Raw genomic sequence first — 72089 nt, 5'->3', positions numbered from 1 at the left:
GCATAAGATTGAAGAGTAATGCACTTAGTTATCTCAGATAATCAATTTGCTTTTGTCTCTGGTATGCAAATTCTTGATACATCTTTGTTGGCTAATGAATGTATTGATCATTAGAAGAAGAAGAAGAAGAAGAAGAAGACGGAAAAGACGCTTCTCTTCAAGTTAGATTTAGAAAAGGCATTTGATTAGGTAAGTTGGGAGCGTCTAATGAACACAAACAAATATGGGATTTGGAGCAAAATTGAAGAAGTGGATTTATCATTGCATATCAATAGCTTCTTTCACTGTCATAATAAATGGGGAATCATTGGGCTTTTAGGCAGTTGTAGAGGGCTCAAGGAGGAAGATCCCCTTTCACCCCTCCTCTTTGTAAGTGTCATGGAATCTCTCACACAGATGATTATAAAGGCACATGATTTTAAGAGGCTGAAGGGAGTGGTCTTGTCAAATCAATCAGGTTCAGTGGAGGTTTTCCATATTCTGTTAGTTGATGATATGATGATCTTCTGCAAGAACTCAACTAAAGAGAAAAAGATGCTTAAGAGCTTTGCTATTATGCTTTGAAGCTGTCACAGGCCTTAAAGTGAACATAGCAAAAACTCGCACAACGTTCTAATTCATTTATATAGCATAGTTGGTCTTATAGTTGTCCTATAATACTTTTCTTTTAATTTTAAGCGTGTTTTATGATCACAACGTATACTTGAAGCATTTCTCCATTTTATCCAACTTGTTTTAACTCTATGCATTACATTATCTTCAATTTCTCTTTCAACTTGTATCGAAATCTACAAGTGATATTTATTTTTTCATCATGAAGTTTAACTTCATCTCCAATATTCCTCCTACCATTACTAAAATTAAGTTTCATATATTCTATCTCATTTCTACTTATCATAAACTCTCTAGATTCCAAAACTTTTCTCCATAATTTACTACAAAAAAATTGTCCGTCACTAACAATATTCTTTTAGTGACAAAATTGAAGGCATCAAAAATACTTTCGTCACTAAAAACCACTCTTTCCGCACAAAATATCACGAGAAACTGATAGCGGTGTTTTCTATTTTTTTTTTTTTATTAGTGATGAATCCAAAGCGTTGCTAATAGTCTTTTATTAATGATAATTTAGAATTGTCACTAATAATGCATAGTTGATAAGGAAAAAGGTCAACAATATTAGTGACGATTCCCATAAACCGTCACAAATAATGCATTTGTTGACGGGAAAAAAGGTTAAAACTATTAGTGACAGTTTTTCTAATTACTTGGTCAGTGTGCTTCAAGTGCAGTGGCCAAAAACCATTTGCAAATACTGATTCATAAAGACTTCTAATGGAGCAACGAAAAGGGCCATCAACTGTAATGAGGGAACGCAAACATAAAAATGACCTTACCTTGGCAAAATACCTAGAAACTGACCTAGCTAATGAGTCAGACCAGACACCTCGCTCTGTTGAAGTAGCACCCATCTCTCAAACTCCAAAGTAGAATGATCTATATGTCTGGCCATGGATTGGGATTGTTCTTAACATACATAGTGGACGAAAAAGATGGAAGAGATGTCATTGATAGTGAATATTGGTTGAAAAGATTCTCTTAATTTAAACCTATTGAAGTTCATACCTTTTGGAATGACCGTGTACGGACCAATGAAGCTGTGGTGAAGTTTTGAAATGATTGGAATGGTTTTTTAAATGCAATAGAGTTTGAGAGATCTATTCGAGTTGATCATCACAGTAAAAAGGAATGGGATGCTTGAAAGAAACAACTTGGTTTAAATATTTATAGGTGGGTTGCTTGTGAAGATGATTACAATTAAGAAGGGTCGGCTAGTCAAAGACTATCTTCGTAATAGTAGACAAATAAAGGCAGTTGTTGATATTATCCAGGAAGAAAAATAGGATAGAAATAATGTTGTGGCTAACATAGTCAGCGTGCTTGACACCAAAAATGAGAATCTGGATGAGTTGAAGATAAAATACAATGAGAAGAGCATGTCCTTAATTAGAATGCTTGAACAGAAAGGTTGTCACTAATAGTCTTATATTAGTGATGATTTTTAGAACCGTCACTAATAATGCATTTGTTCACGGAAAAGAGGTCAAGACTATCAATGGTGGTTTTTCTAATTACTTGTGCAGTGTGCTTCTAATGCAGTGGTCAAAAACCATTTGCAAAGACTGATTCACAAAGACTTCTAATGAACCAATGAAAATGGTCATCAAATGCAATGAGTGAACGCAAACATAAAAATGACCTTGCCTTGGAAAAATAGCTGAAAAAATGACCCAACTAATAAGCAGACCAAACACCTCGCCTATTAAAGTAGCACCCATCTCTCAAACTCTAGAGCAGAATGATCTATATTATTGGCCATGGACTGGGATTGTTCTTAACATAGTGGACAAAAAACATGTAAGAGCTGTCATTGATAGTGAATATTGGTTGAAAAGATTCTCTAAATTTAAACCTATTGAAGTTCATACCTTTTGGAATGACCATGTATAGACCAAGAAAGCTTTAGTATAGTTCTGCAATGATTGGACTGGTTTTTTAAATGCAATAGAGTTTGAGAGATCTTTTGAAACTGTTCATCACAGTAAAAAGGAATGGGATGCACGAAAGAAATGGCTTGGTTCAGATATCTATGGGTGGGTTGCTCATGAAGATTATTACAATTTAGAAGGGTCAGCCAGTCGGAGACTATCTGCATAGCAGTGGAAAGATAAAAGTAGTTGCTAATATTGTGCAGGAAGCAAAATAAGATAGAAATAATATTGTGACTAACCTAGCCAGTGACGGTTCTGAACTGTGACTAAGAGTCTTAACATTTATTTCCCAAAAGTTTTTTTAACTATTAGTGACGGTTTATGAGAATCTTCACTAATAGTGGACTATTAGTGATAGTTTATCTAAATTGTCACTAATATTCTTGACCTTTATTTCATTAATTTATTTAACTATTAGTGATGGTTCTAAGAACCGTCACTAATACGAGAATATTAGTAATGGTTTATGAGAATCGTCACTAATAGTCTTAACCTTTATTTCCTAAAAGTTTATTTAACTATTAGTGACAATTCTGAACCATGACTAATAGTCTTAACATTTAATTCCCAAAAATTTTATTTAACTATTAGTGACGAGTACGTTTATGAGAACCGTCACTAATAGTGGCCTATTAGTGACGTTTAATTAAAACCGTCGCTAATATTCTTAACCTTTATTTCTCATTAATTTATTTAACTATTAGTGGTGATTTTAAGAGTCAATAATAGGAGAATATTAGTGGCGATTAATAATAAAATGTTACTAATAGTGTTAACCTTTTTTTCCCATTATTTTATTTAACTATTAGTGACTGTTTTTTTAGAGTATTAGTGACGATTTTAAAACCGTCACTAATACTCTAAGACCTAAAACCCTAATCCCCAAGTATTTTCCCCACTCTTTCCCCAAATTCCCTCCTCCTCTCCCCGTTCCTACCCCCTCCTCCCTGTGTGCAGCACAGTCTTCCCACCGCGTTGCAGCCACTGTTCCTTCCTCCCACTGCGCCATCGCTCATTCCCTCCTTCTATCACGCCCCTTTAATCCATTCCAAATTGAGAATGGCGATAACCCTGCTGTTGCTTTTCTTAGATTTTGAAAATATGAAGTGTTGATTAAAGCATTTATTATCCTAACCACTGTGAATTGATTGCCTTTGCTTCTAACATTTCAAAATGTAGCTTGGTTGTATATGGAATGTGATTACACGCCTAAATTGCATAATTAGGCGTTTAAATTCATGCATTAAGGATTATAATTTTAATTAAATGCCTAATTATGTTCAATATTTTAACAATGCACTCTATTTATAATATTTGGGTTTTATTGAATAATTTATGAATTTTTTTTTTGTATTTTATTATTACAGGGCAACTATTGGACATTAAAGCCGACATTAGTTCGTAATCTAAGTGTAACTCTCTCGTTCGAACTCTGATCAAGATTATTCAACAAGTTGTGGAAAATCGAAAAAATGCTCTACGACTTTCGTGTTTTGAGTTTTGAGAGCTATGAGCTGTAAGAAAGTCAAAATTGGGGTTATGCACTCGGAAACAATATATATGGCCTGATTTGACCCGGTCATGTAGCTGGGTGTGGTTCTCTTTATGCGTTGGGCCGTGTAGGGCTCTTTGTGGCTGGGTTTTATTTTTTTTATTATCTTCTCATGCAATAACCCGAAAAAAAAATTATTAAACATTTTTTTTAATTAAAAAAAATTAAATTAAAAGTAATTATTCATTAGTTCATTAATTGAAAATTATTAAATTAATTAATTAAATAAACAAATAAAAATAAATAGTATGAAAAAATTTTAAATTAATTAAATATTATTAAATTAAATTAATTAAGTTAAGTAAAATGGTGATTATATATAAGTTAAGTTAAGTAAATAAGGTAAAAAAAAAAAAAGGAAGAAGAAGAAGTTGGAAGCTCTGGATAGCGCAGAGAGAGAGACCACCCTGAAAGCTCCGTCGTTTCCGTCTCCGCTTCTCTCTCTCTCCTCAATTTCATTGGCCTAATGAACGCCGATCAAGAAATGGAAGGTGTCGTTGGATTCCTAACTCCGCCACTGACATTTCTACTGAAGCGAACTTGTCGTGGGAGCGGCGTAGGTACCACTCTTGCGAAAAGGTATATTTTCCCTAATTTCTCAATTTCTCGTTAAATCTACTGTTGAATTGACGATCAGGCACCACCATGGGGTCCTAGTCGTGATCATCGTCATTTTAGCATAGGTAATTTTTCAATTGGGATTTTCTAGGCCCTACTCCAAAGCGAGAGTGGGATTTGAAAATTTTGGTAATTTTGCTATATTTAAGGGTATATTTATTTATTTAGAATTTATGACGCTAGGAAATATTAAAATAATAATTTATTTAGGGTTGATTTAATGGAATTAGGATTTTTGATTTAAGATCCGAGTGAACGCTGCAGGCATATTTTCGGGGTCCCTGTTGGCGTAGTTCAAGAAACCAAATAAGGGGAAAAATATATATTAAACCAAAATTTTTATGATTTTAATGGAAAAATAAATTGTGTTATATATACGTGTATATGTTTCGGTATGGGTAAAATGTCAACTGTTTAAATTATATTTTTTTGAGTTTAGGGTTGTTTATTAGATATGTATTTACGAAAATGAACTAATGAAAGTGGAAAAATATTTTCAGGATAATTATGTAAGAAATGAAAGGTATTTTCAGTAAATAAACGTTAAATGTTGGTTGACTTATTTTGCAAGCAATGTATGAATTTTATTACTAAACTGTGTGGCATGAGATTCTGTGCAAATATATGTTAAATGTATGAAATGCAGGTTAAGTAAGTAATGCATTGTGAATAAAACATGATATGGACTATACTACTTGTGTGTGTTAATGTAACCATGTAAACAACTGAAAAATATTGGATAAACAGCTGAAAAATATTGGGTAAAACAGCTAAAAGATGTTGGGTAAAACTGTTGAAAGATGTTGGGTAAATGTGTAACAGCTGAAAAATGTTTGGTAAAATAACTGAAAGATGTTATGTAAATGTATGACAGTTGAAAAATGTTGGGTAAAACAGTTGAAAGATGCTGGGTAAAACAGCTGAAAGATGCTGAGTATGAATTGAAATGAAATGAAAAGGGAAATGAATGGAATGGAAATGAAATGTGAAATTTGAACAATGTAAAATGGGAAAGAATCACTTAAAGTGAAATGAAATGTAATGTCTAAGCTATGAACATGAACAGATGGATATGATTGAATAATGCCAGAAAAGAATAATGTATTATGATATTAGAAGAATTTATGTCTGTAGAACATGTTACGTTTGGGCGGGGCACACTCTTCGCCTGAGGGCTTGCTGAGTAAGGCGAATACACTAGTAGCTTCAAATATGGTAGTAGCTGCATAATGTACTAGGTCAGAGGGAACTTACTTGTATGGGCGGGTAGATTTCCCTATCCTTAGGATCTTTGCCGGTAAACCATTGTTGAATTGTGTGAGTACGAGATCAATTTAATACTTGAGGGTTTACTGAGTAAGGTGAGTGCCCTGATATGCTTCAATGGTGACCTTCGGGTTGCCAAATGTATCGAAGCAGAGGGGTGCTACTTGTATAGGCGAGTAATCACCCCTATCCTTGGGTAATCTCGTGAGTTAAATCTTTTCCATGTATTTGGTTAGGATCAGAGAATGATTTCAATGTTTATGAGAATGCTTTACGAATGTTATTAAAATGATATTTATATACCTCATGTTAGCCACGTGTTGTGTTTAATATATTGTTTCTTCCCTTACTGAGATGTGTCTCACCCAAATATAAATGTATCTTTTTCAAGATTTCCTCGAGATCAAACTTTGAGAGCTCGAGGTTTTTATAGTATTATTGGGAAATAGAAAAAGAAAAGGGTATATTTCTATGATAATTTTGGAGAATGTAATTGTTTATATCTTATGTCTTTATGTTTTAAGTCAGTTATGAAAGGAAAGATTGTGAAAATATTGGAATGTTTGGAGATGTATGTATTTATGATAATGCAAGTGTTGGATGGATAGTATAGATGTTATATAGGGGTAGAAAACTCTAGCATTATATTTTTTGAAAGATTGTACTTTTGTTTTCCGTTACGTGTATTATGAATTATAGATTATCAGGATTTTATGAGGTATAACACGCTGAACTTGGGTTTAAGGGTTGGGGGTGTTACATCTCAAGTCCCCTTTTACTTTTCAGCCCCTCACTCTCCCGCTCTAACTATTTTTTCTTGCCCCCTCTCCTCTTCAATCTCTCCCTCTTCTCTCCTCTTCTCTTCTCTCTCGTCTCTTTTTCTTCTCTCTTCCTCTTCCTCACTCTCTCTCTCTCCCTTACTTCTCTCCCTTTATGCCTTGCTTCCTGCCTCCTACTGCTCTCCCATTACCGCTACTGCTCTGCTGCCATCCACGGGAACCTAAGAAGCCCCTTGCTGTTGCTGGAGATCCCACCAATCCGAAAAGCCTCTTGCTCTTGCTGTTGTGCTAGAGATCCCACCAATCCAAAAAGCGTCTTGCTCCTGTTGCTATGCTGGAGATCAAGTCGTGTTGCTGTGCTTGTGCGTGTTGCTGCTATTGAAGGACCCCAACCTTCTTCCTACTGCTGCTGCAATCTGCAACGGCCAGCAATACTACTGTCTCTCTCTCTCTCTTTTTATCATTCTTTTAAATAGTGATTGAATATTGTTAATTTTCATTAGCATTTCAATTGAAGTTTTGAACTTTTGAATCTTTGCTTGGTTATTATTATTAAAGTTAATTTATTTTCTTTCTCTTCTTAATTAATATCATCATTAGAGTTAATTTTTTCTTGGGTTATTTTTTTTATCATTACAATTCAGTTTGATCTCTTAAAAAAAGAAAAAAATATATCTTCTTTAGTATTTAAATTTGTTGTTTTCTTTAGGATTTAAATTTTATTGGGTTTTATTTAATTTAAGTTTTGTTTAATTATAGTCTGAATTATTATCATGTTTTAATTTATTGTTATAGTTGTTAAAGAGTTAATTTTGGGTTGCGTTCTTAATTGCGTTAAAATTTAGTTTTTGTTTGAGTTTGTGTTTGATTGAGTTTTTCTTAGAGTTGCATGCTTAAACTGCATAGTAAAGTTATCGTCTTTAGTCTTCTTCTTCTTCTTTTTTTCCCGAAGTTCAAATGTGAGATTTAATTCTTGCCTGACTGATTAAACATGGGATCGTTTCTCATTATCAAATTTAGTGTGTGTTAGGATTCATAATTTAAATTTTGTGTTTTTTTTTTAATTCATCAAAAAAGATTTCAAACATCCCAAGACCTGAATTTGAACTCTATTCAATAACCCTTTTTGTTTCTTATTCTCTATTGGATTTACATGAAATTTGGAATTAGACTACATTCCCTAAGGAGACGATCTGGGCTTTAGGTTAAATATTACACGAATGAACTCCTATACTTGGGATAGCTTCTAAGCTACTCATTTTTAGAGTGAGTCGAGTTTTTGGTGCTGTTGCCTAGGAGTGCCAGCTTTAATTTCAAAATTTATGTTTTTCTAATTATTTTGACTTTTAATTTAGAAATAAATAAATAAACTTAAAAATTTGAAAATTTTGATCATGATTATTTGCTGTTGTGTTGGTGAATTTTTGCTATTTGCATTGATGTTTGATGCCTTGGGTCAAAGATCTTTCAAACAGACTATCTAAAATTTCACTTAGCACTAGTAGTGAAACACTGAGCACAGAATCTGATTGTTCTCCTATTACATTTATGAGTGATTCTGAAATTGATTTGAGTAATCTTTTTGAAGAAATTTTTTAGGAAGTTATGGCTACACCACGTACACTTCAAGATTTTCTGTAGCCTACACGCACATCTACACCTTCTTACATTGTTCCACCACAAGATGTACCGAACTTCACAATTAAGCATGGTACGTTATCTCTGATACCCCAGTTTCACGGGATGGATTCTAAGAGTCCATACCAGCATTTGTCATATTTTGAGTTGGTCTGCACCACTTTCATTAATAGGGCTGGAACCGATGAGTATATCAAACTTCGCTTATTTCCTTTTTCTTTGAAAGAAAAGGCAAAATATGGTTTAATTCTCTAAGACCTAACTCTATTACTAGTTAGGCTAAAATGCAGTGTGAGTTCTTACATAAGTTCTTTCCTTTTCAAAGAACCCAGTACCTACAGCAGCAGATCAGTCAGTTCATGCAGAAAGGTGACGAGACCTTCCAAGCTTGTTGGGAAAGATTCAAGGACCTGATGAATATATGTCCACGTCACGAATTCGAATCTTGGAGGTTAGTGAATTATTTTTATACTACTCTTACCCCTGAACGTAAACAGTTTGTCTAGACTATGTGCAAATTAAAGGGACTTCTTCAGGAAGGAACCAAATGAGGTTCTATCATTCTGTGATTACTTAGCTGAAAGTGCCCATTAATGGAACACACGATATAATCGGGCACCAATGACAGCACAACCTCTCAAAGTGATCAATGGTGGAGGTAGATACGAGATCAAAGAGGAAACTAGTCTATAGGCTTTTATCGCTACATTGTCTAAGAAACTAAAGGTTATGGAATCAGAGAAAGTGAAAGCTGCGAAATTAGTGGAGGAATGTTCTATTTGTGAGACCCTAGACCATAAAATTCAGGATTGTCTGTTTCTACTAGTATGGCAGGAGAGTAGATCTGATTGGGTGCAATCAGTAAATTGGGTCAACAAATCTCAAAATCAGCCATTCTCGAACACTTATAACCCATGATGAAGGAATCACCCGAACTTCTCATGGAGGAATGATCGGTCTAGTTCATCTTCCTCACAGTATCAACAACTTCCTCAATCTTATATCAAGTAAAACAGTATGTGGGGAACTTTGATTAGGAAAAAGATTTAAGAGAAAAGTTAGGCTAATCAAAGTTGCTAATCTTGGCTTATGAAGGGGTATATATAAAGTTTCTGAAAATTATGACCATTGGGGACACACTGAGTATTTTCCAAATTGTTTAATTAAAAGTTAATTACATTTAAGCCCTTAAAAAATTTGAAACTCGAGAGGTTCAGTCAACCACTTTTGTGGCTTGGTTGACTGTGGTGCCAAGTTTGGTCAACTAGGATGAATTTGAACTGAGTGTTCGGTCGACCATTCTTAAGGTGATTTTAGAACCTCCACAGTTCAGTTGACCATTTTGGGTTCGGTTGACCGACCCTGGGTGTTCAGTCGACCAGGTCAATTTTCTACTAAAGGTCCAGTCGACCAGGGCATTGGGACCTCCCCACGTGCCAGTTCAGACGAACAGAGCGTTGCAGCTTATTTTAGGTTCGGTCGACCAAAGGGTCAAACTGTTGACCCTAGAGAGGTTTAGTTGACCGAAGGTCTCTGAGTACTAGGGTTCGGCCGACCGAACATACCAACTTTGGGAATTTCGGTCCTTTTCCTCTTATGCAATGTCCCTAATCATATAATAATTAATTTTAAGACAATAGAGCACATTTTTATGCAAAAATGAGGGTCTTAAGGTCATTTTAAGTCCTTTGAGCATATACCCCAAAAATTTGGCATCGGTTAGCCTTCGGTCGACCGAAGGGTGCCCCATGATCATTTGGTTCCCTATGGTCAATCTACGCTCATCTGAGCATACAAGAGATATCATGTAGATTCATGCATTATTACAGACCAAATATAAAAATAAATGCATATACAAGTAAAAAAAAAAATGTCTTCTTTATCTTCTTTGCTCTTTAACTCCATGGAATATGCCAGATTTGTACTTTAAGACCTGTCTTGGCTTCCATGTTCTCTTGATCTTATGTGTGACATGAATAATACCTACTCACACACTAAAACACACACACATAAGAAACCTACGGTGTGTCATTATCAAAATTAGGGATCGAACTCAAAAAGCCAACAGATGTTCAAGCACGTATGGCTGCAATCACTAGAATATTGGACGCTATGGAGATGGAAAAGGAGAATAGTATAGAGCTACCTCAAAATGTAAGTTGGGTGGGTCGACCTCAGGATCCATCAGTCTCGAAAACTTACTCTCCAGTATAGAGGAGTCATCTGAATTTTTCATGGAGGAATGATTAGCTTAGTCAATCCTCTTCGCATTTTCAGCAACCTCCCCTGTCCTATACACCACATTCTCAGATGACATATCATCAAGCTACTCCTCAACATTAGTATCAACCATATCAGATTTCTTAAATCTATTCTTGAGCAGCACTCGCTTCACCGAAGAAGTCTCTTGATGATAGCATGACATAGATGACTAATACACTTCAGCAATTTATGTAGAGTCAAGCCACAATCAATAAGCAAACTTCTCAAGCCATCAACGAGATTAGGAGTAATTTGAGTAGGTTGAACACAACATTGAGTGCATTAAAGAAAGATGAATCCTCATTTCAAGCCCAACTAGATACTCAAATGCAGTTTGCAATCGGGGAACCATCATCCTCTATTGGAGTAAATGTCAAGGATTGCCATGTCGAAGCAAATCTCCATAGTGGTAAAGTGACTAGTACACCAGATAGAGAGGTTGAGCAGAATGATAAGAGTTCAATTTTCAAGAAATTAGGTAAAAATTTTAATGTTGATGTTTCTGAAGAACCAAAGATAACTGTTCTGACACCTTTTTCTCAGAGACTGGTTCTAAAGAAGTGAATTTCCTGGAAAACATACTAAATAAAGATCCTTTCTTATTAAAACAAGTCAATCTACATATGTTTTATCTGATACTTTGGAGAGCATTAATTTATTTGAAGATGACTTCTGTGCACGCAAGTAACAAAGCAGAGTTATTATTGTGACTCATATTTGGAGACCTGCTAGTTCAATTTATAAACCTGCATCCACCAGATGAAATTCCTCCCGAGCCTCCTCCCGACATACTATGATGGTTTTCGTTCCTTTAATTCATTTTATTTTATTTTATTTTATTTTTAGTTTATTTTCAGGTACATTTTCCCTTAGTTTCATATTTTCTCTTCCCTTACTTCTTGACCCAAGTACTCCTTTACTTCCCTCAATATCATTCTTTTTCTTCTCTTTTCAATCATCGAGGACAATGCTACATTTTAGTTAGGGGGAGAGAATTTGTATGTGCAATTGTGTGCTACCATCTGATAAGTTTTAATGTGATATTTGCATATGATGTTTGCATGTCTATCTGGTCCACATGGAACATGTAGGATGTAATGCAAATCAGAGTTTGAATCAAAAGGGAAATTTATTCATTTCACTTAGTTGCAACCAAAGGAAGGATGTTGAAAGTTTTGCTAAACACACACTACACGGGTCATAATACTTAGAAATACTACCTTGGATCATTTTTGGTTGATGTATACTTCAGTTGTTTGGGATTCTAATGAACTATATCCTAATGGCTTAGAAAAGAAAGAAAAATAAAAAGCTTGAAGCATATGAAAATAAGAAACAAGTTAGGGATCAATTGTAAAAAGAAAAGAAGAAAAAGAGAGAAAAGAACAAAAAATAATTAAAGAAAAAGGAAACAATGGTGCATTGGAAAGAGCTACCTATTACCAAGCTCCTAACTAAACAAGAAAGTGGGTGCCTTTTAAAGTGTAGTAGGGTGAAAGCCACAATTGTACATTCATGTGCTGGAAATAGCTATCTACTACCGGGGTCCTAACTAAATAACAAAGTGGGTGCCTTTTAAAGTGTAATAAAGTGAAAACCGCCACTACAATGGTTTTGAATTACAATAAGACCATGCAGTTGTCTCAGATTAATTATTGTGATTGAGACCGTTAATGTCTATTGATAGTCAATCTTGGAATTCTAGTCTTATTCTCATGCATATGAGCTTTGTTACACTCCATTACCTTGGTTGACTTACTAAATGGTGCATAAATCTCTCAGTTAATACTTAACTTAGGTTAATTTGTTTCCTGTGTTCTTAAACTCATTAGACATATTTCATGGCATGTGATTTTCAAAAGTAGTGGAATTATGATTGCTACTCCCTTGGTATAAATGCATTCATGTTATTTGTTAGAGATTAACAAAACGTTAGTTGGGGGTGTGATTATGCGTCAAAGTTGCGTAAGTAGGTATTTAAAATCATGAATTAAGGATTGCAATTTTACTTAAATACCTAATTACGTCTAATATTTCAACATTGAGCTCAATTTACAATATTTGAATTTTTATTCTAATTTTACTCATAAACTGATGAGTATTCGTGTTTAATTATTGTAGGGTAATTTTTGCGGAATTAAAATGAAATTAAAATGCAATTAAGATAAAACATGTTTAGTCGTGGGCATGCATGCAACGAAGATGGGCCATGCAAGGAGGGCTACGTGGGCTGCCAACAAGGAAGCCATGCAATAAAAGGAGAGTCGTGGGTCGTGCGTGAGAGGGCCATGTGCATGGGCCATGCACGTGAAAGAAGAGGGATGCGCCATGCAAAATGAAGGAGGGTCTTGTGAGCTAGCAGCCTGCATGCATTTAATGTGCTAGTAGAACACAAGGAAGTTGGGCCATGCAACATCAAGGGTGTGTGGGCCGTGAGCATTAAATGAAGCCAGCCCATATGGGGTTGAGGACATGCTTGGGCCATGCACGTAAGTCCCATGCACTGGAGACTAAAGTTGGGCATGCGCTGGAATGAAAAAAAAAAAAAAAGGCTAAGGGTAGGGCTTTCATTTAAAGTTATTACTAAAATTAAATGTTTGCTTAAGTGAATTAGTGTATTAAGCATATTTTATTGTTGAAGAATTTTTATTTATACTAATTTTTTTTTTTTAACTCTCTCTCTCTCTCTCGTTTCTTTAATTAATTAGTTTGCTTAAACTTCAGTGTCAGTTTAATATTTAATGGAACTTAATATTGCTGAATTAATTTTCATTTGAGCTCATTTTAATGTGGATTTAATTTGTTTAAGCATTTGGTTGAGTTTAAGACTTTGTTTAAGCTAGTTTATTTTGTTTAAGAATTTATTTTAAGTGTAGTTTATTTTTTTCTAGGCCCTTGTTTAAGTGTAGTTTATTTTTGTTTAGAACTTTATTTAGGTTGAGTTCATTTTCGTTTAAGACTTTGTTTAGGTGTAGTTTATTTTTGTTTAGGCCTTTGTTTAAGTTTAGTTCATTTACTTGTTTTAATTTTGTCACAAATTCTCACAAACCCCAAGAACTTTATTTAGGTTGAAAATTAATCAACATTCTCTGAGGAGACGATATGGCATTTTGGGCCAATTATTACACGACAGAATTTATATACTTGGGATAGCCTTTGTGTTGCTCGTTTCAAAGTGAGTCACCAAGGTCTTCCTTTTATTAGAGAACACATCAAAGGCCATCGGGGGAGTGGTGTCTGGGTGCTCAGAGCAAACATGTAATTCAGTTGTAGTATTTAGTTCATTATTGAATTTAAAACGTCATTAATGCATTGTTATTTATTCATTTTCTACATTTTTATGACTAAAATATGAGAGGATTGCCTAGATCAGGCATGTAGACGTTCTTGAGGGTAGTCAACCATGGTCCAAAAGTTGGGACTTTGACAACTACTAGTATTGCAAACATTTGCAAACTCCAATCTTATGCAAAAACTCATCCAACATTAAACTCTTTCCTAAATATAAAAATGGAGAGGATTAAAACCATCCTACTTACTTCTAGTTCAGATTCAAAACAATGTGGTGGTTTGAATCTGAACTATGAGTAAGCAAGGTGGTTTTAATCTTCTCCATTGTTATTGTTAGGAAAGAGTTTAATGTTGGATGAGTTTTTGCAGAACATGCATTGGAGTGTGCAAATGTTTGCAATACTAGCAGTTGTCAAAGTCTTAACTTTTGGACCATGACCTGGAAACATCCTATTTTTCTAGGACCCTACCGCTGGTTTTAACTGCGTCATTATCATTTACATGCATTCTTATTCTTCTTGATGATCACTAGAGTAGATTAAGTATATGCTCTCTAATTCTAACTTTAATCAAGAGCTAAATGCTATTATTTGGATTTAATTGAGAATTGTATTCTTATGAACAAAACGACATGAATTGGAGCTAATCATTTTGATTTCAATTTCTCAAATTGTCTTTAAATTATCGACACCCATAGTGATTATTCAATAATTTGTTTACTCAAATATTTTACAAACACTACATGAGGTAAGGAATCTAAGTACATATACCCTTTAACTCATTCTATCAAGAGAAGAGATGGAGGATTAAAAAAATAGGAAAAAAAAAAAAAAGGATTGTGCATATATATCTATACTAATTAACCCTTTCTTCTCAAAAGGATGGGAGAAAGAAGAACAAGTTAACCCAAAATTCATAGTCAAATTCTTCTCCTCCTACAATATTTAACATGCCACCAAAACTAGAATTATGGTTCATGACCCCTTACTTCTTTTATAAATATTTAATTTTGAAGAACTAATAGACGGAAGACCACCTATTCATGCCTAAACATATGCCTATGATATGAATAATTCTATATAATAATCCTCGTATTTAACAAATCATAACCAATGAAATCCTCCCGTACAACAGACTTATACCTTCTCTTTTTTCTAACAACAACAGATTGAGAATCTTTTGTTGGTGTGTTTTCAGTAGTATTTTCTCGAAACAAGTCATGATTTCAAATTATTATGTGCAAACCAAGTCGAGTCAATCCCAACATGTCTGTGACATTGATGTGGACGTTTCGAAACTGACAGTGTCAAAAAACTCCTCCCCGAGAGCTTTTTGCCCACTTAAAAGCGAACCAAGAATACAAACAAACTTAGCAAACTTAGTGCATTTTAGAACTCAGGTGTCCAAGTCAAGTATACGAGGTCTAAATCGAGTGGGATCAGTCTCGACATGTCCATGACATTGACTTGGACGTTCCGAAGCTGACGGTGCCCAAAAACTCCTCCTCGTGAGCTTTTTGCGCACTTATAAGCAAAGTAAGAATATAAACAAACTTAGAAAAATTAGTAGATTTTAGCACTCAAGTGTTTAAGTCAAGCATAGGAGGTCTAAACAGAGTGGGGTTAGTCCCAACATGTACGTGATGTTAAGCTTGAGGTGTCGAAGCTAACGATGCCCAAATATTCCTCCCCAATTGAAAATTATGCGCTTAGAGGCGAACTTAGTAAACTTAATTGATTTTAAGCACTCAAGTGTCCAATTTAAGCATACAAGATCCAAATTGAATAGATTTAGTACCAACATGTCTGTAACATTGAGCAGGACATGGCAGAGCTGATAGTGCCAAAAATCTCCTCCCCGTGAGCTTTTTACCCACTTAGAAGCAAAGTAAGAATACAAACAAACTTAACAAACTTTGTGGATTTTTCCACTCAGGTGTTCAAGTCAAGCATACGAGGTCGAAACCAAGTGGGCTCAATCTTGACACATCCATCACATTGAGCTGGACATATCAAAGCTGATGACACCTAAAAACTCCTCCCCATGAGCTTTTTGCGCCCTTAGAAGTAAAGTAAGGATACAAACAAACTTAGCAAACTTAGTGGATTTTAACACTCGAGTGTCCAATTTGGGCATACGAGGTCTAAGAACAGTGGGGTTAGTCCCAACACATCCGTAACATTAATTTTGACGTGTCGAAGCTGGCAGTGCCCAAAAATTCCTCCCCAATTGAAAATTATGTTCTTAGAGACGAACTTAGTAAACTTGCTTGATTTTAAGTACTCAGGTGTCCAATTCAGGCATACAAGGTCCAAATTGAATAGGGTCAATCCCAACATGTTTGTCACATTAAGCTCGACGTGCCGAAGCTGATGGTGCCAAAAATTCTTCCCCTTGAGCTTTTTGCTCACTTAGAAGCAAGGTTAGAATACAAACAAACTTAGAAAACTCAGTGGATTTTAGCACTCATGTGTCCAAGTCGGGCATACGAGGTCCAAACTAAGTGGGGTCAGTTACGACACGTCTGTCACATTGAGCTAGATGTGCTAGAGCTGACGGTGCCCAAAAACTCCTCCCAGGAGCTTTTTTACGCTCTTAGAAGCAAAGTAATAATACAAATAAACTTCACAAACTTAGTGGGTTTTAGCAATCAAGTGTCCCAAGTCAAGCATACGAGGTCCAAACCGAGTGGTGTCAGTCCCGACATGTTTGTGACATTGAGTTTGACGTGCTACAGCTAACGGTGTCCCCAATTAAAATTTATACCCTTAGAGACGAACTTAGTAAACTTAGTTGATTTTAAGCACTCAAGTGTCTAATTAGGGCATACGAGGTCCAAACTGAATGGGGTCAATCCCGACACATCTGTCACATTGAGTTGGACGTGCCGGAGCTGATGGTGACCAAAAACTCCTCGTTGAGAGCTTTTTGCTCACTTAGAAGTAAATTTAGAATACAAATATACTTAGCAAACTTAATGGATTTTTGCACTAAGGTGTCTAAGTCGAGCATACGAGGTCCAAACCGAGTGGGGTCGATTCTCACTAATTAAACTTAGTTATTTAAAATTGTTTCATTTTTTTAAAATTATGTTCGAATGCCCAATCGTTTTGCTATCAAATCATTTTTACTTACAGTACATATACATATATGTTCAAAAATCATATACTAATTTTTTTCCTATAATTATTACTTTGTAGGGTTTGCAGTTGTCTCAACATCAGGACAATGCCAAACGCTACAGTCGGATGCAGCTTTTAACTTTCTCTTTATTTTTTTATATGAATAGAATGAATTTTTGTATTTTTATTTGAATTTTGAACAATTTATATTTTAATTTTGAATAATTTATGAATTTTTTAGTAATTCTGATTTAATATTATGTATGTTAAAATGTAATTATAGGTTTTTACAGGAATTAATGAAGAATTAAAAAAAATATTTATTTTAAAGTATTAGTGACAGTTTGAGAACCGTCACTAATAACCCCAATACAAAGTATTAGTGACAATTTGAAAATTTGTCTCTAATCCTGCCTCCATTATTGACGATTTTCAAACCGTCACTAATAGTTGCACCAGTAAGCATTAGTGACGGTTTTAGAACTATCACTAATACTTGGGCTTTGGTGACGATTTTCAATCAAGAAAATGTAGAATTTATAGTAACGGTCTTAGACTTTTAGTGATGGAATAAAACTGTCACTAATACTACATTTTTAGTGATGGTTTTTAAAGTTTGTCACTAATAAGTATCAATCACATCCGTTTTAGCAACTAATTTGAAACCGTCACTAATAATGACTAAATTTTCACTAATAATTATTAGCGACGGTTTAAAACCGTCACTAATAACCTTATTTTTTATTAGTGTCTTGCATAACTTTTTCACTAGCATGTCCAAGTCGCATGTGCCAAAGCCTTGTAGTATCATAAGTGTCTCCTTCTTATTTTTTCACGGTAATATTGGCTCCACCTACAACTATGTGTCCTTACAAAAAATATAGGTTACTTCTCCTTGTGCCCTTTATAACAAAAAGTGCACCTTTGATCACCTTCATAACTCCATTTTGAATGGTGATTTTTAATACCTATATACAAAAATAAAGAAGATATTCAAAATTGTAATAACTATTGTGGAATTAAACTTATGAGTCATATGATGAAATTATGGGAAAGGTTAGCTGAACAAAGATTAAGGTTAGAAACGAAGAGTTCAGAAAATCAATTTGGTTTTATGCCTGGAAAATCTACCACAGAAGTTATTTATCTTTTAAGAAGATTAATGGTAAAGTTTAGGGAAAAGAATAGGGACTTGCATATGATATTTATTGACCTTGAGAAAGCATATGATAGGATACCTAGCGTAGTTCTATGGTGGGTTTTAGAAAAAAAAAAAAAAAAAAAGGGTGTATGTTGTAGGTATACCAATGTCATTAAGTATATGTACGATGGAGTAATGACTAGTGTAAGGATTATAGATGGAAAAACTAGAGAATTTCCAATTACCATAGATGAACATCAAGGATCTGCTTTAAGTCCTTATCTTTTTGCTTTAGTGATGGACTAATTGACTAAGAGTATTCAAAAAGAGGTTCCATAGTGTATGTTGTTTGCAGATGATATTGTATTAATTGATAAAACTAGGGACGAAGTAGAGGTTGAGTTAGAATTATGGAGAGAAGCTTTGGAATCTAAAGGCTTTAGGATAAGTAGAAATAAAACAGAATACATGAAATGTAATTTTAGTAATAATAGGAGGAATATTGGAGACAAAGTTAAATTTGATGATGAAGAAATAAATAGCACTTGTAGATTTTGATACCTTGGATCTATTATGCAAGCTAAAGAAGAAATTGAAGATGATGTAATGCATAGAGTTAAAACATGTTGGTAAAATGTAGAAGTGCTTCAAGTGTGCTATGAGATCGCAGAATACCTTTAAAATTGAAAGGGAAGTTTTATAGGACAGTTATAAGACCAGTTATGCTATGTGGATCGGAATGTTGGGTGACAAAGAAACATAATATCCAAAAAGTAAAAGTTATCGAGATGAGAATGCTTAGATGGATGAGTGGTATAACATTGAAAGATAAATTAAGGAATGAACATATTCCTGGTAAGTTAGGTGTAGCTCCTATACAAGATAAGATAAGGGAGGGACGACTCAAATGGTATGGACACTTACAACGTAGGCCTTATAGTGTACCTATGAGGAAGAGTGACTTAGTTACTGTGGGAGGCAGTAGAAGGGATAGGGGTAGACCTAAAATAACTTGGAAGGAGATAGTAAGGATTTAATATCCTTGAATATATCAAAAGAAATGGTCCATGATCGCATAAATTGGCAGCAAAGGATTTATATAGCCGACCCCACTTAGTGGGACTAAGGCTTGAATTTGTTGTTGTTGTTGTTGTTGTTGTTGTTGTTGTAATTTAAATAACCTACTGAAATCAAAATCTTTTTCAAATCAAGTACATACCAAACATTTGTAAACTTTAAAGTTGTTCCATTATGTAGCTCTAATCAGACAGTACCAACTCCTTTCTTTTGGCATGGATGGTCATCTCCCATGAGTACTTTTCCTCCATCTACTATTTCAAGACTAGTGAAATAGCTTTTATTGTACATCATATGACGGGTGCATCCCGAATCTAGGATCCATTCATCAGCACTACAAAAAAATTGGTTTTTAGTGACAAAAGTATTAGTGATAGATTCAATTTCGTCACTAATAGTATCGTATTAGTGACGGTTTATAAGAACCATCACTAATAGTCTAAGCATTATTGACGGTTTTAGCAATCGTAGCTAATACAGGACTATTAGTGACAATTTCAAAATCATCACTAATAATTTCGTCACTAAAAACCGGTTTTCCCACTCAATCTATTGCTAGAAACCATTTTTCACGTAGAAATTATCCTGGAAAATATTAACGACGATTCTTGGGATATTAGTGACGGATTATATTATTTACTAAAATTCAATTATTAGTGACGATTAAGTAACCATCACTACTATTATTGTATTAATAAAAATAATAATTTATTTAACACTATTAGTGACAGTTTAGAGTAGTCGTCACTAATAGCCAATTATTAGTGACGGTTTTTTAGGAAGCGTCACTAATAGTTTGTTTATTTAAAAAATTTTAAAAATAATTTATCTAACACTATTAGTGACGATTCAGAGGCTTCGTCACTAATAGAAATTATTAGCGATGGTTTTAAAAATCGTCACTAATAGTTTTTATTTTAAAAATATGAAAATAATTTATTTAAATATATTAGTGATGGTTCCCAAAATTCGTTACTATTAGTCTATTATTAGTAACAGTTTATGAAACTGTCACTAATAGTGTTTTGATTTTAAAAATATAAAAATAATTTAGTTAAGAATATTAGTAATGGTTCAGAGCATTCATCACTAATAATATGGTATTATTGATGGTTTAGAAGATTCTTCACTAATGCCCTAACCTATTAAAATTTACCTTCTTCGCGCGATTTCCCAATCTGCCACCATTTTCCCTCGCATTTCTCCCTCCTTTCCCTCCTCCCTCCTATCCCAATCTCCCTTTTTCCCCAATCTCCCGAGTCGAACCCCCCTGCAACCATTCCCACCGCTCGCCTGAGATCATTCCATCAGCAATTCCTCAAGAGAAGTTTTTCATTCCCTGTTATGGATTCCATTACTTTTTTGGGGTGCTTATGTTTCACAAATTATGATCACTATTTTTTCCTTCACAAAACCAATAAAATACTGAATTAGTGAATTTAATTGAGTGGTCTTGTCTTCCCTTTGCTGTAGGTTTTCGTTGAAGTAGAGAGATGGAAAGGATGGAGATGATGAAGCACTTGAAGTGACCGTTTATGATTATTTTGTTAATTATCGTCACATAGAATTGCGGTATTCAATAGATCTTCCATGTATTAATTTAGGGAAACCAAAGCGACCCAGGTTCATTCCTCTTGAGGTGAATTGTTGCGGTTTTTTATTTATTTTTGTTTGAGAGATTTGCCTAATGATTGTTGTATATATGGTTTAAACATGTGGGCACTTTTCTTTTAATAGCTTTGTTCATTGGTTTCATGGCAATGGTATACAAAGCTCAAAGCACCCTACAAATTGGGCTTCACTAGTTGGAGAAATCAAGACAAAAGCCCCAAGAAAGGATCAAAGTTTTGGGTAAGGTAGGTGTCTCAACTGAAATTGTAACTAATGATGTAATACTCAACATGATTTGCTTAGATCTTTGGTCAGTACTTCATGGGTTTCTTGCAGGCTTTAAAAATCAACAATTATGATGTCGAGCCCATGCTACTTTCTTGTGGGGTCTTAATTAGTTCCCAATTTACTCAAGTAGAAGGTCGGGTTCTGTCGGCACCCAAGGTGCCTATGTGTAATGACCTGCTAATAAAAAAAATTTTAATACTAATAAATACTATGAAATTCCCCTGCTCCATTATTTTCTAAGTAGCGAGAAGCTAAAATCATATAATCACAACTGTATGTGAATATAATACAATAACGTACAATACCAGAGTGCTAACATACTCCACAGTATAAATACACAACTGTATCTCCCAAAATATATCTCATCTGAGACTAGAACTATATAAGGAAAACCTTCCCCAAAATACTCACTCTAACAACAGGCAGCACTAAAACCCCTCTATTTGCGAGTCTGATTTGCTCGCCTTGCTGGATGACTTGAAAAATAAAAGTTTAATGGGATGACGAGGCACCACGTAAGAAGAAACACGCTATTACTAGGGTGTAGCGAGTGAGTCATATACTTGGAAAATCTGATCTAAACAAAATTACCATATATAACAAAACTAAGAAAACTCGTGTACATGTTATCATATAAAACAAGCTTACGTAGCTTAACATAAATTGATTATTCAGAATGTTCTATTCATAATACTGATAATACTTATAAGTATAATTGTCGTCTGTAAATCTAATCATAATATATATATATATATATATATATATAATAACTGTGAAAATTCCCTAGATGGATAACTAAAGTCATGAATTAACCCCTCATAACAGGGTTGTGAGGCCCGAAGGCGGGACCTAACCTGACTGGTCGACTAGGGTAAGTCAACTGAACTCCGACAGTCAGATCGGCCCCCTCAACCCATATCTGATGGGGAGCCTATCCACAATATAGGCACGATCGACTTCTGAATACCACCTATTATCTGAATAGGGATTGCACTCTGAACTGAATATAGCTACAGTATTGTGCTCTGCTGCTGAATATGGTCCATTAGGGTCTGATACTATATACATAACTGATATTTCTAAAATACTATTTTTACCATGATTTTGCAATAGCAGAAATAACCATAACATTGTATATTCTGAGCTGAATAAATTGTAAATACTGGTTATCTGAAATGTCTACATAACTGAATAACTGAATTTCCTGACTAACTGTATAAACTGAACATTATGGTTTTGAAATAGGTACATCTTAATCTTTTGGAAAATACTGTAAATTTCATGTTTCTGTATGTATACTGAAAATCATGGTATTCTGAAAATTATGGAAACCATGTACTGGGCTAATAATAAACTCATGCCACACAATTAAACTTTAATATTATCAGGCTATAAAACTGCATAAATAATATGAATAATAATTTTCTAAAAAACACATAATTTATACTGAATCAAAGTAGGTTTTCCTAGCATAGGATTTTTCCTTTACCTGATTTCTTCTAAAATCCCCTGTTGTATCGGGTCCTACACCCACGGGGCTTCCCACTCAACACCCTAAAAACCATATATTCCAGAACAAAATATCACTATTTATACATCTACTGCATCTCCTACAATTGATGGAGAGCCAAATTTTAACAAAAATGTCTTACCTTGAATCTGGGATGAAATTCAACTTCGTCCCACCAACGATCCGCTCCAGCAGACTTAGGGAGAACTTCCCCAGGAGTGTCATGATGGCTTCAGATTGTCAATCTGGCGAATGACGGTGCCGAAGTCGAAGAGAGAAGGAGGAGGAACCGTAGGGAAGAGAGAGAAAGAGAATTCCACTGAATTTCTGCGTAAAAATCCTTATTTAACACACTTTATACTGTGGCCTTCATCGACGAGCCACGTCATCTCGTCGACGAGGTCACGAAGAAGGTTCGTCGACGAACACCATCTCCTCATCGACGAATTTCAGAATTAAGAAAACAGCCTCTTGGTATCTTCTCATCGACAAAACATACCCTCGTCGACGAGACCCTATGTTATCCTCGTCTACAAATCCTGTATTCGTCGACAAGTCCTTGATTAAATTCCTGGGTTATTACACCCAAAGTGCAACGTCGTTGACAAACACGAAGCGTTCGTCGATGAAGCCTGCTGCCTCCTTCTGTCTCTATTTCCATTTCTGTCCCTCTTTATTATTTAGATACCATTATTCTTCGGGTCACTACAGTGTGTTTTTCATTTAAATGAAATACTAAAATAGGTTGTAAAATTTTTTTAGTTGTACGTACAAATTGAATTTTAACTTGACCTTCCCTTGCATGGAATGTTGAGCTTGGTTTTGTATCTTATTTGATCTTATTTTGTTTTATTGTAGTTGAAAGTAGGAAATGGAGAGGATTTCTTCCCTCAAAATGGGAGATGGAATTTCAACAATAAGGTGCTTTTCCTTATGTTTTTCATATTAGGATCTTAGTTCAAATGATCTCACAATATTCGTTGTGCTTTGTCTTAGAAATTAGTGAAGCAAGTAAAGATTGAACGTTGGGCTATTGTAAATTTCTCAACTCAATGTGATATTCGTGGTCTTGTGAGAGATCTAATCAAATGTGGAGAAATGAATGGAATTTTAAGTTTTATTATTATGTTTTATGTAATATAAGAGTTGATATTAATGGAAGTTGTTTGTCATATGTTCTGTAAGTCATTGAACCTCCAATCGATGTATTTGAAGAAAACCCTCAGTCTAGACAGGCTCCACCTATTGTTAGAGTGGAGAAAATGTTTGAAGATATACAATCGAAACTTCCCGGAGCTCCAAAATTCCTTCTTTCCCTTCTTCTGGAGAGGAAGAACTCCAATCTTTATGGTTGTGGCTAGTTTGTTTTGTATTTATAAAGTTAATTTTTGGTTGGTGCTAATGAATCTATCTTATGTTTAAGGTCCTTGGAAGCGAAAGAATCTTACTGATTTTGGAATTGTCACTGAATGCATTACTCCTACTAGAGTTAACGACTAGTATCTTACAAATGTTCTGCTCAAGATCAATGCCAAGGTGTATACTTCATTAATTTGTGATTTTTAATTATGCAATTAAGCTAGTTTAAGAGATATTTTGAAACTGTTCATGGAATTAAGATGATTACAATTCAGAGCTTGTCCTAGGTTTTATGGGACAAAAGCCCGTACACATCATATTAATTATATAACTTGTCCCCCAATACTTTCACCATCTGAGAAATAATTTTCTAGCTTCTTTGAGACAGACTTTGTAGTATTGTGCAAAGGTTTCACAGAAGCATTACTCATTTTTAGTTTTAGCTTCTTGAATGAATTAGATCGATCATGAAAATCTTTTCTCACTTTTCCTAGCTAATAGAAGTAACCTCTTTCAAATCTGAAGGAAAGATCTGTATGTCCGGCCATGGACTAAGATTATTGTTCTTAACAAAGTAGACGGAAAAATTGTGGGAGAGATGTCATTGATAGTGAACCAAGCATATATACGAATTACCAGGAGCAAGTTGTCTAAGCGGACGAATTCGAGGTCAGTATCAGCTGCAGTTAAGCCGGAATGAGATTCATTCTACAACAGCTATGTCGATGCATGCATAGGTGTGTTTCTCTTGAAAATGATTACAATTTAGATGGTCCAGTATGAGACTATCTTCGTAGCATATAGACAGATACGAACTGTTGCTAATATATATTGTCCAGGAAGAAAGACTGTCAGTAATAGTCGTTATATTTGTGACGGTTTTCATCAACCATCACTAGTCAATCACCTTAGTTAAGCAGCTAATTAATCTATTAATTTTACTATTAATAAAATTAATAAAATATAAATTAGTGACTAAATGGTTATCAAAACACTCTAGAGTAGCTTTAAGCATTAATTTATATTTAAATTTTTAATTAATTACTAAGTTGGTTAACCGAACCAATAATAACCGATGAATCGAACAGACCCTATTTATTGACTTAACCAAATTGACCAAAATTGGTCGCTTAATTTGGTGAATTCGGGTTTCCTGGAATTATACATACTCACCCATAATTGCTACAACATTTTTAATTATAGTTTTAAATGATAGACTATTAGTGGTGGTTTAGGAGAACTGCCACCAATAACAGACTATTAGTAATGGTTTTAAGAGTTTTAGTGACAGATTTAAAACTGTCACTAATAGTCTGGTTAAAATCCCCAAATCCCCGAGCTCTCCCTCCTTTCTTTCCCTTGCCACTTAATTTCTCTCCCTTGGTTGCCCCTTTCTTTCCCTCCCTCGGTTGCTTGTCGTTGCTCGCCAAAGCTCCTCCCGCTGCCGCTACTCACCAAATCTCGCCACCATTACTCACCAAACGTCTAGGTACGTACGGTTCTTCCTTGTCTTCTTCTTCTTCTTCTACGGGTTAACCTTGTTTGCGTGTGTGGTGCATGCGTCTGTCTTTGTGTGTGAGCGTGTCTCTACATGTGCGTGTGTGATCATGTGTGTGTGGGAGTGTCTACATGGGTGTGTGAGTGTGTGGGGGGTCTGATTGTGTGTGCATGTGTCTGTGTGGGTGTGTGAGTGAGTGTGTGTGTGTGTGTGTGTGTGTGTGTGTGTGTGTGTGTGTGTGTGTGGCTTTGAGTGTGTGTGGATGTGTGAGTGTGTGTGTGGGTCTAAGTACTATGGTTGCATACTACAATTTGATTCCTAATCCCCCAAAATTGTTACATATAATTTTTATGTTGTTTGAATGTATTGTATAATTCTGTTAGAAATTCAAGACTGAATGATAGAATTAAATTAATTATTTTATAAGTAGTTTACCTCGGTTGCTTGTCATTGCTCGCCAAAGCTCCTCTCGCCGCCACTACTCGCTGAATCTCACCGTCGTTACTCATCGAACCTTCAGGTACGTACGGCTCTTCCTTGTCTTCTTCTTCTGTGGGTTGACCTTGTGTGCATATGTGGTGCCTACATATGTTTAAGTGTGTGAGTGTGTCTCTGCATGTAGGTGTGTGATCGTATGTGTGTGGGTCTAACTGTGTGTGGGTCTATTTGCATGGGTGTGTGAGTGTGTGTGGGGGTCTGATTGTGTGTGCATGTGTCTGCGTGGTTGTGTGAGTGTGTGTGTGTGTGTGTGTGTGTGTGTGTGTGTGTGTGTGTGTGTGTGTGTGTGGCTGTGAGTGTGTGTGGATGTGTCTACGTGGGTGTGTGAGTGTGTGTGTGGGTCTGTGTACTATGGTTGCCTACTACAATCTGATTCCTAATACCCCTAAATTGTTACATATAATTTTTATGTTGTTTGAATGTGTTGTATAATTCTATTAGAAATTCAAGATTGAATGATAGAATTAAATTAATTATTTTGTAAGTAGTTTAAATTTCAGTTTTATTTGATTCTTATTTATATTGTATTTGTTTATGTAAATTTTTTATTTATTCGATTCTTGTTTTGGGTATTATTATTTGTCATCGTATTTGTATACTTTTATAGTTATTCTATATTCATTATTATTGTATTATTATTGTTATTATTGTTTGTATGTTTCAGATAGATTATCGTTATTGTAAATTTTAGTATTATTTAGTATTCCTTGTGAGTTTTGAAACAATTATAGATGGTGAGAGGCAATTTTTTCTTGTCTTCTTAATACATGCCTTCTTCCATAGGGGGATACAAGAACAAAGAAACCAAAATCCAACTAATTGTGTTGCATGCTAGTTAATTGAATAAATTGAGAACTGTATTTCATGTGTTCATTGAAGCTTAGACCCGCTCAAGAATGGTTACTAAACATTCATGCCTCATCATACATGTGATACAAATCAATTAATGAAGTTCAATTCATTATTAGTCATACTATGTAGACTAATAATCAATTGACCATGTTCATTATTTGTTTCATTTACGATTAGTGATGTTTGTATTTTAACCATTCTTGAATTGTCCAATGTGGATAGTTTAGGAATTTGTATTTACATTGTTGTCATCGTTTAAGCTTTTTTCATTGTCATTATATATTTCGAGCGCATCACTTCTTGTCTTCTCTGGGTGCATAGTAGGGTGTCGTGACAATTCGTTAGTGATGGAACACTTGCAACATGTTCACTTCCCCCATCTCATGTATTTGTGGAGCCATGGGGAGATGCTGCCAAAAATTAGAATGACTATGATGAAGGAATTTGAGCGATTGACTGCAATGCAAATGCAACATTCCTGAATAGGATAGGATACATACCCTTTAGACGAAAGGTGGTTGATTTTAGGATTCACGATGCATGCAGTATAAACATTATTCTGATAACGTGATCAACAACATTTACTTGGACATGTTATAGGGTAGTTAATGAACATGGATAAGAGTTGGACAAACGCTCAAGGTAGGTTTTTGGATGAATACGTGAAAGTGGTAAATGATTTCACAGAGTTCACGCGTCCTCGTGCAGACAAAACCAGTAGAATATGGTGTCCTTGCAAGAAATGCCAAAAACATAACATTCGAACACAGTGATTTGGTTTGTAGACATCCATTATGCTTCGGAATGGAGAAAAGCTACACAACATGGGTCTTCCACAGTGAAGATTACGCAGTTCAAAGCGATGATGAAGAAAATGAAGCTGAGGGGGCAAATATAGTAGGTGGTGATACACGTTCGGAAGGGTTTATCGAAATGTTAGGTGACTTGCAGAGGGGGATTGCAGTGGACACGGACGACGTCAATGTCTCCCATAATGGTGATGAATCTACTTCAATAGGTACTATACCTTACGATCTTAGTATGTTAAGATGACTCGGTTAACCATTTTCTAATCTCGTGAGGAATGCACGGGTGCCCCTATATCCAAATTGTACAAAGTTCTCAAAATTGGAGTTTCTAATTAAGTTGCTTTATGCAAGGACAATACATGAATTATCTCACAGCGCATTCAACATACATTTAAATCTCATTAAGGCGGCATTGCCTGATGGTGAACACTTCCAAATTCCTTTTATGAGGCGAAGACATGCATGCGTGAATTGGATTTTGGTTACACTCCAATACATGCTTGTAGGTATGATTGTGTACACTTTTATGGTGAACTTGAAAATGCAAATAAGTGCCCAGAATGTGGTGAACCGAGGTATAAAATGAATCAGAAGAAGGGTAAAAAATCCCCCAAAAAGTTTTGCGATATTGTCCATTAATACCGTATTTTCAACGATTGTACATGTGCAAAAAGAATGCTACACATATGAGATGGCATAAAGAGAAACATCTTCAGGATGGAAACACCCTTAGCCATCCAGCGGATTCAAAATCTTGGGCCGAGTTTGATAAAAGGCATCTGTGGTTTGCTAGTGATCCTCGAAACATCATACTTGGCCTTGCTTCAGATGGGTTCAGTCCTTTCAGTAACATGAATAACCCGTATAACATGTGGCCAGTTATGATAATGTCATACAATATGCTGCCATGGCGATGTGTGAAAGAACCCTTCATTTATATGTCTTTTCTTATTCCCGGACCAAAGGAACCTGGTAATGATGTTGATGTTTACCTATGTCCATTAATTGACGAGTTGAAAGCACTATGAGAAAAAAGAGTGGAAACATTCGATGTGGAAACCGTGACAACATTTCAAATGCATGCTGTACTATTGTGGATAATTAATGATTTTCCTGCTTACAACAACCTATCGGGCTGGAGCACAAAAGGTTACTTAGCATTCCCAGTGTGTAATAAGGATGTCGGCTCCTTATCTTTAAAGTATGGAAGCAAGTTGTGCTTTATGTGTCATCGTCATTTTCTATGACCTAGACATCCTTGGAGGACTGTGGTGTCGAAAACTTTAATCGAAAACCTGAACGAAGGTTGCAACCAAACCAACTAAGTGCGGAAGAGATATTAAACTAACTTAGGTTGATCGGAGATGTGAAATTTAGGAAACCACCGAGCAGTAGAAAAATGAAATGTGCTAAGTGAGAGTTTAGTTGGACAAAGAGAAGCATCTTCTTCAAGTTTTCATACTAGAAAGATCTTCCACTCTGCTACAACTTGGATGTCATGCACATCAAGAAAAATATTTTTGAGAATGTCATTTGTACTTTGGTGGATATGAATGGGAAGACAAAGGACACTGCAAATGCTCACCGGGATATGAAAGATATAGGAATATGACTAAAGTTGCATTTGGTTCATGATGGGAACAAACTTTTCATGCCATCAACCTGTTACACATTTTTTAAGGATGAGAAGAATAATTTCTTCGAATGGTTGAAATTAGTGAAGTTCCCTAATGGATATGCATCGAACATAACTCAATGCATAAGCACAAAGGAAGGGAAATGAAAAGTCATGACTTCCACATCCTTCTGAAACACGTTCTACCTATTTTCCTTAATGGACACTTGATTGAAGATGTTCGCTCGGTGCTAATTGAGCTGGGGATCTTCTTTCGGCAGTTGTGCTCCAAAAAATTGAGCGTAAATGTACTAGCACAGTTAGAGGAGGACATTCTGATCATACTATGCAAGCTGGAGAAAATATTTCCACCAATATTCTTCAATGTTATGGTCCACCTAACCATCCATTTACCAAGGGAGGCCATAATTGGAGGACTGGTGCAATATCATTGGATGTATCCTATTGAGAGGTAAATTATAAAGTCCTTCAACAATGTTCACGTGATTTCCTAGCTTTTTTTTTTTTTTTTTTTTTTTGCATACAAGTCACTAATGCTATGTAAAATGCACAGGTTCTTGTCCACTTTGAAGGGGTATGTGCACAATAAGGCATGGCCAAAAGGTTCAATCATTGAGGCATACATTGACAGTGAATGTCTTGCATTTTGCTCAATGTATCTACATAATATTGACACAAGGTTTCACTCATGAGGAGCGAAATGCAGACGTTCATGCTATTAATGTCGAAGATGAAGAATCGACGAGCTCTATATTTTGAGGAAAAGTTTGTCCATTTGGTGTACGAGTTTACGATTTCATTAATATCGACGACCTACGAAAGACCCATTTTTACATCCTCAATAATTGTGATGAAAATATTCCTTATATCGAGTACGTGGTTCCAAACTCCTTACTTTTCATTGCATTTACATATATATATATATATATATATATATATATATATATATATATATATATATATATATATATACTTAGTTGACATTAACATGTACTATTGTTGCTTATAGTGAACATAAAACCGAACTTCTAACCCAAAATTAAAGGAATGTTGACGAAAAACGTAAGAAGGAATTTGTCAATTGGTTTGGGAGCCGTGTAAATAACAAATTTTATGTGAGTTCGAAGCAATGTACATTTTCAATATTAACGGTTTGTGAAATCTAAATTTATTTTTAATTAATAGATAAAAGTCATGTATTACAATAGAGAACTAATGACAAGTAAAGATTTGTATGCATTGGCATGTGGCCCCAATCAATGAATTAACCGCTACAGCGGTTGCATTGTCAACGACTTACAATTTCATACGAAGTCCCTCGAAGTGCATAGAAGAACCCAGAATTGTGGGGTTACGATAGTAGGCACAAAAGGACATGAGGAAATTAACTACTTTGGTGCATTGGATGACATTATAGAGCTTCACTATAGAGCCAACAGACTCATCCACATGTTCAAGTGTACCTAGTGGGACATTAGTAATAAAAAGACTAGGATAAACACGGATGCCTACTTTACCAATGTCAATTTTAGCAAGACATGGTATCAAAATGACTCTTATGTGCTAGTGACGCAGGCAAAACAAGTGTTTTACCTTAAGGACACAAAATTGAATGATGAATGGCATGTGACCCAAAAAATTCCTCACTGAAGTTTGTATGCTCTTACAAAAGTTGTAGATGCAGAGAAAAGTGTTGGCGAGGATGTTTTCTAGAATGATGAGCCATCTATTAGTGCAGTAGCACAATATGCTATCAACGTTGTTGAGGAAGGAGCCAATCCTATACCATTAAGTAGGGTTGGTGTCACAGCAGAACTCGTATGGACTGCTGACAATGGAATTGAACTTGATGAAGACATTGACTCCATCGACAATAATGAAACATATGGGGAAGATGAAACTCTGGTCTAGTACTATAGTGAAGAGGAAGACATATTAGAAAGTGAGGATGATACTGATATTGAGGACATATAGGGGGGTAAGCATGTTATGTTGTCACCATGTATGTGACATGTGTAAATAACTGAAAATATATTTACTATGCATCCATCTAATATCAAATCATGTTATATTTTCTTGTGTATTATTTTGCAAACATGGCACCAGAGGTTGTCGTCATCGAGTTACATTAAGGCTCTCGACTGGATCATCCCCTGAGGATGATCCAACGTCCTCAAGATCGGTGGAGGACGTCGGTCCTTATGCGGCACCATCTAAGCCCACAGGACCCTTGCCCAAGGATGTTGATCCATCAGCTGGACATCACACCCATGGTGAGTTGCCCACCATAATGAGCAGCGTTTGTAAGGTTACGAGTATTTGATTTAGAATAATATATTTATGGTCGTACACGTTAATGATGACAATATTGTTCGAAATTCACTCTTCTTGCAGCATCGATGTCATCGGGGACACAGATGAAGAGGTTAGGCTTTGGTGCAGCAAAGAACACGGTCTTGAAAAAACACCTGGTGAGGAATTAGTGGCAGCAGATCCGGATCGATATTCCTCCAAGATTCACGACCCTGCTAAACAATTGGTGCACAAGTTGGACATGGGAGATCGGCATTATATGCTGATAATAGTCACCTCCTTCAGATGGCTAGATGTGATAGAGGTGCAGCACTTGGTTCTATACGAGCACATCTTGGTAAGTAACTCTAAACCATTTCTTTCACTTTTAATATACTACACAATTAACTATCTAACATTCTATATGTATTTCTGTTGGCCTAATTGGGATTTTCAATCTTTTTTTGATGATAACAAAATGAAGGATGGTTTAACATGTGTTGTTGAGTGGTTTTATTTTAGGTCTAAGTAAAAGGACACTCACGGTTAATCATGGAAGTAAGCTGGAGATCAATGTCAATCACGTGAAAGCTTCTCAACATATTTAAGTAATGAACGACAAATGAAGAGCTTAAAGGCCAAGCAGATCTTGAAGTAAAAAGTAAACCTCAAAAGGCTACAAGACTTAGTGATTAAGGAGATCATCCTTAGAAGGATATTTGTAAGTACTTCAAGTCACTACTATTTAGATATGTGAAACTCCTTAAGATACAAAGACTTAGAGATCAAGACTTAAGAAACCCTTGAAAATGTTTTTGCAAAAGTTATAATTAAGCTTTTCAAGTAAACTGGATTTTAAAGAAATCAGAAATAGAAAATATTTAAAAAGAAAGGACTGCCCAACCGACTGACTGGATGAACTAAAAGCACCAAGCCGACTAGCAGTACCCAACCGAATGACCAATTTTGAATGTGGTTCATTCAGCCGACTGATAGAAAACCTACGGCAAAATTAACTGTCCAGCTGACTGACTTGATGAACTGAAAACACCCAATCGACTGACAGTACCCAGCCGACTGACTATTTTGAACGTGGTTCAGTCAGCCGACTAACTATTATTTTTTGAAGAGACAGAATGGTGTCAGCTGCCTGTCTAGCCTACTGACTAGTACAAAAAGTAACCCAGTCGAGTGAATCAACCGATTGACTCTATGGAGGATTTTTGAATTTCAAACTTACAGGAAGATTTTCAAAATTGATTCTATGATTAATATCTTTTGAAAAGTTACCTAAATGCTCCATGTTAAATTAGGAAACTTTTCTTTATAAAGTCCATAAATATCTCCCTTCCTTAATGAAAAAATATACTCAAGCAATACACGATTTCTACGCTAAAGTTCTCCTAAAGCTTATACTTGCTCACACTCTTGCTGGGGGAAAACTCTACAAAATTGCTAGATTAAAATGGGGTTTTGGTTCTGATTTGCATCAAAAATACTTATATCAATAAGAAAGAACCTTTGGTGACTTCTAAACCTTGAGCTTCACATTTTCTATTTAGTTTTGGTTTTGAAGTACGATTAAAGATTTAACTTGTACAACTTGCTTTGTGTTTGAGACTTTTTTTGTACGCAGATATCCATTCCTTTCTACTAGATCTTTGACGGTTCAAGGTATTGTTGGATCGTTGAACCATGCATAGATTGTTGCTTAGAGAGGTTTCTCTTCCTGAAAAAGAGGTTGGTTATTGTAAAAGTTTTTGTTCCACCCAGAAGGAACAAGGTATAGTGAAATCCTTAGGTGGTTGACTTAAGGCAAAGACGTAGGCTGGGGTAAGCCAAACCTCGTAAAAACAGTGGTGTCAATCTCTCTACCTTACTCTTTTTAAATTTCAACAAAAATATAAGTTGCGTGGATGTTTCTTTCAATCATAAAAACAACACATATTGGAAATTAAATAAACCAAAGCCTAATTTGCTCTTGGGCTTGCGGAAACTAAAAGGGAGTACGTTTCATTCATCAATTTTTTGAGGAAACCGTAAGGGAGTACGTTAATTGGTTAACAACCCAAAACCTATTAGCTGAAGGTTTATTTAAATTCTGATTTTGAAAAAGTGTTTGGATGTTATTTTAATCTTCAGTTCAAAGGCCAACTATAAGACTTGCACATTCATATACACGGCTGTTGAATATTGCAAAGCTATTATTAATTACTTATATGGTGTTTGTTTGCCTTGAATAGGTAATCAATTGGTTGTGTATGTTGTGTTTACGGATTGAATAGAAGAAGTAAGTGTTTGTGTGGATTGCCTAATCAACAAGAATATAAGAAGTCTTTAAAAGATTGTAAAAATTTAATAACTCTAAAAAAGACTCTAAAGAATTTTTAAATAACCCAATTCACTCGCCCTCTCTTGGGACTACACCTTAGGTTTCAATTTCATATGCAGGTAAAGTTTGATAGGGACATTTTCAGCGCCAACCATGTCACAAAGGCAGTGAACACTCAGTTGTGCACTCGGTTCAAGAATTTTCGCACTGAAATGCGGAAGCAATTTAGGGTGATAGGAGATCGGGTCGAGGCTCACTAATTCGATACGATCTCCCTGGATGATTTGGAGGTGGTGTGATGCCATTTCCAAGACCCGACTTATAAGGTGATGTGTTTGTATTTTTATAACTGCTTTGTCATATTGATGTCGCTAATTAATGAAAAGTCATTTTTTTCTTTTTCGTACACTATCTATAAGAAAAATGTTGAGAATCGCAGCAAACTAGAGACGATGCATTGTGGTAGGTCGAAGTTGTTCATTAGGCATCGAAAGGTCATTTCTATATTTATATGTCTGATCATTACTTGACAAGTGTTATCTATGTTTACACCAAACCTAATTAATATTAATTATGTTTTACATGATAAAGTAGCGTGATCCCCAGACTAGAGATAATACCTTGGGAAACTGTACATCATGATTTAACCCCTTATGACAAGGTTGTGCGGCCCGTAGGCGGGACTTAACACTGGTTGATCTACCAAGATAAGTCAATATGCACTCAACCAATCCTCAGCCCGGCCCTAACATAAATTCCATGGCACAGTAACTGGTAAACTATACTCCACCAATTCTCAGCTCGGCCTTAACACAAACTTTGTGGCACGGTAGCTAGTAAACTTCAATATACTATCCAAGTTATGTGGTTGCACACTGATTTGAAATAGCGACGGTATCGTGCTCTGCTAATAACCAATCTAATTTGTTAGGGTCTAATATTGTATATACTATATGTATTATCATACTGTTTCATCATTATTTCAAAATAACCATAACATCGTAAATTATTCTAAAAATATTGTAATACTAAACTGAAATATCTATAATAATTGACCTGTAATATCTAACTATATAAGTTGTAATATCTTAGTGTTATGCCTTTAAAGTTCTGGAAATCATAGTAATATGTAAATACTATAAATCGCGATAGTCTGAAAACTGTATAATGATATTTTCTACTAATACACTGTAAATCATGATATTTGAAAGCTATATAAATACTGTACTGATCAATTACAAGCTCATGCCACACAATTAAATAAATAAAATCTTATGCTCTGCAATCTGTATTTTCCGATATACTAATAATTTGTGAACTAAATAAAAATCTGGTAAAACATATAATTTTCTCATAACCATACTAAAATACATAGCATATCATATTTCCCTTACTTAACTGATTGGGAGGCTCGCCTCCAACTTTACCCTCACGCCCTGCGGCGTACCAATATTTAAATCCTGTTATAATATATTTATACAAATTTCTCAGTGAATCACTAAATTTCCCAAAAAATTATCCACTCAAATTTCTTGAACTTGCCTATTCACAATTTCTTAAACTTTAATATACCTGGGCTCCTAGAAAAATATATATACTGGGGTCCTCAACCCATGCCTGCAGGGTCCCCAAAAACACCCTAACCCTAAAAATATAACACCCTAATTGTATTTCACAAAACACTAATATATTCTCATACAATACCAAATCTAAGCTTAAATAAATCTGGTAATACTAAAAATACCCAAATAACCTTCTTACCTTGATTTTGGGATGGGGCCCTAGTTGGCTTAACCAACAATCTACTCTAGCAGACCTGAAGAGAATCTTCCCAAGAGTAGCGTGGCAGCTTCCGATTGTTGAACAGGAGAAGAACGAAGTCGAAATCATAGAGAGAAGGAGAGGGAAACGAATTTTGGAGAGAGAGAGAGAGAGAGAGAGAGAGAGAGAGAGCCTACATGCAATCCTCGTAGAAAATGTGATTTTTGGCCTTATATAGAATGTATGTCCACGTGACCTCGTCGACGAGTCACTTCATCTCGTCGATGAGTCCAAGAAGGGGGTTCATCGATGAAAACCTAACTCTCATTGATGAGTTTCAGACCCTAAAATCATCCCTCTCAGTTAGGTCTCATCGACGAGACATGAGTCCACGTTGACGATCCCAAAAAGGCTTCTCGTCGACGAGCACTCTGTGTTCGTCCATGAGACCCTGCTGAGTCGCTTTTGAAATTTCCCTTTTCTCTCTTTTCTTTTATTATTTAATTACTATAATTCTTCGGGTCTCTACACTCCTCCTCTAATTAGATCAGGTATACTTAGTATGCAATAGGAAAATTTGTGTTGGGAGTTTTGAAATTGAGTTGTTCTAAATTACACAATGTAATTATGCAGTTATATTTTTCATATTTTATTATATGTATTGTGTATGCGATGAATTGATAGAAGCTTTTTCCCTACTTAGAAGTAAAGTTAGAATAGAAACAAACTACTTAGTAAACTTAGTTCATTTTAACCACCCAAGTGTCCAATTTGAGCATTCGAAGTCCAAAATGAGTTCGGTTAGTCTTGACACATCCGTCACATCGAATTGGACGTGCCGGATCTAACGATCCCCACATACTTCATGACAATTGAAAATTACACACTTAGAGGCGAACTTTGTACACTTAGTTCATTTTTAAGCACTCAAGTGTCCAAATCAGGCATACAAGGTCCAAACTGAGCATGGTTAGTCTCAAACGTCCGTCACATTGAACTGGATGTGCTGGATCTAACAGTCTCCAAAAAAATCCATGCCAATTGAAAATTATACACTTAGAGGTGAACTTAGTACACTTAGTTGAATTTAACCACTCATGTGTCCAAATCGGGCATTTAACGTCCAAACTGAATTCGGTCAATCCCAAAACACTTGTCACATCGAATTAGATGTTTTGGATTTGACAGTCCCCATAAAATCCATGCCAATTGAAGATTATATTCTTAGAGGTGAACTTAGTACACTTAGTTCATTTTTAAGCACTCAGTTATCCAAATCAGGCATACGAGGTCCAAACCAAGCGTGGTCAGTCCCAACACATCCATCACATTGAACTGGACATGTTGGATCAGATGGTCCCCAAAAAATCCACGCCAATTGAAAATTAGATGCTTAAAGGCGAACTTACTTCACTTAGTTCATTTTTAAGCACTCAAAAATCCAAATTGAGCATACGAGGTCCAAATTGAGCGTGGTCAATCCCGACATATCCATCACATCAAACTGGATGTACTGGATCTAATGGTTCCCAAAAAAATCCTCCTCAAAAGCTTTTTCCCTACTTAGAAGTAAAGTTAGAATAGAAACAAACTACTTAGTAAACTTAGTTCATTTTAAGCACTTAGGTGTCCAAATCAGGCATACGAGATCCAAACCGAGTGTGGTCAGTCCCAACACGTCCATCACATTGAACTGTACATGCCGGATCGGACGGTCCCTAAAAACTCTATGTCAATTGAAAAGTATACGCTTAGAGGCAAACTTAGTACACTTAGTTGAATTTAACCACCCATGTGCCAATTCAGGCATTCGAGGTCCAAACTGAGTTCGGTTAGTCCTAACGTGTCTATCACATCGATCTGGAGGTTTCGGAACTAATGGTCCCCATAAACTCCATGCCAATTGAAAAATATACACTTAGAGGCGAACTTAGTACACTTAGTTCATTTTTAAGCACTCAGGTGTCCAAATAATGCATACAAAGTCCAAACCGAGCATGGTCAGTCCTGACACATCTGTCACAGTGAACTAGACATGTCAAAACTGATGGCCCCCAAAAACTCCATGCCAATTGAAAATTATATGCTTAAAGGTGAACTTAGTATATTTAGTTGAATTTAACGACCGATGTGTCCAAATCGGGCATTCTAGGTCATAACTGAGTTCAGTTAATCCCAGCATGTTCATCACATAGAACTAGACATGCCAGATCTAACAGTCTCCATAAACTACATGCCAATTGAAAATTATACACTTGGAGGCGAACTTAGTACACTTAGTTCATTTTTAAGCACTCGACTATCCAAATCGGGCATACAAGGGTCAAACCGAGCATGGTTAGTCCTGACACGTCCGTCACATCGAATTAGACCTATCGGATCTGACGGTCCCCAAAAACCCCTTCACGAAAGTTTTTTCCCACTTAGAGTCAAATTTATAATACAAATAAACTACTTAATAAACTTAGTTCATTTTAAGCATTCAATTGTCCAAATTGGGCATACAAGGTCCAAACCGAGCGTGGTTAGTCCCGACACATCCGTCACATCAAATGGACATACTGGATCTGACGGTCCTCAAAAACTTCATGCCAATTGAAAGTTATACGCTTAAAGGTGAACTTACTACACTTAGTTCATTTTTAAGCACTCATGTGTCCAAATCAGGCATACAAGGTCCAAACCGGGCATGGTTAGTCCTGAAACGTTCGTCACATTGAACTAAACGTATCGGATCTAACGGTCCCTAAAAACTCCTTCCCGAGAGTTTTTTCCCTACTTAAAAGTAAAGTTATAGTACAAAAAAACTACTTAGTAAACTTATCTTACAATTCGATCATACGAGGTCCGAAAAGAGTGGCCTAACCTTCGACTGATCAAATTTAGTTATTTTACAATTGTATCATTTTTTCCACTATGTTTGATTGTTCGATCATTTTGCTATCAAATCATATTTAATTATAGTATATACATATATTGTCAAATATTGTATACTAATTTCTTGTATAATTATGATTTTGTAGGGTTTGCGACTATCAGACCACTATGATGATGACAAGCACTACAGCCGGGTCAATGCACTACAGCTTTAATTTTGATTTTTCTTGTATTCTGGACTTTCTAAACAGAATTATTTTTTATTTTTCAATTTGAATTTGTATTTTTATATATGTATTTGAATTTTAAATAATATGTATTTGGATTTTAAATAATTTATGAATGTTTTAGCAATTCTGGTTTAATTTTATGCATGCTAAAATGTAATTACAGGTTTCTACAGGAATTTTTTTTTAAAAAATTATTTCAAAGTATTAGTGATGATTTACAAAACCATTACTAATAATAGCAGGATGAACTTTTAGTGACGGTTTATTAATTGTCCCTAAAAGTCTAAAATCGTCACTATAAAATCACCATTTTCTGCATTCACTTTCGTCACAAAAGATACAATATTAGCAATGGTTTTATAATCATTCCTAACAATATATTATTAGTGACGGTTCTAGTAACTGTCACTAAAAGTGTAACATTAGTGACGGTTTATTGAGCATCACTAATAGTGTCATATTAGTGACGGTTATTAAATCCATCACTACTACTTGCCCTTTAGTGACGAATTTGATCAGACCATATGTATGATTTATAGTGACGGTCGTAGTCTAATAGTGACGATTTTTTTCCGTCCCTAATACTCCACTATTAGTGACAGTTTGAATATTTTGTCACTAATAAGTATTAGTATTCGCAGATATGGTGACAAAGTTAGAATCGTCACTAATATCAACAAAACCATGACTAATACTATTAGTGACTAATAACCTTTTTTCTTGTAGTGCAAGCTGACATTCCATTGTGGAGATAAGAGTTATTTCAATCTACCTCATTCATGTTATTAGGTTTATCTTCCAATGTTATGTCTAGTCCTTGTTGATTAAGGACATCCATAACTTTACATTGCCACATTTCAAAGCTATTACTTCCATCAAATTTTTCAAATTAAATGTTTGAAACTGTAATTATTGTAACTTTGGAACTGCATGTGCTTGCCATATTTCTCTACATCAAGTATATAGCTCTAATACCAATTTTTGGGAGCGTGATTGAGCAGTATTTGTATATATGTAAATAGTAACGTATACAAATTCAATTTCACCCGATACCACTTATTTTATACCCAATTCAAGATCGAATTGATATAAAGAAAGGTAGTGAAGAACAAGCCACACAAATACAACACCCAGAATTTTACGTGGAAAACTCTCTAATTTAAAGTGAACAACCACAAAGCAACTAGAAGCAATTCACTAATTAAAATGAGAAGAATACAACAATGCAAAAGAAAAATTCTCAAATTCTCTCTCCACTCTCAAATACAAAATTGACTAACAAGCCTTCAAAATACAAGGAATTCTAAGTTTTTTAGGATTGTTGGAATTGGTGTGATCCGAAGAGTGGGGGTGAATTGGGCATTTAAAACTTTTTGGCTAATTTAAAACATTTCGTCGATTCATCACTGTTCATATCTCATTCAACATATATACGTGTATATAAAGTGAGCTTAACAATAATAGCAAACATACACGTGTGTTGTATCTTATTTAAATCAAATATGTGCATGAGAATAATTTTTGACATTAAATAAACATTCATACACTTGCTGAAATTAAAGTACAGGAATTTAAATGTGATAGGAAGAGAGAGACACAAGATTTACTATCGAGGTTAGGCCAAAACCAGCCATGTCCCCTCCTTGGGCATACCCCCCAAGGATTCCACTAAACCAGCCATGGGGTTGAGACTCCCCAGTTCAATTCCAGGTTGAACCAAACCGGTCTCACTTACAAGCCTGAGACTCCCTAGTTCAATTAACGGGCTGAACCCAACCGTTATAATAAAACCATTTTTGTACATGAAAATGCTTCTGAAAATACCAGCAGAGATGTACACGTTTAAAAGGTTTTCAAAATAATGAGTGGAAGAGAGTGGAGAGCATAAAAATAACCCCATAAAAGATTTTGTAATAAAAACAAGTTTTGGGGGAACTTTGATTATGATAAAAATTAGAGAGAAAATGGGCTAATCAAAGTTGCTAATCTTGGCTTATGAAGGGGTATATATAGACTTAGGGAAATTTTTGACCGTTGGGGACATGTTGGGTATTATTAAAAAGATTTGGAATAAGTTTAGGAAATTAACCCGATTTTAACCCCAATTTACTTCAGTAAAAATAATTTAACCCGACAAGATTCGGGTGGCTGAATTGAGGTTCGGTCGCCCGAACAAACTCATTAAAGAAAGCCTTTAAAATAGTTCGGCAGCCCGAGTGTAGGTTCGGTAGTCCGAACAAAAGTTAGAAACATTCGTTCGTAGGTTCGAGTGCCTGGTGCTAAGTTCGGTTAACCGAACCAACAGATTCGATCGCCCGAGGAATATTTGAACGTGGGGTTTGGGTGCCTGATTTGGTGAAAAGGTATCTGACATGAGTTCGGTTGCCCGAGGAAGCTCAATTCAATTTGGTTCGGTCTCCCAAACCAAGTCAAACTTTTGACCGCATAGCAATTCGGTCGCCTGAGGCAGTTTGAACTGCTAGGTTCGATCACCCGAAATCCATTTGATTTTTACCTAAGGTCATTTTCTTTGCACTAAAATTTCCCTAATAATATGATAACTATGTTAGGGCTTTGTGCACTTAAGTGCGGGAACCTAAGGTCTATCTAAGGTCAAAAACCTGGCATCGGTCGATTTCAATCGACCGAAGGGTCCCTAAGGTCATTTGGTTCCCTATGATCAATCTACGGTCATCTGAGCATTCAAAACATATCATGCAAGATGTATGCATTATTATAGACCAAATAATAAAAAATAAATGCAATACATATTAAAATCAAAATGAACGTCTTTGTCTTTTGCTCTTCAGTCTTCACGGAATACGCCTGATAATATGATCTTTATGTTCCTCTAGGCTTCCATGTCTTTTACCTCATATGTGTGCTGAATCATGAACCTGTTCAAAAACACTAAATGCACACATGAGATACTTGTCCTTTGTCAGCATCAAAATATGGATCGGACTCAAAAAGTCAACAAGGATGATTAAAATGAGATGGGATGAACCTATTTATAATCAAAATACGAGTACTATAGTGTTACTGTGCGGTAGAGTAGTAGTACAATGTGGTGTGGTAGTACTGTGCAGTACAGTAGTAATATTGTGTGGTACAGTAGTACTGTACGGTACAATAGTAGTACTATGCGGTACAGTAGTAGTACTATGTGGTACGATAGTAATAACAATTGTCACCCCTTTTTGACTAAATTTACACTATCTGCCACCTTTCTTCAATCTTCTCTTCCTTTTTTTTTCTTTATCATTCGTTTGACGTAAGGCCCACAATTTGATGGTGGACTCTACTTACCTCACATTAACTGCAGTTGGGATTAAGCATTGTGTAGTTATGACCTTCATCATACCTTTGTTTGATTCATCTTGAAAAATTTTCTCCATATAGGCTTCAAAAGCCAAACCATGTTTTGCGTCTTAGTTTGTTTTTCTCTGTTGCTATTGTGTGAATTTTGTTGGGAAAAATATTATATATATGAACTAATTCCCGCAAGTAAATCAATGGAGTAATGCAGATAATAAATAAAAATAAGACACACAAAATTTAACGTGGTTCCTTCAAATGTTGAGGTACGTCCACGGTGCATGGCAGTCCAAATCCACTATCACAAAAATATTGTACAAAGTGGATACAAAAGGCATAAACCTTACGAATACACAAAAGTGTATAAACAAATGTAGTAAAATGAAAATGTCTCGGCAAATATTCTGAACAAAACTCCAAAGAACCAACCAAATTAAAGACCACAACCAGAAGCTCCAAAAATGTTGATAGTAGAACACAACCGGAGTCACGCGTAGGAGAGATAAGTAGTAGCAGGTTGTTGCAACTGAGAAGACGGCTCTGGCGTGAGGAGCTGGGTGAGTGAAAATCCAAAAGAATAGAGAAAGAAAAACGAAGGGGGGTGCAGGCTACTAGCCGTGAAGACTTGAGCTACTGCAAGAAAAAATGGAGAAAAGGAAATGAAGGGGCAGCCAACTATTGCTACACATGAGGCCTTGGTGCTAAATGCGTGGATGCCGTTTCCTTGAGAAGCCAACAAGCATTAAAAAAAAAAAAAAAACCACTGTCCAATTGTTGGGCCCCACAAGGAGGGAAAACTCAACAAATTTGGAGTTTTATTTGAATTAGATATGTTTTACAAATCCAAAATATTAGTTAAAAACAAGCTTTTTTTGTTGAACAGATCAAAAACAAGAGGCAAGCACTTGTACAAATCATTCCTAAAGAAATTATTTTATGAGAGATATGCGGAAAAAACCTGTAACTCATACCAAACAGTATTCAAATACCTCATTGTCAAGATACCAAATATAAATTTTTTGTTCATTTCACAATTTTGTTCGCATGCAACATTTGGGAAAGGCATTATCATTATTCTATGACAACTAGGTTCTAGACTCATTTATTTAGCTCTATCAACTTGACTTATAAGTAGGAACAGTTGAAGAAGAAGAAGAAGAAGAAGAAGGCAAAAACGCATAAAAAATGAAAAACAAAGTAGTCTTAATTCACAAGCAAATAGAAGAATGGAGGACCATGGTTGAAGGTAGATGTGGGGAAGATTTTCTTAAGTCAGAGGAGATGGCTGGGAAATTCTGTGCAAATGGGTACACTCCCTAAAAGCTTTTTGGTTGCTTTGGAGGTTAAAATTTTTGCTTTGTTATGGAAGCCATATGAACAATTTTAAGTTTCCAAATGTAAACTTTTCTTGCTTCTTTTTTTCTTTTTTTCAGCCCTTTTAGGCAGGATTTGAAACTTAGAAAATATTGAGAAAATGAAAGAAAAATTTAAAGGAATCCTCATTTTCATGTTTGATTATTAAAGAAAATGAGAAATGAAATAAATATATATATATATATACCAAATCTATAAATAAAAATTTAATTTTACACATTATTAATATTTAATTTTTTCTTAATTTTTAATTTTATTAAAATAAACTTTCATTTTTGATAGCATTTAATATAGAAATAAAACATTAGAGAAAATGAGTTTCTTCCTTATTTTCCTTTCCTTTCTTTTTACCAAGTAAAATCCTTAATCCAAACAGACCCTTACCCTATGTTTGGAGAATGCTTCGATTTGGAATTGAATTGGATTTGTATAAAATGTAATACAAACAACAACAACAACAAAAATCAAGCATTAAGTCCCACTAGGTAGGGTCGGTTATATGAATCATTTTTTGCTAATTTATGCGATCATGAAACATTTATTTTGACAGATTTAGAGATATTAAATTCTTACTCATTATCTCCTCCCAAGTTATTTTAGATCTACTTCTACCCCTTCTACTACCCCTACAATAACTAACTCACTTTTCCTTACTGGTGCACTATGTGGCTTACATTACAAGTATCCATACCATTTGAGTTGATAAGATGTAATACAAAATTGTATTAAAATTTATCCAAATTCATCCAAAGCCCAAAATCCACACTCCTATATGCATTAATGTTCTTTCGATTTGGAAATCAAGAGATCTTTATTATTGTGTTGTATAGTTGGTATTTATCTTTGATGTACGGAGATACAAGTTTACATAATACTTGTAAGTAATGGACAGTTTGCGCTTTGAATCTACTTCCCTCTCTTGTGCTTATTCCTAAATAACCCAAAAAGCTGGCATTGAAATCACTATCCAGAGACTAGCCGAAGGGTTTTGCACATTTGCAGTTTAAAAGCTTGGATAGTCTTGTTTGCATGTCTTCCTAGACTTATCTTTGAAAACTTGCATGTGTCAATGAATTTGGTTAGCTAAGATCAGTTCTTCAAAAACTAGGTTTTTATCACAGACTCGAATAAATATTTTTAAGTAGAGGATGAGATGCTTATATATATATATATGAATGAACCCAAAATCCTCTACTTAATCAGGTTTTGGGTCCAACCATCCACGTGAGCCACTCATCTTCAATTTAATTTTTTCGTGTGGAATAATTCTCACCAGTGAAATTTCTGACACCCTTCCATATCTATACATTATATGCAAATTTTCTGGTTTAAAACTATTTTGTTATTTTACCCAAAATGAATTATGAAAAGAAAGGAATACATATTCTCATTTTAGAAACTTGAAATAAGTTATTTTGTTGTCTATTTCATATAATGGTTTCATAAAAATTTTGTATCATCATTTTTTTTGTGATAACAACACATCCTTTTTTAAGAGTTCTTTAATTTTTATGCTATAACCATTTTATTCCAGTAACGTATACTCTACACTAACTTAAGTTAATCATCCTTTTTATAAAAAGTTCTCAATTTTTTATGCTATAACCATTTTATTCTTAGTAATAGATATTCTCTACACTGACATAAGTTAACCAAACATTCCATCTTGGCGCCTGCCAGCATATCCCAAAGAACACCAAATAGCAGGCAAAGTCCCACGATATGGCAGCCAGTTCGACCCGCAGTTGTTGAGTGCAGAGAAAGGAGAAAGATAGCTGAAAAATAATGAGTATTCAACTAATAATCAAACTCATCATGATATAAAATTTACCCAATTTATGCACCATCAAGAAAGACAAGTTTGTAGTCATATTATCATCCGCACAATCGCAGCAAAATGATTTGAGTACACGAATTGAACGATACATATGCTTGTAGTGAAATCCTATGTTATAGAGGACACAAGCACCAAGGATATTCTGTTTATACATATATGGAACAAACCGGCTTGCGGATGAAAGCTGTAGTCAATACAACCTATAAGACTCAGCTGTACCCAGCCAAAGCACCTCCTACTTAAGCCTCCCAAGCTCGGAATATCAAAAAAGGTTCAAATTCCAAGCAATGGAGGCTTTCAAAATAGAAATGCAGACAAGTATGCCCTAAAGGGCGCAGTTCAAGGAGCTGCTATCAGTCATTATGGCAGGAAATGTGGCATAGCTATCTGAATTTTCTAAGAAGATCATGTCGTCGCTCACAGGGAAATCCAAGAGCAGCTGTAATGTGGTGTCTGATGAATCCTCCATCTCATTGGAGCTCCAGGAATCAGACCTGGCTACAGCATCTTCATTTTGATTGCACGGGATGGTAGAGGAACCAGCTAGAATGGGGGCGTTCTCCATAGTGATGCCTGAAACTGATCCACATTTTGTTGAAGAGGATGCCTGAGAGACCGGGCTTTCGCATGCTGTTTTGCCTCCCATTTTAAACTGTCGAAATGATTCCCCGACTTCAGAATTCCACATGCGTAGAAAATAGTCGGAATCATTATTTTCCAGGGGCAGGCAATTGAAGAGTAACGACTCCTTGGAAAGCCTAGCCTCAGCTTCAAGCCTGGCGCTCTCCCATTGAGCCATGTGACGAGTGGAAGGCGATGCAGGAGCTTTTCTGGTCAGTCCACATGAGATTGAGGAGGGCTCGTGAGTTTGTGGGTCAAGACCCATGCTAAGGAGGCGCTTTTTCAGGTGAGTGTTCCATAAGTTTTTTATCTCATTGTCAGTTCTTCCCGGTAGTTGAGAGGCAATGGCAGCCCACCTGCATGTATAGTTGCATACTGCACATTCAGTACTAATAGTCATAGAAAATGAAACAACTAGTTGCTACAGATTGTATACCAAATTCACTAATTAAAACTCTTCTTTGCACTGAGAATGAAGTCCTTAAAAGTGTAAATTCCCACAACTTACCTATGGTTTCCATAGCTAGGTTCTTTAGTAATTTGAATTTGAAAGGAAGCAGAGTTGACCAGCAGATGGATTACCTATTGCCCAGAATGCCATGCAGCTGTATGACAAGCTTTTCTTCTTCAGCAGTAAAGGGGCCACGTTTAATATCTGGCCTAAGATAGTTCGTCCACCGAAGCCTACAACTCTTCCCACAGCGAAGAAGACCTGCTAAACAACAAAACTTGTAACCCATTGAGCACCCAAACACACTACCTAGAGTTATGTCCTTTCTATTTGATAGGTCGAGCAAAACAAACTGTTTTAATAACTGGCTATATGAGCCTACGACAGAAGAAACCAGGGAATTGTTCTCGAACGATTTGTTCACTTGAAGTTGGGCACGGTGTCAACGCAATAGCAATCTGTTCTCTTTTTTTCTTTACTCCTTTTTTTTTTTTATTTTTTTTTTATGGAGTGTTTGGGACTCCTTGGCATCCGACTAATCCACAACCCTATCCCTCTACCCTGCCCCACTTAAAGACCAAATTTTATCTCAATCCAAAAGCTACAGTCCCAAATTTGGAACCCTAAGTTCTCTAGTTTACCAACTAACCAACCCTTGGAATAGTAGCCCCAAGATTGATCAGCAGCATGAAAGCTGCATCATGGAGAAGATTCTTTAGCCCTTTGGACTAAAAAATGTGTTTAGACTGAACAGAGTGATAAAAGATGGCAGCAATAAAAAATTCTGTGGCTACAATATGAAACCACACATCACATCGTAAAATTGCAGCAAGGCCACTACACTGCACGGAGCTTAACCATCGTTTACACCTTCCTTGCAATTCAAGTAAATTATTATCTTGCATAGGAAATAAGCTACCAAAACATTAGACTGTGGGAAAGAAGCTGACCTATTTTTGTCAGTTTGAACGTCAGATTTTGGATTTGGATTTCCATATGGGCATACTTAGACATGAACAAATACGAATTTGTATGAGATTTTGCCTAGATTCTCACATATCCAACTCCAATGTCCAAAATCTATGTTTCCAAATGCAACCAGAACTTTTGGAAATTCCCATGTCTGTTGTATTGGTTTTCAAACAATCAAAAATGTCAAGTTAAAAAAAAGTTTCAGAATGCCCAAGTGAGATGAAGCTCTGGTTAGGTGCGTAAGTTCCTTGTTTCTCGAGTCCCAAACAAATGATAAGTCAGGATCCAAACTTTCAAATACTTTTTGGAGTTTTCTCTCGCTTATAAAATCCGTTTTGGCCTTGTAACTTTTTGTCACAGAAACCAAACAGACAAACAGCAAATGTTGGCCAACTTTGATTATGCTACAAAATAACAGAACTTTTGGAATAGAGAGGATCAAAGAGCAGGAATAAAGAGAAACAAAGACAGGAAACAGCAAGTGCGCAGTACAGAAAGATCAAAACAGAGCAGAATGAAAAACAAAATTCCCTAAGTTAAAACACTTCCCAGAGTAATTTCTAACACGGAGAGAGAGAGGGGGGGTAGGGAATATTCGAACCAGCTAGCTTAGGGAGAGACCGCCAGCTGCCATGGCCGTGCTTAGAGATGTAGGAGACAAGAATCTCGTCTTCGTGGGGAGTCCATGGCCCTTTCTTCAGTCCTTGCTTATCGCAGCACGGCGTTCTACCCATCTTAATTCCCAACGCCCACTTCTTGTTTCCTGCAACTCCACCGCCACTGCGGCGCCACCGCCACTACCAACTACGTACAGCAACGGATCAATGAAACAAAGTCTTTAATCTTCAGGTTATCTCATACCTGACGAACGAATCCTATCACAGAGTGAGAGAGAAATAAATTGGGGTATTGACTATGGTGTATGGATGATGATAATATGTAGGGAGATGGAAGAGATCGATCATTGATGAGAAGGGTCAGCGAGTTGAGGCCGGGGAGCATTAACTGCTTTTGCGGGAACCGAGAAATTGAATCATTGAAAGAGAAAAAGGAGTATTTAATCCTGGAAAAAACTTGAGACAGGGGAAGAACAATAAGTAAACGAGAACACGCGAAGCGAAATAAATATGCTACCCTTTTATTGAGGCTTTCAAATCAATAGAAGAAGCAAGGGAGGGCGATATAGCTACAGAAATTGCAGCGGGATATTAATGGCGAACTGCGGACAAGGAAGGACAGTACTGTGTGGGATTTAAGGAGGATAGAGAAAAATACAGCATTAATGGCGATGAAAAGGACTTCGCGCGGAGTGCAGTACGACTTCTCAGCCGTGAAATGAAATGACCATCCATTTTCGACGCTGCAGATGCTTTATAATTGAGATTTTGCTCAGGGAAAATGCTTTAAAAATGAACATTTATTTCTTTGGATGCATTAATAGCTTCTGCTCTCACGGAAGAACAGAAGAAGATGGAAACCATGCTGTGCCTGCAGTCTGCTTATTGTAATTTTAGCTTATACGGTTCAAGAACACATGCATGAGACACCATTAAAAAATCAAAAAACACACATAAACAATTGGAGGGAAATTTGACTGTGCAGGACTTTTGGATGTCTGTTCATCTTTTGGGTGTTGATTTTGTGACTTTACATTCATATTTTTACATGAACATGCAAATTACAATGCTGAATTTGATTTATGATTGTTTACTACAAAATGTTTTAGTACCCCATATTATACACATTCTCTTTTCCTACATATGAAAGTATGCATTTTGGTATTTGAATTTAAATTTGAATAAATTTAAATAAAATATAGTATAAAATTAATTTTTCTTTCAAACTTATATAAATTCATACTCAAGTCTTAAAATTCATGATCCAATCACTTTCGAAGTTTTTTATTTCAAAATCAAAACCCGAGTTGTGTATCATAGGCAATTAATTTTCAACAGCATGTATCATTTTTTTTTTTTTTTTTTTTTTTGGAGTTTTACCAGTATAAAAAATTTTACTATCACATCTATAGTTTATAACTTTCCACATTCAAAGTTGAAACAAGTACTTGTTAGTTTAAATTTGAAAAATAAAGGGGGAGGAGAAGGTAATAGGAGAAATAATAATTTGTAAATTTTTTAATATTTTCGTAGGCTAAAGAGAGCACAAAAGTTTATATTTTTTAACATGAAAAATAGAATGGCAAATTGTAATTTTTGGGAATAGTCACTCTCTAATATTAATTAAAACAATACTTCTAAATGTTTTTTATCTTAAATTTCATGTTTTATTGAATAAATTTCATCATTCGTCCCAAGATATGACATTTGTTTCATACACTCCTCAAATATCAATTGTCTCGCCATGAGCTCTAATTTCTAAAATGGTTTCATTACGCCCCACCATCAGTCCCAATGATGATTTTGAGTAAAATTTTATGTTTACATGTTAAAATAAGAAGAAAATACTCGTGATAGTTACATGGTTTGGCTGACTCCAGCCTACATCCGCGGGAAAGGTCACTTTTTTTTCTCTTTTTTTTTTATACCTCATAAATATTATAAGTATAAATAGAGATATTTTACTCTCTATTTTTGGTAATTTACAAAGTTTAAGGCAAGGTTTATGGTTGAGATTCTCTACCCTTGATTGAAGGGATTTGTATCTATATCTCCCTAATTTACAACTCACGCTAACGCTCCCCCTCAAGTGAACGCATCTTCAACGTGCAACTTGTCTAATGAGTTGTAGAATTCTTTGCTTGATATTGCCTTTGTCAGAATGTATGTCAGTTGGTCTTTGGACTTCACAAATGGAAACTAAATTATTTTAATTTCTAAATTTTCTTTGATAAAGTGTTTGTCAATATCCACGTGTTTGGTTCGGTCATGTTGTATGGGATTAAGTGCTATAGGAATGGCAGATTTGTTATCACAGAAAAGATCAATCTCAGAGGTAGGGGCGAAACTTAATTTAGACATAAGTCTTTTTAGCCACAAAAGTTCGCATAGCCCTTTTGACATCCCACGAAATTATGCTTCGGCACTTGACAGTGCTACCACATTTTGCTTCTTACTTCTCCAAGTGACCAAATTTCTTCCAACAAATGTAAAGTATCCTGAAGTAGATCGTCTATCTGTAGCATTTCCTGCCCAATCTGCATCTGTATAGCCACTGATCCTGAGATGATTATTTTTATAGAACAATAGTCCTTTTCCTGGAGATGATTTTAAGTATCGTAAGATTCGGATTACTGCTTCCATATGGTCTTTACTAGGTTGATGCATGAATTGACTTATTATGCTTACTGCATAGGCAATGTCTAGGCGAGTATGTGAGAGATAAATAATGTAGTGACCCTAAAAAAATAACGAAATTTTAAAAAAAAAAATTTTATTATTATTAAAAAAATAATAATTAAATTAATTAAAATTAAAAATAAAATAAATTTTTTAAAAAATAAATTAATTAATTATTATTAATTAATTAATATAATAATAATAATAATAATATTATTATTATTATTATTATTATTATATAAATATATGTAAACCTTCCTGAAGCCATGAAACCTGTGGGAAGGAAACAAAGAAAAAAAAAACAACAGCGTTCCGTTCACTCCTCGTTTCCTCTCTCACACTCTCCTCAATTTCGTTTCCAATATTCGGTCGATCGAAAATTTGGAAATACTGTTGGGCTCTGTTCGCCGCCACCGACACTTCTACTGGAGCGGATCTATCGTGGGAGCGACGTAGGCATATCTCCTGGGGTAAGGTCAATTCTCAAACTTATCTCAATTTCTCTTAAACTATAAGCCCAATTAACAAACAAAAATTTTCAGGAAATTCGTGGAGAGATTCTCTACAATCCAGTCGGAGCGGGTTTTCGAATTAGAGCTCCGGGGTACCAATCCTAAATCAGGGGTAAGTTTAATAATTTAGGCTTTATTAGGTTATTTAAGGTATTCAGAACCTAGGGGAATTTTAGGGAAAGTTACTCTAGGGATTGTGATGAGTAATGTAGTGAAATTTGAATTTTAGGATTTCAGGGGCTTTTGAACGCCTAGGGCGTGGGCCGAGGTGTTATCGGGTTTTTCAGGAATCAGGTAAGGGGATTAAGTTAAGTCAGTAATTTTATGAAATTTGAATCCATTTAATTGTTATGTTTATATAAATTTATTTATTTATTTATTTATTTATTTATTTGGAAATTTAAAGGTTATTTTGAAAATCAGCCGTTCGAAATAGATTTTACAAACTTAGGATATATGGTATGATATTTTTGAATAAAATGAACAGTGGAAAGTTTATTTGTTTTACATGGATATGTAAAAATGTGAAAAAATTGTGTGGTGGATGATTTAATTTGTATGGATTATTGTATATCTAGATTTGAGATTTTGAAATACTAGATTGTTTGAGAAACACTGGAATGGTTGTAAAAAATACTAGAACTGCTAGAGATTTGTTATGTGGCCGTGTGCGCCCACACCTGTGTTGAGAGGTGTAGGGTGGCCTTGTCCAATTTGCCTATGTAAGGTGAATGTACCTCCCTAGGTAAGGGCAATCGGATCAGTAGTTGGAACTGCATAGACCCACGGAGTATGTTAGTGCAGAGTACAGATGACTATTGTCTGGGTGGATCCCCCAGGACAATAGTCCAGCCTTCGGACCGCACAACCCGTGCCATGGGGAAGTAGATGACATGTTTGTCACAGGGAGTGTCTTATATGTATATCTGTTTAATTTATGTGAATATGGTTAATTAATAAAATAACTTTGAGGGCTTATTGAGAAAGATGAATGCCCTGGTAGCAGTAATTGTACTAGAGCAGAGGGAAGTTACGTGTATGGGAGGGTAATTTCCCTATCCTCGGCTAATTGTGTGTGTGAGTATAAAATAAGAATGTTTTCATAAATGTGTTTATCTGCTTATTAAACTGGTTATTTTCTGTACACTAAATGCATGTTAGCCACACACTGACATTAACTTAGTCCTTCCCTTACTGAGTTGTGTCTCACCCCTACTTTACAAACTATCTTTCCAGGAAATCTTAGAGATCGAGTCTAGAGGGCTAGAGGTGTAAATCATGTAGGCAGTGTGAAGATAGAGATTTTATTTTTGTTTAGTTTTATGGGATGTAGTTATGTGGAAATGGATATATTTGTGTATAAAGATAGTTAGAACTCTGATAATGTAATTTGAGGATTTTATATTTTATTTCCGCTGCATATGTGTGTTTTATATATGATGAACAGGGTATTAGGTACACATATGTCACTAAAGTAGCACTCCGGACCCACGTGGACGGTCGGGGTCGTTATAGTGCCCGTTTCTTCGTTCCCAAAGTAAATCGCCCAAACCATGCCTGAGGTGACTACTTTAATCCATATAGTTCCTGTTGCAATTTGCACACAACCTCAGTTTTTGAGGAGGTTGTATATCCTAGAGGTATATACATGTAGACTTCCTCTTTAAGAACACCATGAAGAAATGCATTCTTTACATCCAATTGATGTAAAGGCCAATCCAAGTTAGAAGAAAAAGATAGTAGAACCCTAATTGTATTCAATTTTTCTATAGGTGAAAATGTTTCTTGATAATCTACTCCGTACGTCTGGGTGTATCCCTTTCCGACTAATCTTTCCTTGTATCTCTCTATAGATCCATCAGCCTTGTGTTTGATGGAGAACACCAATTTGCACCCCACCGTCCTTTTTCCTTTAGGCAATGACACAAAAGCCCATGTTTTTCTTTAGTAATGCCTCCATTTCTTCCTTTATAGCCCATGTCCACTTAGCATCTGTTAGAGCTTCCTAAACATCCGTGGGAACATGGCACGAGGAAAGTTTGTGTGCAAATTTTTTAATGGGTTCGGATAGATTCTGTGTAGATATATAGTTGGCAATTGGATACCTTGACCTTTGTTCCTCAATTTCTAAAGAGTACCTATTTGGTGGCTTTCCATGATTATGCCTGAAAGGTAAGGTATAACCAGCAGAGATATCCATATCATTATGAACGGGAGAGTTTACCTTAGGGATATTCTCAGGAGATGGTTCTTCAGGTACTGAGTAGTGGGGGGATTCTTATTCAGCTTCAGGTGGGGTTGATGTAGATGTTACTGGTGTAGATGTATCAGGTTCCCCACTGACTACCGTAGTTCTGTCATCAACCTCTAGCTAATCAAATCTTGACCAATTTTGCTCTTCTACTTGGATCTCCCCCTAAAGAGAAGAATTGGATACTGAGGGAGAGTAGAACATCTTGAATTCCAGGAACGTTACATCCATAGTTACATAGGTGCATTTAATGATCGGGTCATAGCACTAATATCCTTTTTGATGTACGACATATCCCAGAAAAAGACATTGAACAACACATGGATCAAGTTTATTACGTTGATCCTTATGGAGATGTACAAAAGCTATGAATCTGAAGACCCAAGAAGGAATCATTAATATTGTAGGCAAGGACACATAAGTTGAAAGAGCCTATAGATGTAACGACCCGAGTAATAATGGTATTTAAATAATAAAGAGGGAAGGAAATGGAGTCAGTAACAGAAGGAGGCAGCCGACTTTGTCGACGAACGCTTTGCGTTTGTCGACGACATTGCATTTTGGAGGTGATAATTCTAAGAAATTTCCTTAGGCCTCGTCGACGAACACAGGGGTTTCGTTAATGAGGGTTCTTCAGGACCTCGTCGACGAGGTCCCCTCTTGTCAACGAGAAGATATCGAGAGAAGAATTTTGGAAAGTCTAAAACTCATCGACGAGGGTGCAGATTCGTTGACGAACTTTCTACAGGACTCGTCGACGAATCCCACAGTATAAATAGTGCAAAACTTCAAATTAATTCAAAAATACAGCGCCGCTCTCTCCTCTCTCTCTCTCTCTCTCTCCTACGACCCCTCTTCTATCTCTCTTCGATTTCGGTCTCGTCAATCACCAGATCGATGATCTGAGGTCACCACAACGCTCCTGGTGGAGTTCTCTTCAAGTCTACCGGAGCGGATCGTCGGTGGAACGAAGTTGGGATTCATCCCAAATCCAAGGTAAGGTCTTTTATTCGGAATTTGAGTTTTCAGTTGTAAGAAATGTAATAGACATAGAAATAGTAATATTTTGCTCCAGGATTTATAGTTTTCAGGGTGTTGAGTGAAGAACCCTGCGGGTGTTGGACCAGTTATAGTAGGGGATTTTTAGCAGGAAACAGTTAAGGGAAATATGCTATGCTAGGTTATTTGAGTATGATTTCAGTATAAAGTTATAAATGTTCTACCAGACTATTATTCACAATAGAGATTTATACAGTTTATCAAGTATGATTAATATGTTTTAGAATTACTGTGTGATTTGAGAATATAGATATAGTACAGAAATATGTTTTACAATATTTTCCTGAGTTATGTTTTACAAAATATACAAACAGTGAATATATTTTACAGTAATTATAGAAATATCATGATTATACAGTTTTACAGTACCATGACATACAGATTTACTGTTAATTACAGAAACACAGTTGATATAGATACAATTTTCCACAGCATCATGATTTATACAGTTATTACAAAATCATGGTAAAACAGATAGTTGTATATAGAGATGTATTATATAGTATCAGACCCTGCTGGCCCATACAGTTTACAGAGCACGTTATCATAGCAACATACAGTATATAGAGTGCAACTACCTATTCAGATAATACGTGGTATAAAGGTCGATCGCATAGAGCCCACGAGTGGACAGGCACCCTATCAGATATGGATTGAGGAGGGCTAATCAGACTATAGAGTATAGTGATTTATTCCTAATTAGCCAGCCAAGGTAAATCCCGCCTACGAGCCGCACAACCCTGTCATGAGGGGTTAAATCATGACACACAGTTATCCACAAGGAAATTTACAGTTATTACTATGTTTATACAGATTTACAAAAATAGAATATATATATATATATATATATATATATTAGCAGTATTTTGAATAGAAACCTAAAGTACAGAAATGTTAAGTACTAGGTAAAAGATGAAGATTTATATTACTAGTATTGTACTTTACAGATTCAGTGATACATGACTATATAGTAATAGATTTTCACAGTATTATAACTCATTTGCCACACACTAGCAATAGCATATTTCGCCTTACTGAGCGTTGGCTCATCCCAATTACTTTAACATTTTTTAGGTGATCCAGGTAGGCGAGCAGATCAAGCTCGCAGATAGAGGGGCCTCGGTATTGCCCTGACAGTAGTGTGAGTATTTTTTTTTGAGTATTTTTGTATAGTCCTAGCCAGTTGAGGGTAGTCTGGAAAACAGACATATATGTATATTTTGGGAAACACTTTAGCACTTTGGTATTGTATATAACTACCTAGGGTTATGTTTATTTGATTTCTGCTTCTTGCTGCTTAGGCTAATGATTGGGTTTAATTCAGTATGGTATTAGAGCATTTTAAATGTTATAGTATAAAATAAAATAAAAATCCACGTTAAATAGCAGGTCCTTATAGTAGAGGTGTCTTAAAATCCAAAACTTAGATGGCATACGGTTGAGGAGGTGCACGATTGTAGTAACTGCATTAGCCCAGTGCTAGTTGGGTACGTGGGCTCCAAGTAAAAGGGCACGACAAATTTCAAGTGTATGTCGGTTTTTTCGTTCAGCAACACCATTTTGCTTAGGAGTCCGTGGGCAAGATGTTTCATGAATAATTCCATGGTGTTGAAAATAATCAAGGAATCCCCGGTTAACATATTCGCGACCATTATTGGATCGGAGAATCTGTATCTTGGCTAAGAATTAAGTCTGAAACATGACATGAAATGATTTGAACACACTCAATACCTCATCTTTTTGTTTCAGCAAGTATAGCCAAGTAATGCAAGTACAGTCATCAACAAATATTACAAACTAGAGAATTCCAGACGTAGTAGAAATAGGAGAGGGTCCCCACACATTAGAAGGGATTAAAGCAAATGGAATATGATTCTGGTTGGTCACCGAAGGGTGTGAGTTTGCACCATGTTTGTACCAATTAAACGTTGTGGGGCTTATGCTATGCCAGGTTACTGGGGCTACCATGTTGTGCAGCTGGCTTTGGTCAAAGAGTGTGACGACACTAGACCAAGGTGTTTTGTGAGATATACTGGAACTATGTTGTGAAAATAATGGAATTCTAAAATGTTTATATTTTTGTTGACTTTTTGAGTTCAATCTCTAGTTTTGATTATGACAAACTACATATTACAAATGTTGTGCCTAGTACTTGAACAAGTCATTAATTCAGTGCACACACATGAGAAATGATTGATGGAAGTCTAAAAGTCTTAAATCATACTCCTAACATATTCAATGGGAAAATGAAGGGCAAAAGAAGAAGACTTTCTTATGCTTCATTTGTAAATGCATTTATTATATTTGGGTTTGTAATAATTTATATCGGTCTGTAATAATCTGCGCATGCCATGCATGTAGGTAATTGTAATCTCAAAATGATCATAGATTGACCATAGGGAACCGAATGTCATTAGGGCACCCTTCGGTCGACCTAAGGTCAACCAATGCCAAGTTTTTTGGTTTAATCAGAAAACCTAGACTGTGGACTGACCATAGGTCCTTGCACATACACTTAAGATAGTCCTCTAAATCACTTGCATTATCAGGGGAATCAATTAAAGTGAATAGGACATAAACGCAAAATCTGTGAGAGGTCGGGCGACTGAACTCGTAGTGTTCAAAACGCTTCAGGAGACTGAACCATTTACCAGTCTAATATTTGACTTGGTTTCGGGCGGCCGAACTTTAATGACCGCATCGTTCATGGGCGACCGAACCATAACTCTATCCTTTCCCCACCAACTCGGCAACCTGAACTTTACGTTCAAAATGGCCTTAGGTGATCGAACACATGAGTTCGGTTAACCGAACTCTAGACCAGGAAACCGAATCACGGACTTTTTGAAAATCGCCTCGATTCAGCCAACCGAACGTTGACTTAGGCACCCGAACCTTCAAAATTAACTTTTTTGACTGAGTCTGATTAGGCGACCGAACCGTGGTTCAGCCACCCGAAAACTCTCGAGTTGTTTTATTTTTACCGAGGTAAAAGATAGTTAAACGAGGTTAATTTCATTAAACGGTTTTAAAATAATTTTAAAAAAGACCTCTATATCCCTAATGGTCATAATTTAGCCTACTTCTATATATAGGGCTTCATTTGCAATGATTAGTAAGAAATTAGCAAATTGATTAGTGAGAAATCCTCTGAAAATTTCCTAATTCTACTCTCCTACTAAGTTCATAACACTCAAATACCTTCATTCCTTTAAGAAATCTTACATTGTGTGTAGTAACCCGACCCCGAAAAAAAAAAAAAAAAAAAGATATTTTGGAGAAGATATTTTGAAAAGAGATATTTTGAGATATTTATATATAAATATCTTGGAGGAGATATTTATTTAGATTACTTAAGGGCTAAGTTAGGATTTATTCTATAAATTCTCTTATTCTCTCTCTCTCTCTCTCTAAGATCTTTCGCCGTTCGTCGTCCGTTTCCAAAAATGGAGGGTACTGTGTGGATCAGAAGAGGAAACTCTACACTTTTAGTGGATTGGATCGTCATTTCGGAGAGTTTCGGGTTTTCCCAAGAATCGAGGTAGGAATTTGATCCTAATTTTGATTGGATATTTGGATAGTAGTAGAAAACATAATAAGATTATGTTTTGTGGTTTTAGGTTTTCGGGATCTCGGGTTGTCATTTTGGACCGTTTTCGTACGAAATTTCATTTCGAATATAAGGTAAGGGGAACTTGATTACAACAGCTATTTTGGAAAACTAAACCGCTAAAAAACTAGTTTATGTTATTATGTATGATTTAAATGCTTATTTGTGAAATTCTACCAAGTAGAAATGCCGGTTTGACGATTTTACGATTTTTGGTAAAAACGAGGATTTCGACGTGTGATCTCCAAATTTTACAAATATTGTTTATTTGTGTTTATACTATAGTAGGAGAGGCTCGAATCCTTTATTTATTCAGTTAAACTATGTATATTGAATTTCTATCATTTAGCGGGTTTTTGTAATAAACTTGTGTGATATATGTTGATATGGGAATGAATAGATTTTCTATACTATTGATATAGAATATGGGAACGAAGTTCCAAATTTGTTATATTGATAATATGAATAAACAAAGGCTGGTAATACACCAAGCTGCATCAGTAAACAAAGAAGAGTAAACTGAGTGGAAAGACACCGGTTTGAACCCAATGCTATTATGTGAATTTGTGAAAAATACTGGAAATGCGCAGGTTATCATATTTGTATAAATTGAATTTATGATACACGGAACCACAGCTTGAGAGTCCCGAGAGGGTTGAAAAATACTTTCTTTGCAAGGTGAAATGAAACCACTGTTATATGATACGGCACGATATCGTAGCTAGATGTACACGTGCAACCACACGTACTATATGATGTGGGTACCAAGATGGTCGGCTAGCAGGGTGAAACCATTGGCTAATATTGGGCCAATGGAGGCAGTCGGATCGTATGTAGGTACTCGGTAGTGTCTGCACGAACAGGGCATTGAACGAGTACCAGTGCACAACCCGAGCCACGGGGTAAAACTAGTTATAGGGATATTTTGCTGTTGGTCATCTGATAAATCATTAAATGGTCGAAAGAGAGATGTGGGAATTTTGTAATATGAATGATGATATACCTGATGCATTACTGTATTGAAAATATTTGATTTATATTCCAGATGTTGAATGAAAATATGCATGTATGCAGTCACACACTGTTATAACTTCTTCTTCCTTACTGAGAGGTGTCTCACCCTATCTTACAACCTTTGTTTTCAGGTCCGTCCGTGCGTCGGTCCTAGTAGATAAAGGGACTGGGGAGGTTATTTTGGTTAGCTTATGTAAGCATCTAAATTTTGTACTAAACTTGATGAAAGTCCTTTTTGGAGGGTTGTAATATGAAGATTACTCTAAGTCCGAATGTATGTAAATTATAGATGTATTAGTGAACTCTGGTATAAGGCTAGTAGTAATCCCAATGGATATTTATGTTTTTTCGCGACATTTACATCATAATTATGTATGATTTACACTCATATGTCCTTGTTTAGGGCTAGTGTCTTGAACAGGTATAGGTATTTGATGTATGTGAGTGACACTTGAGTCCGTGTAAAGGGCCGAGTCGTTACATTGTAAGTGTTTTATTCATTATTCTAAATTGTTAAAAACCCTCACTTGCTTTGTGCTTGTGATTTTTATTGGAGGTTTGAGCAAAGAATTTTTCCTTTTGATTTTATCAATAAATCTTGGGTTGGAAAAAATTCCTACAGCTTAGTGGGTCTTTGCATTTGGATTGCAAGATTCATTAGGCTTATATTTTTGGTGTGCAAAGTATTTTACAAGCTATATTTTTCAAACAACTCTTGTTTTTATTTCATTGAGGAAAATATTTTGAGTTAGTTTGAATATTTGATCAGCATCTTAGAAACCCTAATCTATTATTAAGAGTTGTTATATCTTGTTTCAAAGATTAGCTTGTTAGAACACTCTTGACCATATTTGAGATTATACATTGCTGAGTGTTGCTTGCACAAAATCACATCACCGAGCTTACAATTCTTATACTATTGATGTGTGGTTGATTGATTATCATTGGTACATATCTACTTGATTGAGAAGCATAATCACTATACCCAGTTTGTATTGTGCAATACTATTATATTCCAGGCGTGGGTCTGACGAGGGAGACTAACCTTGTTGAATAGTCCTGGATTGGCTTAAACCTGGTTAGGAAAGTTAGGTGCACCATCCTGGTAAGGTGTAGGTTGATATCAGCCCCGTGAATTGACCTGGTTGTAACCGGTGCCGCTCCACCTGTGAAGTGAGCTTATAGTGGAATCCTTATGCTGGTGAGCCAAGGCGAGGACGTAGACACTTTGGCTGAACTTCGATAACATTTCTTGCGCGTGCTTTTAATTTTCACATTTTAAATTCCAGCACATGAATGTTTGTATTTTACTATTGTGAACGATTGGGTTTATAATTGCATAGACATACCCTAGGTTGAGTAATCATGTTGGTAGATTAGTTGAACCTAGGAGAGAAATTTTAAATATCCAATTTACCTCCTCTTTGGAATACACCAAAGCTAACAGTTTTATTGTTGAAATAACATTCATGTATCCACACACTGATATAACATATTTCTCCCTTACTGAGAGGTGTCTCACCCCTATCATACAAATTTTTTTTAGGTCCTTTGAGTAGCTGACACTAGCATCTTAGTGTTTCAGGAGCGTGGTTGTTGGTTAGCTTTGTAGAAGTACTTATGTAACTACTGATCTTTAGTCAGGTTGTCATTTTGGGTTATATAGACACTCGAGGTATGTTATGTATTTTGGGAATTAGACTATGGATTTGTATAGACTCTGGTATGGTATGATGGTATGGAATGAATGTAATAGGTTGAATATTTCCGCTACGTATATTGTGTATGTGGTTGTGGATAGGGTATACGTGAACCCTACGGGGTCGAACCGTTATATTGTATAGTATCATGGATGGTTGTATGATATAGGGATAGGTTAGGTTACTAAATCACACCATGGGGCCCATTTTCGGGTTCAGTGCGTGACACATTACATATTGTGTCTAGTTATATTGCACTAGTAATCTGCAAATTATCAACTTAATTTCATACTTGTTCCCAAACTAAATCAATAGTTTCAGAATTATTAGCGTAATTTATGGGACAAAGTGATAGTATAAGGTTTTATTCCAAATTCTCAATCAGAACTAAAGATCGAACATAATCGAAATCATTCCAAAAGGTTGTGACGGGTGGCGAGACAACTTGAAATTTGAGGGCGAATATGAGATACAAGTTACAGTTTCGGGATTATTAGTACAATTTACTCAATTTTACTTTACAATTCACAAAGTAATTTAATAATCAACGGTTTGATCAAAGTTAAAAAAGAACTTTGCTTTTAGTGTTAATTAGGTTAATTGCACAACATCTCAAATGGTATAAAATCTAAACAAGTGCTTAAATGTCTAACCTATATAATAAGAGATAAATCATCTCTAATCTCATATTCCTTTCTATCTATACTTAAAGTCGTATGAGGCCTCCAAAATAAAAATTGTAAGTATTAGGAATTTATGGTGTATATCAAGGAGAAATACAAGTCAAATTGAACCAAGCCAAAATTCGTTTAGGTTAGGTTTAAAAATATTTAATTAGGCTAATTAATTAAAGCATCCAAATCCACCTCAAATCATGACAAGTTAAAGGCTCACACATGATGGACCATTTGGGGAAAAAAAATTTTAAAAAAAAAAAAACCTAAAAAGAATATGATTATGTCATGTCTCAATCCTAGGTTTACAAAAATAGTATCATCTATTTCATTCAATTATTAGACTTTTAGACTTTTAAATTAGAAGTTTCAAGATTACAATCATTAATTATTGTATAAGATAAAGAAGAAATATACCATAAGAGATAACTTTATTGACGCATAAATTGGTTTATAAATTTTTAATAAATAAATAAATAAAGCAACAAATTAAGAAAAAAAGAAAAAATTATAACCTCTCCAAGAATATTTTCTTGTCAAGGAAAACATGACTCAAAATTAGTCTTCCAAAAAGAAAAAAGAAGCATCACTCACGCTAAGCTCAAAAAACTCTCTACACATAATTTAAACACACACGGTGATATATTAAGTTTTTCTAAGCATTTAACCAACTCTAGATGTAATTGATCAGGAAATTAAAGCTCGACAAAAGTATACGAGGACGCTCATAAGCAATTCAAAAATTCTATATAAGTAGGGATCAGCATTTGAACGAGGGTGTATTGCCACAGCACAAAGTCTTGACGCTGCAACCTACATAGTGGAGTGACTCGAAGTATCGAACATGAACATACTTGGATGGGTGGAGGCTGCAATGAGTGAAATGGCGTCGGGGTAGTGGAGTGCGAGTGTGCGAGTCCCAACTAGTCCACCGCCGCACTGGAGTCTTGAGAGTGGAGTGGGAAATTGAAATTTGGAAGTAGGATTTGGAACCCTAAAATGAAATCTCCCATTCCCGATTCCCCCTAATTAAAATGAAATCTTCCATTCTCGTTCCCCCACCCGATTACAGTCTTATAGATTATATATTATTTAAATATAATTTTTAAATTATTATTATATAATTTGGTTAATTTGATTAACTAGAATTAAAATTAACCCAAAGCAAACTAAAAATCGAAAACCAATTTTCCACCAAAAATAAAACCGAACCGAACCGACCAAATTGGTTCAGTTAATTCGGTTTTCATCGAATTTTTCTGACCCCTATATATGAGTACTCTTTGAAGTGAGATTCTTTTGAACAAAAACACACATTGGAGACGACATCAAGCAATTAAAACTCAAGCCTCATAGCCCCAAGAAATTCAAACAAGTTGTCTTTCGTTCTAGTCATCTAATTGCTAAAAGCATATTATTAGAACTTAAGACTTGTTTAAAACCATTGTTGTTTTATTTTTATGTTTCTATTTCTGTATAGTGAAAAAATAAATTATAAAAACGTATTTATTTATGTTGTAAATTTTTTATTTTTATTATCGATTTTTTGTTGTTTGTGAAAAATTAAAAATTAAATTTTATACTTTTTAGTTGTTTTGATAATTTATTATTAGAAAATCTTAGTATCCAGAATATTTCTTTGGATTAAATCATTCATTTTATATACACATTTTTAATTAAAATTAAAAATAAATAATGATATGAATATAAATAAAATTTAAATAAAAATATTTATAAATTTCAGAAAATAATAATAAAAATAATAATATTCAATTACAAAATATTTTTACTATTTCTCAATTGTCATGTACTATAAGATAGTTATTGTAAAGCGAATTTCACAAATATACCAATTACTTAAAATAATAATTTTTATTTTTATTATAATATTTTAATTTATATTATTCTGCACTTTTATTATTTAAATCATATTTTTAAAATAAAATATCATTTGATTTAAAGATGAAAATGATCATGTTTGACTTAAAATTTTAATTTATTTTTATTTTACAAATATTAACCAAATAGGTTCCTCGCTTTTGATTTAGTTTAATTTGTTTTTTTATTTTTAACTTCTATTTTTTCTCAGGCGCTATTGGTTCGTTTAAAAGTAATTGCTGTTAAAGAGAGCGCAACTTCATTTCCTTATACTCGGCAACGCAGAGCCCCGCACTAAGTGGCAGGTGGGCATAAGGGTTGCACCATTTATGGTGCTAACGGGTGGCCCGCTACATTCTCCAACGAGCTTAGTAGACTATTGGCTCCTATAAAGCCAACAATTTCCCCCTCAACAGCTATCCTAAGAGCGCTCGAACCCGTGACCTACTTTTATACTAATTGTCAGGATCAAGCGCTATCGATTCGTCTAAAATTAATTGCTGTTAGTGAGGCACAACTTTATTTTCTTATACTCGATAGTGCAAAACCTCATAGTAAGTGACAGGTGGGCATAGGGGCTGCACAATTTCTGATGCCAATGGGCGGCCGGCTACGTTCTCCAACAAGCTGGGTAGACTACTGCCCCCATAAAACTAACATATTTAAAAGTGCAAAAAATTATCCTTTTAAGCTAATACGGAAGAACTCTAATGAAATCATACTCTCATGTGCAACAATTAAAAGGATAGATAAATAGAAATAACAAGATTCCTAACCAACATAAAATAACCTAATTTAAAAAAAAAAAAAAAAGTGTCATAAAAGTACCTATTCTAATATTATTATTATTATTATTATTATTATGTAATTGGACCAAACTAACTCTATAATTATTTCTTTAAAAATAACATCACATTTTACAAGAAAGTATTATTGGGACTCTAAAAGTTATTATGAATTTTCTTTCTATATTTAATTTTAAATCCATTAAATGACAATTTTATTTCTTGATTTTTCTTTATATTCACTGATCCTTACAGTGAATGGTAATTCTTGGTCCTCCTGATATAATTAATATTCATTTTATATTTATTTTATTTTATCCAATTTTACCCACAAAACTTAACCATGAATTTTGGTTCTTGTACTCCGCAATTTGTGGCCACAGAGTACGTGGAATCATTTGATTTTTCAAGAAATGATGGTTGTACTAAGTTTGCGTACAATGTTTACACATGATGACGTGGGTGAGGGAGGAGAGGCACGCCCTGTCAATTTCGTAAACGCCAGTCAACAAGTCAAAAATCAAAATACCACCGCCCCGCAAGCGACAGCCGACGGTGTTCACTTCTGAAATTTATTGCTCACCGTGGCTTTTGACCTTTGACCCAACCTGTCCCCCAGAATCCACATGATCCCCCCGCCACTCCGACCCTAAAGCCGAGAACAAAAGTTGAAATTCTAAAACTAATGGGGTCCACATCTTCAATTAAATTTGTCTCAAGACAAAAAAAATTGGGATGAGATTTTACATGTGGACCTAATGCAAATGATGGGCATGCGTAGCCATTCTCTAAATTTTTTTATAAATAAAAAAAAACAATAACTCAAAATTCAGCTAAATTTTCGACAGCAACAGCATAGTCGACTGAGAATTGACTCTTTAAAGTAAAGTCTTTCGTATAATTGACAATACCAAGAAACTGATATAATTATTTTATCGTTATTATATGTAAGTTCTAACTCATGACACTATGAAATTTTTTTTCTTTGAAAAGTGTTTTATGTAAATACGTCCAATGAAATTCTATCTTATAAGGTTAGCGGTCAACTCATCCGCACAAGGTACATATATTTCAAAGATAAAATAAACTATTTTAGAGTAAAAGTGGACTACACTTATTGTGGATCATAATTTTGTCTTTTCTATGAGAATGCAGTCTTTGAAATAAAATAACAACAATAAAATCAAACCCTAAATCCTACTATGTGAGATTAGTTATATGAATCATTTTCTATCAATTTATGTGATCATGGACCATTTCTTTTGACAGATTCAGGAATATTAAATTTTTACTCACTATCTCCTCCCAAATTATTTTAAACCTATCCCTATTTCTTCTATTGCCCTCCACAGTAACTAATTCACGCTTTTTCACTAGTGTTCTATGTGGCCTACGTTGCAAGTGTTCACATCATCGGAGTTGTCCCTCTCTTATCTTATCATCTACAGGAGCTTTACCTAACTTACTGCGAATATGTTCATTCTTTAATTTATCTTTCAATATTATAGCACTCATCCATTTAAGCATTTTTATATTGATAACTTTTATTTTTTAGATATTATATTTATTCATTGTACAATATTTCGATCCATAAAATATAGCTGGAATGTACTCTTTGAAATAAAGAACTAAAATTAATTTAATAGTACATATGCTAACTCACCTGTCAACTAAGGGGGTAATGATAATATATGGAAGTAGAGTTTGAAAATTTCTCATTTCTTTACGGTTGCAAGAAATTTGGCTTATAAGATCGGGCTTATTGCACCTATACAAAGCACTTTTTAGGCACGCCCCGTCAATTTCGTAAACGCCAGTCAATAAGTCAAAAATCAAAATACCACCGCCCCGCAGGCGACGGCCGACGGTGTTCACTTCTGAAATTTATTACTCACCCTGGTTTTTTAACTTTGACCCAACCAGTCCCCCTCTACCTCCCTCCCTCCCTCCCTCCTCCACTCCAACCCTAAAGCGGAGAACAAAAGTTGAAATTCTAAACTAATAGGGCCCACATTTCAATTAAATGAGATCTTACATGTAGACTAATGCAAATGATTGAGCATGTGTCGTCATTATACGAATTTTTTATATAAAAATAATAAAATAAAATAAAAATACAACACCTCAAAATTCAGTTAAATTTCTTCAAGTAAAGTCAGCGGCAATAACATAGATAACTGAGAATTGACTCTTTAGAGTAAAGTTTGTCATATAATTAAAAATACCAAGAAACTTTTGTAATTTTTTTGTCGTTATTATTTATGAGTTCTAACTCATGACACTAAGAAATTTTTTTTCTTTGAAAAGTGTTTTATGTAAATACGTCCAATGAAATTCTATCTTATAAGGTTAGCGATCAACTCATCCACACAACGTATATTTCAAAGAAAAAATAAACTATTCTAGAGTAAAAGTGGACCACACTTATTGTGGATCATAATTTTATCTTTTGGTATCAATAATTTTGTCTTTTCTACGAGAATGCAGTTTTTGAAATAAAATAACAACAACAAAATCAAACCCTAAGTCCCACTAGGTGAGATCAGTTATATGAATCATTTTCTGTCAATTTATGCGATCATGGATCATTTCTTTTGACAGATTCAGGAATATTAAATCTTTACTCGCTAGTGCTCTATGTGGCCTACTTTGCAAGTGATCATATCATTTGAATTGTCCCTCTCTTATCTTACCCTCTATAGGAGTTATACCTAACTTACTGCGAAGATGTTTATTCCTTAATTTATCTTTCAATGTTATACCACTCATCCATCTAAGTATTTTCATCTCGACAATTTTTACTTTTTTGATGTTATATTTATTCATTACCCAACATTCTGATTCATAAAGCATAGCTGGAATGCAGTCTTTGAAATGAAGAACTAAAATTAATTTAATAGTACATATGCTAACTCACCCCTCGACTAAGGGGGTAATGATAATATATGGAAGGAGAGTTTGAAAAATTCTCGTTACTTCATGATTTCAAGAAATTTGGCTTATAAGATCGGGGCTTATTGCACCTATACAAAGCGCTTTTTAGGCGACAAAATCAGAAGGCTTTGAACTCCAATAAAAAATATTTTGACTAAGATAGAAGACAACCTTTGACATCAACAATTAAAAAAGTATATATATGCAAGATAAATTATTCGAATTAAATCATTTACATGCAAAAAAACTCTCCCTCAATTATGAGGCGATGATAATGCACGGGAGAAGGACTTGAAATTCTCACATGTATCGGAAGTAAAGGAAAGCTTTTAAGGACAGGGCTCTTTTCAATCATAAAAGCCACCTTTCGAAGATAAAATTATGAGACTCATGAATTATTAAAGTAGACGATAACTCACTTGATCACAAAAATACTTATCACATCAATCAATTGTATCTTTGGAGGCATATGCTTGGGAATTGTTTTTTTATTAATTATCTTATGTGGGCTAAATAAAAGTTATCAAAATAAGACCCATTTTTAACGAAAATTTGACCTAATTTATGGAAGATAAATGGAATCGAGGTTTTGGAGTATATATTCTCAAGCCTCATCATCTACAGCTAATTTTTTACAGTGTGTATAGTAGACAATGGATATATGCTTTCTCACCCCATGTAATATAGGGAAGATATATAACTTTTTATCACTATTTTAATTTATTATTAGTATTTTCCATTATTATTACTACATTTATTTATTCATTGTTAACATTAATTCAAGGTTCTTCAATTCTTTCCAATCCAAATCTTTCTTAACTAAATATATTTTCCATTTTATAATTTGTGCTTCACAATTCTACTTAGATACTTAAAAACAGTAGTTGCAACAAATCCTAAGATAAATATTTCGATAAATAAAACTTAGAGAATCTTCTATCCAAATCAAAAAAACACCTTAGACTAGCAAAATAAGCTTATCTATGGAAACACGATTACAATATAAGTGATCGACATTAAATTCATAAGCCCTAAAACTATATTTTAGGATGATGACATCTTCCAAAATTCTACTTTCTTCAATAAGCACTAATTGATGTCATGAAAAGAATCAATAATAGTCGCCGAGCCCCTTTCAAACGTACGTTGGAAGAACCTTGTTTCCATTTCAAATGGCACAGCATCCCAATTTGTCATACTTTCCAATACAAAAAAATGTCTGAAAACAAAACATAGTCAATTCTCTCGCAACTCATAAGACACCCTCACAATTCACATATAAAAAAATAAACGATAACAAATCAAACTTAGTTTCTATTAAGTGAGTTCGATTAAGTGAATCATTTTTCACTAATTTATTTGATCAGTACAAAATTTTCTCTAACAAATTTAAGGTTATTAAATTCTTACTATCTTACTACAAATTATTTTAGGTTTGCCTATACCTCTTATAATGTTCCTCACAGTAACTAGATCATTCTTTTTCACTGGCACAATATTTGGCATATGTTGCAGGTGTTCAAACCATCTGAGTCGTTCCTCATTTATCTTATCTTCTATAATAATTATGTCTAACTTACCACGAATTATTCCTTAATTTATCTTTCAATCTTATACCATTTATTCATTTTAACATTCTCACCTTGGTAACTTTTATTTTTTGAATCTATTGTTTCTTAGTCATCCAATAATTTAATCCATGTAATATATAATTGGTCTTATAATTGTCCTATATATAAAATTTTCCTTCTAATTTTAAGGGTATTCTACGATCACATAACACACTTGAAACACTTTTTGATTTTATCTAACCTACTTCAACTTTATGCATTACGTCTTCTTCCTATTCTTTTTCAATTTGCATACTAGATAAAAGGTATTAAAATCAACTAATGTTATTGATTTCTTAAGGACCATCAAGTTTAACTCTCTTTTTTTTTCTCCCAATATTCATCCTACTATGACTAAAATTACATTTCATATATCCTTTCTTATTTCTCCTTATTTTAAACCTTTAGATTCTAAAGATTGTCTCCATAATTTTAACTTATATTCTACTTCACCTATAGTTTCATCAAAAGATAAAATCATCTACAAACATATACGTCATAGAATCTCATTTTGTATCCACTACATACATCCCCCCCTTTTTTTTTTCCTTTTTTCTTTTTTCTAAAGCCCACTATTGAACTTTTCTAGATACACTATTAAACACTTTCTCAAAGTCAATAAACACTAAATGCAAGTTCATTTTATTGTCCCTAAAATTTTCCATTAATCTTCTTAAAAGATATATAACTTTTCTAGTAGATTTTCCTAACATAAAATCAAATTGATTTTTTTTTAGTCCTTTCTTTCGAACTTTAGTTTTTTTCAATTACACATTCCCACAATTTCATTGCATAAGTCATAATTTTAATTCCACAATAGTCATTACAGTTTTGAATATCTTCTTTATTTTTGTACATAATTATTAAAATACTTTTGCTCCATTTATCTGCCTTTTTTTTATTTTTTTTATAATTGTGTTAAATAAATTATTTAATCATAGAATTTCATTATTACTCATCATTTCCAAACTTCAATTGGAATGTTATTCAATTCTATAACTTTCCATTTTTTATTTTTTTAATACAAATTTAACTTCATTAACTTTAATTTTGTAAATAAATCTCATATTTTAAACATTTTTCCTCATTAGTCAGTTCTAGGTTTAAGCTTTCTACTTATCTTTCGTTAAATACCTTATAAAAGTAAATTTGCCACCTTTCTTTTACATTGTTGTGGAAATCAAGTATAGGATGCACAACGGAATTTGTAAATTGCTACAAATGATAAAACACCAGTATATATAAAAGCAAATAAAGAAACAACACAAGAATATACATGGTTTGACAATGCCTACATCCACGAGAGCAATCTAGGCAAGAATTTCACTATGAAATGAAAGTTTACAATACACTTCATATAATAATCTCTCTGTTGTCAAAATATGCCCAGAAGGACCTATTTAACAACCCCTCAGAGGTTTCCCTCCAAGTACCTAGCCATCACAACGTTTCAATTCAAAATTTGAATTCTTCCTCACAGTCCAGCAGAGTCATTGACAAGAATAGGACACTTGTCGACGAGAGAGAGAAGGCCACTCGTCAACTTGTGAGTCCACCCTTTGATGAGTCTTTGAGTTTCTAATTTCTTGGTCTCGGTATCTCAGAACTTCTACAATTCTCGGGCTCTCGATATCTACTCATCGAAAAATGAGACACACTTGTCGACGAGTCCCGACAACTCAACACCAATGAATTCATATGCTTTTCTTCTTCATTTGTTTATGAGCCCCAACAAGAATAAGAGTCACACACACAAATACAACAATTTCCACCTTGGCAATTATACGCCCCTTAGGAGAACCTGAAAAATATATCTGATTGCTCCACCTTAAGCTTAGAACATTCAATTGGGTTTGTCTCCCTTCTATCACTTGGAGACATGAAGTAAGTTCAAGCAATGCTTGAACTTTTCACTAGTGACCAGTTTTGTCAAAATATCTGCTGCGTTTTCATATGTATGAACTTTCTCTAATATAAGTTCACCTGAAGTAATCAATTCTCGAACCCTATGGAACCTCAATAGCATGGTACACTTGATTCTTTGCGAAGTAAGTAGCAGTCTGACTATCACAACGTAGTACAACCTCATCTTGCTGTAAGCCCGGCTCTTTGACCAAACTGGTAAGCCATAAGGAAAATCCTAGTCCATCCTCTACTTATCCTCACCGAAATTCATTCCTATATTCTGGTATTATTTTTCGTTGTATACTAAAGTCTACAAAACCTAACAACCTAGGCTCTTATACCAAACTTGTAACGACCCCAAAATTAAAACCATTTTTTTTCTTTCTTTATTTCTTTATATATATATATCTTGCAACAATATAATATTACTTTGATACCTATAATAATTTCCACTATAACGTCTCGAACCTCAAGTGGTACTGAGGATACTTGCTCACAAAACATACCACCTATGTAACAAAAAACATAAAAATACATTAACCTTATTTACAATACTAGAGTTTCAATGAGAAGTGGGAGAACCTAGGGTTTTGGTTTTTCAAATGATTTTTGCAATATAAAACTTTATCTATGAAAGCATGGATGCAAAAATAAATGCCTTAAAAAAAGAAGCTCTCTTTCAAAAGATTTGCCAAAGAATAATAAAGAGAGTTGGAGAGTGTAAAAATTTAAACCCAAAGAGATTTGAAATAAGAGTGTGTGGGGGGGAACTTTGATTAAGTGAAAAATTTGAGAGAAAATATTTGTCAATCAAAGTTACTAATTAAACAATTGAAAGGGGTTTTTATAGTTTTTTTTTTTTGAAAAAACAACTGCTAGGGACACGCTCAGTATTTTAAAAAATATTTAATTAAAAATTAAGCGTGTTTAGGCGCTGGAAATTAGCCCAACCTAAGAGATTCGGTCGTCCGGCGCCTAGGGTTAGTCGCCCAAACACTCACAAAGAGTAAAAGTGATTTTTCGAGTTCGGTTGACCATAGGCAACAACCGGTCGACTGAGCCAGGTGATTTTCCAAAGCTTCGTGGTTTCGGTCACCCAGATCATTGGTTTGGTTTGTCGTGCCTCGCAATTCGGTCGCCCAGGGTGATTTTAAACTATAAGTTCAGGCGGCCAGGGACAATGGAAAAGTCAATGACCAGGATTCGGTCGACCGTGAACTATACGTTCATTTTTGTTTGGTCGCCCAAGGCTTAGTCAATGTTGACCTTATGGGTCATATCCCGTTTTGATCATGACAAATACATTGGTATTTAATGTTTGCCGAGTTTGTGTGCAGGATCAATTAGAAAAATCATATGGTGGCACATGATAACTTAAAGGAAAAATGAAGACCCAAATTGTTTTAATTGTTTTAATTTATATTCAATTCATTAGGT

General features: G+C 35.0%; 1 protein-coding gene across 1 annotated transcript; it reads right to left on the bottom strand.

The window, feature by feature from the left end:
- Positions 1-45384: 45384 nt before the first annotated feature.
- Positions 45385-48533, bottom strand: LOC131165919 (transcription factor MYB17). The gene is made up of 3 exons (XM_058124098.1): positions 48026-48533; positions 46584-46713; positions 45385-46357 (listed from the first exon to the last, which is right to left on the bottom strand). Exons 1-3 carry the CDS (start codon positions 48156-48158, stop codon positions 45706-45708), a joined length of 915 nt encoding a protein of 304 aa, XP_057980081.1. The 5' UTR covers positions 48159-48533; the 3' UTR covers positions 45385-45705.
- Positions 48534-72089: the final 23556 nt, after the last annotated feature.

The sequence above is a fragment of the Malania oleifera genome, chromosome 10 (genome assembly GCF_029873635.1).
Source record: "Malania oleifera isolate guangnan ecotype guangnan chromosome 10, ASM2987363v1, whole genome shotgun sequence".
Classification (NCBI taxonomy): Eukaryota; Viridiplantae; Streptophyta; class Magnoliopsida; order Santalales; family Ximeniaceae; genus Malania; species Malania oleifera.
The sequence above is the reverse complement of the archived record's forward strand: the minus strand, read 5'-3'. Positions and strand labels throughout refer to the sequence as shown.

What these genes read in the sequence shown, in the direction of transcription:
- LOC131165919 (XM_058124098.1), bottom strand. Translation starts at nt 48,158, where the DNA reads ATGGGTAGAACGCCGTGCTGCGATAAGCAAGGACTGAAGAAAGGGCCA. An exon ending in GTCTCTCCCTAAGCTAGCTG is followed by an intron (nt 46,714 to 48,025) that starts GTTCGAATATTC and finishes GTTGTTTAGCAG; the next exon opens with GTCTTCTTCGCTGTGGGAAG. An exon ending in CATGGCATTCTGGGCAATAG is followed by an intron (nt 46,358 to 46,583) that starts GTAATCCATCTG and finishes CTATACATGCAG; the next exon opens with GTGGGCTGCCATTGCCTCTC.